At 36.5% G+C, this 72,089-nt stretch overlaps 2 protein-coding genes across 4 annotated transcripts in view; both read right to left on the bottom strand.

Annotated features, from left to right (window-relative positions):
• Positions 1 to 27,697, bottom strand: part of yap1 (Yes1 associated transcriptional regulator) — a 41,116-nt gene extending 13,419 nt beyond the window's left edge. The window contains 4 exon segments of the mRNA XM_051135043.1: positions 1,988 to 2,101; positions 3,774 to 3,892; positions 24,062 to 24,297; positions 27,108 to 27,697. Of these exon segments, the coding sequence (XP_050991000.1) occupies positions 1,988 to 2,101; positions 3,774 to 3,892; positions 24,062 to 24,297; positions 27,108 to 27,308 (670 nt within the window). The 5' untranslated portion in view covers positions 27,309 to 27,697.
• A 13,599-nt stretch (positions 27,698 to 41,296) lies between these two features.
• On the bottom strand, positions 41,297 to 60,816 carry cep126 (centrosomal protein 126). Of its 3 annotated transcripts, none has more exons than XM_051135033.1 (12): positions 60,405 to 60,816; positions 58,602 to 58,721; positions 55,885 to 56,030; positions 55,634 to 55,745; positions 54,237 to 54,426; positions 50,125 to 52,117; positions 47,573 to 47,728; positions 47,141 to 47,262; positions 46,797 to 46,854; positions 42,859 to 43,035; positions 42,613 to 42,677; positions 41,297 to 42,510 (listed from the first exon to the last, which is right to left on the bottom strand). In XM_051135033.1, the coding sequence occupies exons 1-12, from the start codon at positions 60,434 to 60,436 to the stop codon at positions 42,424 to 42,426; spliced, it is 3,258 nt and encodes a 1,085-aa protein (XP_050990990.1). In that variant the 5' UTR covers positions 60,437 to 60,816; the 3' UTR covers positions 41,297 to 42,423. The 3 variants fall into 3 exon arrangements, with proteins under 3 accessions (XP_050990990.1, XP_050990992.1, XP_050990991.1); XM_051135035.1 differs by having other exon boundaries at positions 55,634 to 55,742; XM_051135034.1 differs by lacking the exon at positions 60,405 to 60,816 and adding an exon at positions 60,300 to 60,354.
• Positions 60,817 to 72,089: the final 11,273 nt, after the last annotated feature.

Below are 72,089 nucleotides of genomic sequence, written 5' to 3'. Positions count from 1 at the left end.
CTGTTCATCAACTCGAAAGGAGGCACAAGTTTATCCCGTGGGCTTTCTTCCTTTTTCTCCTATTCCTCCCTTTCTTTTTCTTCTTCCCTTCCCCCTCTCTGGCCCTGCCTCCGCCTGCCCCCTTCCTCTTTCGCTCTCTCTCTCTCTCTCTAACATTGGGTCTCTTTGACTGAAAAGGTCTGGAACAGATTAGCAGCAGAGCTGCAGCATCGAGAGGCCTGGCACCGACTCAAGTCCGTCTAGATGTGCAGCTGAGAACAGTTCTGCCTGCGCTGGGCCTCACGCGGGGTGGGAAGGGGGGTGAGACAGAAAGAGAGAATGGCCAGACTTCAGTTCTCTGTTAAAGGAGCACAATCCTATTCTACTCCCGGCTCGAATTACCTAAGGGTAACTCTAATGGCTAGCGAAGACCCAAACGGGACAACATGTCAGGTTAGAAACATATATAAGTGTTTTTTTGGTTGCAAGGAGGAGCTAACGTTCTTCAAAAGTCGTGTTTTTGAAGTTGGTGGGATAACGTTCATCCAAATGTCTCCTCAGAGGAGCTGAAGGATAAAAACCGCAAACACAAAGGTCGTCATAAAATGCAGACACAAGCAGTTTCATAAAACCGCACGGGAACGCCCAAACATTCTCGACTTGCGGCAAGGAACGAGTTAACCGCGTCTACCCCTCTTGCAGTTCTCCCCCTCACATTACGTCTGTAATTCAGGGGCCCACCAGGCTTGTCCGCTGAACACTTATAAATCTTCAAAGGGCTTCACCCACCAGAGCCGACCCCCCTTTCTTTTTGTCTTTCGCTCTTTCTCTCTCTCCTGACCCAGCCCTTCAGACTGTTTACCACTTTACCCACGGCCACTTGCGTGTTAGGTGTACGAAAACCTGTTTTGTAGTTGAGGATTTGTCAAAAATAGGCAAAACATGCTTGTTCATACATGAAGTAGATAGTGAGATAGTGTCCCTCAGGAAACCTCCTTAGGGATGAAGGGAAAGCACCTCAAGCGTGAGTAACTCAAAGTGACATAAGTAGAAGCCTTCATCTCTTTGTGAGCCGTACGTGCTCATAGAAGGAGATTAAAGAGAGGGACTGAAAGGGGTAGAAAAAGGACAAACGTCTCAGTCTGACAACCTTTCGGTGAACCATTTATCTCGACGGCAAAAAAAAAAAAACAGACGATTAGATTAACGTGACAGTTCCACCGCTTGGATATCGTCTCTGCCGTATGGATTATGGATGCGTATCTGAACAAGGGGTTTAGGGAATGGCATAATCAGATGCAGTTTGAGCTAGTTTGTGTTTGTGTGCGAGTAAAGGGATCACATAGCAGAGTCCTGAGTGTGGAGCAGTTTTGGCTAACCTCAGTATGAGTCACAGGAAGCAGGAATACTCTCTGAATAGTGTGCCACAAAAACACACTCTCACTCACTGTCATATCGCAGAGTAGCCATCTCCACTCGGTTTGTAATCAGCATAATAATATAGCAATAAAAGACCGTTATTTTACCACAGTAGTCCGGTCCTGGGCCTATTATTTTTGTTTTTTTTGCACACAGAAAGTATTCTCGTAGCTTCATAAAACTACAGTTGAACCATTGATGTCACATGGACTATTTTAACGATGTCCCTACTATCTTTCTGGGCCTTGAAAGTGGTAGTTGTGTTGCTGTCTATGCATTGTCAGAAAGCTGTCGGATTTCATCAAAAATATCTTAATTTGGGTTGTGAAGATGAACGAAGGTCTTACGGGTTTGGAACAACATGAGGGTGAGTAATTAATGGCATAATTTTCATTTTTAGGTAAACTATCCCTTTAACTGTTTTTTGTTTTTAATGTTTTCGGTTTGCCGAAATTTCAGTGCATCACTATTTAGGAGGCTTATTTCTTTTATAAAATAGTGGCAGCACTGTCATGCTAAGAATCAAAAGTATGATTTATTATGATGCTATTTTTATTATTATTATGAACTTTTAGGACTTTAAGCTCACCGTAACGCGGGTCAAGTCGTGGGTCCAGCCAAGAGGTGGTTTTGTTCTTGTGATTGATATAGTAGATCTCTCCTTCTGAGGTAATAGCTTGCTCCCAACCATCAGGAAGAGGACCTGAGAGAGAACAGTCAGTGTACAGTAAATTATCCAGCACTAACTGAAATTCTCATTTTGGTAATCTTTGGCCAGAATCAAAGATGTTTTTTCATCCCACATTTTCACAAGGTTGTGAAAGTACTGTTCAGTCCGCATTTTAAACTTACACGACCAGTCAAAAGCTTTTGAACAGTAAGATTTTTTTACGTTTTTGAAAGAAGTCTTCTGCTCACCAAGCCTGCATTTATTTGATTCAAAGTACAGCAAAAACAGTATCATTTCTAAATATTTTTACTATTTAAAAGAACTGTTTTCTATTTGAATATATTTTAAAATGTAATTTATTTCTCTGATTTCAAAGCTGATTTTTTAGCATCATTACTCCAGTCACATGATCCTTCAGAAATCATTCTAATATTCTGATTTGCTGCTCAAAAAACATCTATTATTATTATTATTATTATTATTATTATTATGTTAAAAACAGCTGAGTAGATTTTTTCAGGTTTCTTTGATGAACAGAAAGTTTAGAAGAACAGCATTTAACTGAAATATAAATATGTAACATTATAAATATATTTATTATCACCTTTGATCAATTTAAAGAATCACTGCTAAATAAAAGTATTAATTTCTATAATTTATAAAATCTATAATTATATAAAAAGCTTTTGAATGGTATAGTGTATAATGCTTTTTACAAAAGCTTTTTATTTCAGATAAATGCTGATCTTTGGATTTTTCTATTCATCAAAAAATCCTGTACTCAACTGTTTTAAATATTCATAATAATAGTAATAATAAATGTTTCTTAAACAGCAAAGAAGCATATTAGAATAATTTCTGAAGGATCATGTGACACTGAAGTCTGGAGTAATGATGCTGAAAATTTAGCTTTGATCACAGGAATAAATTACATTTTAAAATATAATCAAACAGAAAGCAGCTATTTTAAATAGTAAAAATGTTTCATAATATTACTGCTTTTGCTGCGTTTTGGATCAAATAAATGCAGGCTTGGTGAGCAGAAGAGACTTTGAAAAACATGAAAAATCTTACTTTTGACGGGTAGTGTTTTTTTTGGTTTGTTTTTTTTTTTTTGTAAATTTTGTAAATTGCAAAGAGGTCTCCACCAATCACAGGATTGTGAAATGGAAAGTGTTTTTTAAGCACTTTTGCTTTGATTGAAATTTTGTAATGTTGTGATTCACCTCGTAGCTGGATTATAACCATTTAACAAGACTTAAAAATTCCTATTGAAAAAAATGAATAGGAAAGGTCCTTCCGGAATCAAGGCCGCTTGAAAAAAAGTGGGCAGAAACTCTTGCACTCTATACTTTCCAGGACCAGACGACTTCACAAAGAATGACATAAAAGTCTGTAGGGAACACCTTAAAACACTGAACGGGACCAGTCTTGTCTGAGTTCCTGTTGAAGCTTTCATAGTCTGGACACCCAGGTCACTATTGTCACTCCAACCAGACACATCTACCGAATCATCAATTGCCATTCACATGCATTCATTTGCATTCGTCTGCCCTGATAAGGTTTTTGCGTTTGCTGAGGTAGAGGCGGGTTTGGGAGGGATGTAAATAAACAGCTGAGACTACTACACCCATAGAATTACCATAAGAATGCTGGGACTGAGAGTGTAGTGTTTAATATGAAATGAGTGTCTGGAGCTGCTGACCTGAGGCAGGGTTCATGATGTTTTGCTGCTGCACAGGCACTGGGCTGGCCGGGGCGGCCTGGTTCATCTGAAGGAGGGCCTTACGTGGATCCTGCCAGGTGGTCGTCTGGTCATTATGACTGTGAAGAGACAATAGGCAGGAAATTTAAAGCAAAATATTGTGGCTGTGACCTAAATCCTAACGAGCTTTATATATACTATACAGTTGAAGTCAAAAGTTTACATACACCTTGCAGAATCTGCAAAATGTTGATTATTTTACCAAAATAAGAGGGATCTTACAAAACACATTATTTTTTTTATTTAGTATTGACCTGAATAAGATATTTCACATAAAAGACGTTTACATATAGAGAAAAGAACAGTTGAATTTATAAAAATGACCCTGTTCAAAAGTTTTCATACACTTGATTCTTAATACTGTGTTTGTCCTGAACAGTTAAACTGCCTGCTGTTTCTTCAGAAAAGTCCTCACAGAGTTTTTCAGCATTTTTGTGTATTTGAACCTTTTCCAACAATGACTGTATGATTTTGAGATCAATCTTTTCACCCTGAGGACAACTGAGGGACTCATTTGCAACTGTTACAGAAGGTTCAAATGCTCACTGATGCGCCAGAAGGAAACACAATGCATTAACAGCCGGGGGTGAAAACTTCTGAACAGAATGAAGATGTGTATTTTTCTTATTTTGCTTAAATATCATATTTTTTTCATTTAGTACTAGCCTTCAGAAGCTACAGAAGATACTTACATGTTCCCCAGAAGACAAAATAAGTTAAATTTATCTTCAAATTCAAAAAGTTTTCACCCCTAGGCTCTTAATGCATGTTTTTCCTTATGAATGCTCAGTTAGTTTTTTGATCTTTTGTAATATTTGAGTCCCTCAGTTGTCCTCAGTGTGAAAAGATGGATCTCAAAATCATACAGTCATTGTTTGAAAGGGTTCAAATACACAAAAATGCTGAAAAACCTTAAGAATCTGTGGGACCTGAAGGATTTTTCACAGTATGAAGAATCAAGCGTATGTAAACTTTTGAACAGGGTCATTTTTTTTAATTCAACTATTATTTTCTCTTGTGGACTATATGTAAACACTGTTTATGTGAAATACTTTCGACTTCAACTGTATATGCATGTATGAATATTACAAGTGATTACATTTGTTTTCATTCTAGGCTGCATAAATCTGATATTTCAACCGTATAAACCAGTGCTGGACATCCCACATTGGTTTATTTGATTTAAACAGAGTGCTCAGATAAAACTCCCAGCATGTGGAACTTTTACAAGATCTTTGTAAACACCTGAACGCAGATCCATTTGGACAGCATCTCAGTCCTTTAATCTGCATAAGCAAAAGCGAGCAGGAACCAAACATCTCCGAAGCCTCCTGCAAGCAAGTGTAAATGATGGCCTGTCCTGTTAGCAATGAAACTCCCATTCATTTCGCTTGGCCTGGCTGCTAAATATAGGCTCTTATGAAAGTCCATTTCATAAACTTTACGATTGCCACCCACTCGTGTGTCAGATCTGCTGATGTATCGCTGCGGAGGAGGGAGCATGGATAACCGTAGGCCGCTGAGTGAACTTCGACCCCGTTTACATGCGATTTGCCTGCGTGCAGTGGACTGAACCGGTGTCATCTGCACATGAAGTCACACATTACTGTGTAAGGTGATGAATAACACGGTTACTGGAAAACGAATCAACAAGTCTAAAAGGAGCGACTGAAGCCAGACTTAGACCCTTCTGTTTATTCAGATCCTAGACAGCAGGGTGGCAGGGAAAGCAGCGCTGCTTGACACACAGTGTTGTTCTCCTTTAGTCCTTTTCACTGCAGTTTATCACTTAAAGGTTAAGCAGTTTACTTGCATTTGAATAACCAAAACAAAGTTAATCCTAAAATATCCACCCCCAAACCAACATTCGTATGTTTTCTAGCGTACTATCACGGCACATTTCATGATCTAATCTCGCAGCTTCCTTAAGATCAAACCTGACAACCGTTCTCCTGCCTAAACACTAGCTGCTAATCTTCACATTTTCTTTTAAACAAATAAAGCTTTCCAAGAAAATGGTTTTGGTGTCCTGAAGGCACAAGCACGCGATTTACGAGCAGTGGGTGGTTCAAAAGTCCTGCGATTGGAGGCGTTGCACGTTCTGTCAGGTCTGCGAAACTACAACTAACTCGGAAATACTGCTGCAAATAAACAATACTGAAAAAAGCAGATTTATGTAACTTAAGGACAAACTAGGCTGTTGTGAAACACTAATAAACACTACTCAGTAGGAACTGCAGCACTCGGTGTACAGGCATTTCCAATGATGGCTTTGTCGGGGCTTGTTGCTCGATTAAGATGTAGAGCTAACACAGGAAAAGGCCCCTCTCTCTCCCGTTCTCTTTCTCTCTCTCTCAGGCAAAGGCCTGTACATTCAGGCAGGGTCAGTCATGGGCCTCCTCCCAGGAGGTTTCTTTCTCTCGCTGCCTGTTCCAACACACTGAAGTGTCAGGCTCTTTAACAATCTGGCGCCAGTTTTACAAAGCTTTCACCTGCTGGACAAAAGCTCAGACCAAGCTACGACCCAAAACCCTAAATGCTATTCACTTGTTCCTCGTTTCCCCCAGCTTTGCTCTCTTTGCCTATTTAAGACAGTTTTTGTTGCTGAAAACGTAAGATTTGCATGCACTGAACTTGGGCATCTTTCTTAACTAGTGATAGACCAATAAATCTGTTTCGAGGTTACTGGCATTGACTGAAATACAACTTTGATTGGATAACTTTGACCCTGGACCACAAAGACAGTCATAAGAGTCAATTTTTCAGAATAAATCAGAATAAATACACTTTCCATTAATGTATGGTTTGTTAACACAGTACAATATTTGGCTGAGATACAACTATTTGAAGGCCTGGAATCTGAGGATCCCCAAAAAAAAAAAAAAAAATAATAATAATAATTCGAAATACTGAGAAAAATCGCCTTTAAAAGGCCTTAGTAATGCATATTACTAATCAAAGTTTTCATATTACTTATTTTTCATATTACTAATCAAGTTTTGATATATTTATGGTAAGACATTTACAAAATATCTTCATGGAACATGATCTTTACTTAATATCCTAATGGCATAAACGAAAAATCGATCATTTGAACCCATACAAATATATTTTTGACTATTGCTACAAATAAACCTGTGCTACTTAAGACTGGTTTTGTGGTCCAGTGTCACAAATAAGTGTCACAGCATCTTGGTGTCAATCTACTAAAAGAAAATTGTCAATTTTACAAAAATGATTATGAAAAATATTCTGTCATTTTCATTAATTCCTTAATTTAAAAATTTATATAAGCCTTCTTGACATAACAGAATTCAATTATGTATAATTAGGGTTGTCAATCAGTACATTAAACTGCTTAATTGTTTTTGTAGTTAACACATTAGTGCCTTAACATTTCTATTGAGGATAACTTCACACATAGGTAATATTTTACTTGTCAACCTCCAGTCTAAGTTTCATTTACAAATACATTTTTTGTCAAACGCTCTAAATGTTTTAGAAATCACACAGAATGCAATTCACTCTACTGTTTATAAGCAGGGTTGCCAGGTTTTCACAACAAAACCCACCCAATTGCTAATCAAAACTAGCCCAAAACTACCCCAATTGCATTTTGAGGGGGGGGTCCCTCGTTAAAACATAAACATATCCCTCGCATTCCAGGGGATAAAATACACTTTTTTTTTTTGTCTGGGTTCTCCTGTTAAATTTATATTTCAGAGGCTAAATGTGAAACGTTATTGGGGTCACTTCAACCCGCGGACATCAAAAACAACCCGCGGTAACAGTGTTAAAGTAGCCCAGTTCTTGGCAACACTGTCCATAAGGTTACGTTTACACGACAACGATGTAGTCAAAAACTGAAAAGTTTTTCCCTTGCGTTTGTAAAAAGATTCACATATACACAACAACATTTTCAAAATGATTCAGGTTTACACATCCGTGAAAACTGCCAAAAATGCTGTATTACGTATGTCAGGCCAGTATTTGGCGTGCTATTTGTTCGCACTTGCCTTTAAAATCAACACGGACTGCGCATGTCTACAAACCTGACACGTACTACACACGCCCATGGCGTCACCATTTTGGATGTTTACATGGAAATGATAACGGTGGCGTTTTTAAAAACACTTTGAAACCCGTTTTCAAAAGTATGTGCTTTCAGTCACCAAAATGCCATTGTCATGTAAACAAACAAGCAAAATGCATAAAAGTTTCCCGTTTTTGGCTGAAAACGTTGAAAAACGCCCATAAGTTTCATTTACAAATACATTTTTTTGTCAGAAGCTTTAATGTTGTAGAAATCACACAGTATTTTTTGAATGTTTACATTTGTTTTTGTTAATGTTAATATTTTTTACTGTTTGAAAGAAAAATCTTATGCTCATTTAATAGAGTAAAACTAGTAATATTGTGAAATATAATTACAAATTAAAATTGTATTTTTTTTTCTATTTTAACATATTTAATAGTGCTGTCAAACGATTAATCGTGTTTAATTGCATCCAAATAAAAGTTTTTGTTTAAATAATATGTGTGTGTACTGTGTATATTAATTATGTATATAAAGATACAAACACATACAGTACGTTTTAAAAATATTTACATGTACTTACATGTATATATTTATATTCATTTCAATTTATATTATATATAAATATATTTAATAAACAACATTTTTCTTAAAAATATATACATGCATGTGTGTGTATTTATATAAACACATTAAATATACACAGTAAACACACATATATTAATGTAAACAAAACTTTTATTTTGGATGCGATTAACCGTTTGACAGTACTTGTTTAATTTTTTTTTTTTCCTGTGGTGGCAAAGCTAATTTTTCAGCAGCTATTACTCCAGTTTTCAGTGTCAGTGTTTCTTCAGAATTTTTCCAAGATTCTTTGATGAACAAAATTCAAAAGAAAAGAATTTATCTGAAATAGAAATCTTTTGCAAAATTACCCATCTTTACTGTCACTTTTGATCAATTTAATGTAGAATTTTCTAAAGTATTCATCAATATATGTGACCCTGGACCACAAAACGTTGTAAGTACCCCAGGTATATTTGTGGCAACAGCCAACAATACACTGAATGGGTCAAAATTATTGATTTTTATGCCAAGAATCATTAGGATATTAAGTAAAGCTCATGTTCCATGAAGACATTTTGTAAATTTCCTACCATAAATATTTCAAAACTTAATTTTGATTAGTAATATGCATTGCTAAGAACTTAATCTGGAAATCTGTAAAGGCGATTTTCTCAATATTTTGATTTTTTTCCACCCTCAGTTTCCTTATATTGAAATAGTTGTATCTCTGGCCAACTATTGTTCTATCCTAACAAACCACACATCAATGGAAAGCTTATTTACTCAGTTTTGTGGTTCAGGGTCACATATTTAAAATATACTAGCATTATATAGACCCTGAACTCTTGACATTGGCATCAGATTAAAAAAACAAAACAAAACAAAACAAAACAAAACAACATGTGTTTTAGCCACTAGTATTGATAGACAGCTGACCACTAGTCTACTGGAAGAGAAACCACAGGACAAAAAAAACTTGGGAGGATGTTTGACCTTGTGAATAAATGAATTCTGCAACTTTGACAGTTTTGTTTGCAGTACAGAATTGGCAAGACCCTTTCCCATCATAAACAGCCCTGTGACCATTTTTTCCTGCCGTCACTTTCTCTTTGCCACCAATTAGTCACTATTCGGCCATCACTGCCTTATGAGAGAGGGGAGGGAGGGAGCAAGAATAACAAAAAGAGGAGAGAGAGAAAGAGAGACTGACTCAGCACTTCACCACCCCCTCTTCTCTAAGCTCCCTCTTGTTTATGCTTTACTGATCAAAGGATCTGCCAAAAACTGCCCCTCTCCCACCCACCTACCAGTAAGCCACCCTACCCCCCAACCCACACACACACACACACACACACACACACACACACATACAGGAAAACAGCCCAGGCCGTAGCAGACGAGGAACAGGGGGCCTCTTCAGGAGGGTCACGGGGGAGGGCCGAATGACCGTCAAACAAAAAGAAAAGGCCACAGAGGAGGAAAAGAAGGAGGAAAAAACGAGCGCGGAAGCAATCCCTCAGAACTCCATTGGCTGAGTGGATCGCTGTGGTCCTGTTACACTTTATGTCACCCCGATCCTCCCCCTCCTATTGCTGCTGGAAACTATGACAGAGACACGGGGGGAGCGAGGGAGGGAGAGGCGGTGTGTGAGTTAATTTTAATTGGAGCACAGGATGTCGAATATGAAGATCTCCTCTTGGGTTTCGGCGAGGGCAGACGCAGGCGCACTCACACAGGTGGGCTTTATTAGCCCCAGCGCTCTGCCCACACGCTGCCTTTTCCATGCAAAACACTGACGCTTATGTTTAATTCAGTGTCACAGTGATCCAGAACGAAAACTATTGACCGTAACAAACACAAACGACAGCTTACTTACAACGTGCTGTTTTCTGGCAGTGGTTCGAAGGCAAAAATCTGCAAACAAACTCCAGACGCACTGAATTCAAACTAAAAGACTTGCTTTGTTCCAAAATCTATTGAGGCGACTTACTGCCTACATAGGCAGCATCACAGAACCTCATAAATAATGATTTGGATCTACATAACAAGCACTCTTGCTGGATGAAAGTTCTGATGCTTTTAAATGGTAGTGTAATTAAAACACAGATACAGAATGAAATCACTTAAAATGGCCAATCCTCTCACCTCATTTTTTCACTGACCTCGTCTCAATGCATTATGGGACTGCCGTCTTTGTGACGAATCTCTTAGAAGGCAGTATAATTATGTTGCTCACCTTCTGGAACTGATTTTCTGTCTGTGATGCTGTTGTCTCTACAGGCAGCTCACTAGCTTTTGGAACAGAGCAAATGTGTTTTTGTAGTCAGAAGCACACAATCCAGTCTGGGTCAGAGCCCTAGCATTGCGTCATTCTTGAGCGTCTGCTCATGCAATGTTCTTTCTGCATTTCTAGCACACACGAACACTTCACAAATGAGGCAGACTGGCTTTCCTTTACTCAGCGGGAAAGTACCGGGAAAATGGGAGGACAGTCAAAAAGCAGCCAAGAGTAACAATAATGGTAAAACCCATATGAATATAATACTTTGCCCATCATTTATTCATGATGCCAACCTCCATTTGATAAACTAAAGTGTTAGAGAAGTGTCAGAATTAGAGCTGGGCTTTGACACCCAAATTCACAAATTGATTCAATTCTGATTCACAAGCTTGTGATTCATTTGTTTTCCGATTGTATATTGATTATTTTGGATATATTACTTGTATATAAATTGGTTAGAATTTGGCATGTGTACAAATCAACTGATTTGTATACAAATGCTTAAATTACACTCATTGAAGTTCTTATAATAATTTTAAGAAGTCACAATTACATTATGATATTTCTACTTCAATTCATTTTTTTGAAAATAAACATTTAAATGGTGGCTGTCATAAATGACAGATTTATTCAAACATTGACAAAGAGTAAAAAAATATAATGAATGTGTTACATGGTGCATATATTTAGCAAAATGCTACTCTCTAGAAGTTTTTCTAGCTGACTAGGAGTTTATGGTCACCGAATATGTTTTTTCTGAGTTAAATGTGACATTACGTGAAACTGTTTGAAACAAGTTATTATACTGACGTCTTTCTGCGGTTGAAACACCAATTGAATAATTAAATTAGACAAGATATGGATTTCAGATATTTATTCATGTTTATTCATATGTGTGTCAATCCACGTTAAACAGCGGGAAAACTGTATTAATTGTTTGAATATTGTAACAAAATGGACAGAATTTGAAATCTAAGACTTTGTTTTATATCAAAAGTAAAAAAGCACAAAGCTTATTACGATTTATTAGATTGGAGGCATGCTACAATGACAATTTGTTACTGAAAACAGGCTAAACTAATTGATTTTTTGGATTTAAGAATCAATATTTCGTAAAAATGAGAAATGATCAAAATCGGGAAATCAATATTTTTTACCTAGCCCTAGTCATAATAATATAAAGGTGTGCCAATACTTTTAACTCAACTTTACCTAGCTAAAAAATTGTGTAGAAACCAGTTTTGGGGGTAACGCATCGTAAGTAACATGAGTTACGTAATCAGATTACTTTTTTTCCAAGTAACTAGTACAGTAACGCATTACTTTTGAATTTCTAGTGAGTTACTTTTTCTAATAAGTAACGCCAGTTACATTTTTTCCCCATTGATTGCTTAACAAGTCTCCAGATTTAAAAAGTAACGTAAAGATAACGCAACACATTACTTTCCATAAAAAGTAACATAATTAGTTAATTTATTAGGGAGTAACGCAAAATTGTAATGCATTACCTTTAAAAGTAACTTTCCCCAACACTGGTAGAAACACTTTTTACTCAGAAATCGCAAAGAAATTACATTTCTTGTAAAACGTACTCCAATATACATTTTTTAATATATATGTTGCAGTAATAAGTGACCAGTTAAGATCACTCATCAGTACAGTTTAAAGAGGCTGACAGCACATTCACACCAAACTAACACCTATGGCAACGGTATCCCACACTCCCACCGGAAAACCATCATCGCTGCTCAGGGCCATTACAGATCGCTGGGGGCCACCAGCTGAGTGGTGTTATTGAAGATTATGGGGCCAGAGATTGGGACAAAAGCATAGACAGGATAGACGTCCGCTCAAGAGACCCCCACAAACACCCTCCAGAGCTTCAAACATCATCAGCCAGACGACTGCAACCTTCTTTCTGGAGCACTACTTCCATCCCAGACTAAGCACTGAAAAGACAGACTGGGAGAATGACAAACAGACAAAGAAAGGTCTACAACCCTGGTAGCAGGCTTTTGCTTTATAGCCAACAGACAGGGAGAGTGGAGGTGGGGATTCTGGCACTCAAATCACATTGAGCCATGACCACACAGGAATCACTCCATGACACTAAAGGAGACAGTGCTCTATAGAAGCTCACTTCCTGATTTCCTCTCCAGCTGTTATCACTGCTCATGAAACCAGAGAGCGCTCGAGGAGGAGGTGGTGGTGGTGGTAGGTGGAGAGGGGAGGTTAGCGAGCTCACGGCACTGGGCCTAGAGACCCACCCAAGCGCTCGACATGATTGATGGGCCAATTATCAGAGCCCTGTTTATTGTGCTGCAGTTATTTATAACACAGCAGAGCTTGAGGTGCAGCGATGAATGCTTCTCACAGTTGCACTCAACTTTGCCAGCACTGCATGTTTTCCACTTTGCCTGAGAAATAACAAATATTTGACCTCAAAATATGGAGCATATACTGGATGAGCTGTATTCAAAACAGCAAAAAGCGCCAAAACAGCATTCCCAATTCTCCGTCTGTATCCAAAATTAGCATTATACTTACTTTCACCTGAGAATTTAGTGATGAAGGCCATAAAGCTCCATAAAGCTCCATAAACAGCATCTGTTTACCATTGAACTTCTAAAAACATTCTTCTATCGTAGATGCATTGTATGATTTCTGAGAGGGGTAAGTTTAGGTGCGGGACTGAGGTGGTCCTTTGTAAGAATTTGTATGAATTTGCCACCTTAAATATGAAAAATAATAATGTGAAAAATAATAATAAAATATGTACGTTTTTTTTTTTTTAACAAATCGTAAATCAAATTTGAACAAGTGAGGTCATACGAATTTGCTATCTCATAAGAAACGTTTTTTTTTTGATTGTTTTGTTTTACAAATTGTAAACTGAACTTGTATGAAGGAGGTCATACAAATTTGTACGAATTTCCCACCTCATAAAACACATAAGATTTTTTTACAAATCATAAATCGAATATGTACGAGTGAAGTCGCATGAATCTGTAAAAATTGCGCCACCTCGTAAAATATGCACCTTTTTTTTGTTTTTTTGTCGGGTTGTCAATCAGTATTTGTTCTGAGAGAGGGGTCGATACAAAATAAAATTATTATTATTTATTACTTATATAATCATCTGTTGGTAATACATATTACAATATAATACATATCTAAAAACTATTTTTTACGTGATGGCTAATTCGTATGAATTCGTACAACCTCACACATAAAATACGTATGATTTTTAACAAATCGTACAAATTTGGGGTAAGTTTAGGTGCAGGATTGAGGTGGTCCTTTGTAAGAATTTGTATGAATTTTCCACTTCGTAAAATATGTAAGTTCTTTTTTTACAAATTGTAAACCGAATTTGTACGAGTGAGATCATATGAATTTGTACAAATTAGCCACCTCTTAAAAAATATGTACGAATTGCCGTAAAATCGACCGTCAATGAATATTTGCTTTTTTAAGAGTAGGATCGATACAAAATAAAAATGATAATTTAGTACTGTTGGTGATACATAATACAATATAATACATATATGGGAAATATTTTACAAGGTGGCTAATTCGTATATGAATTCATACAACCTCACTCGTACAATTTTGTACGATTTCTGTGAGAGGTAAGTTTATATAGTATAGCTCACTCATACAAAATCGTACAATTTGTTAAAAATCATACGTATTTTATGACATTTTTAACATTGATAATAGCAAGAAATGCATGTTAGAAAACTTTTCTGAAGAATCATTAATGGACTTCTGTCAGTACAGAATCATCACAGGAGTAAATTACATTTTATAATATCATAAAATAGAAAACACTTACTTTAAATTGTGATAATATTTCACAATATTACTGTTTTTGCAGAATTTAAGAATAAATCTTATTGAGCCCAAACTTTCAAACACTAGTACATCTGTGCATTACTAGTAAACACTGTTAAAATAATGACTTCTAGAACTGCGTACACAAGGACTCAGTATATTAGCTTAGCATAACACACTGCGTCTAATGAGGCCAAAGAGAAGCAGCCATTATGAATGACTGAATGCTGCTAGTCAGGACAGAAAGAGGACATCAGACCTCAGTCAGCTCTCCATTTCTTCCTCACGGCCGAGCGAGCGAGCGTGCATCAGGACGGGCGGATGAGTGACTGAGCTTCAGTCAGCAGGACATCATCAGGAGAGATTATTGAGCGACCTGCTGACCTCTGGCCGGATTTAAGTTCCTCTTTGAAGGAGGGCTCATATCACATGGGCCAGCGGACAAAGCAGCAAGTTAACAGAGTCAGAGAGAGAGGTACTAGAACCTTGGGTAAAGGTTATGAAGTTCTCAGAAGTGATTTTTCACATTCAAGGTGGCCCTTCATATACCATTAAACAACTGCTAATGAGAAACCAAGAACCAAAACAGCATAAAGCTGAATGTGACACATTCAACACACTTGCTGAGCTATTTAGTAAATGTAAAGAGGGTTTTGAAAGAGACGCTGGTCCTGAATACATAGGCAGGGGTTCTTCTTGAGGCAGTTTGTTCCGCAGTGACAGTAGGAGCATTGATGTCTGGGGCAAAGGTGTTACATCAGGACTGGGTAAACATGGTCTGGCTAACTCTGCTTTCTATATGTACACACACACACACACACACACACACACACACACACACACAGAGATGACACTTCAACAGGAAAGGGGCTTGTTTGTGTGTGGTCAATAAAGCCCAAGCTTGACAAACACACATTTGCTCAGAGTAAATGCTTCACACTAGATGAGCTGAGAAATGAATCCACCCTGACCTGGGAAACTAAACATTACAAAAACGAGGCCACTGTAATCTAACAAATGACTTGAACCAGGAAATGGGTTTAAATGGGTCTGCAGATCACGTCGTAAAGTACAACGAGTTCTCAAGTCAATTTAGGCTCATCCTGTGAGGAATGTATAACCAAAATACTATATATTACACAAACAATTATATTATGTAACAGTAATCACTGCTACAATAATAATACACCCTACTATCAAAAGGCTGTTTTGAAAAAATACTTTACATCAAAGTTACTAAAACTACATATTAAGCAGTCCTGTCCACTGACATCTTCTGTTTTATTAATGGTTTGATAAAATCTCTACCAATTCACACATTTTAACCATTACACACTATTCACAAGCATTACATCGCCCAACTCTAGAAGAAAGTCCTATAAAACGCCTTGATCATGCATGAAACAAGAGTATGATTGTGACCTGGTTTTGTGGGGAGGACAGCCTCTCCCTGTGATGCTGATCACATTTGCAACAGCAAACTTTCACTCCCTTCACCCGTCCTCCACACAAATGTGCTACAAATGGAGCTGGGAAGAGAGGCCTGACCCAGATGGCTAAACCGTTAGCCATCAAAGAGACGGCCAAAAGCAGTACACAACACGCCTGCTCCAAACTCACACATACGAGGGTGCAATTCAACACAGCGTGATTCACACCGAGCCTCCCGATGAACGTATTTAAACACAGACAGGAGTGGCGGGAGATGAAGCTAAAAATCACATTAACAAAACTCCTCACAATCCTGCCATGTCTAGATTTTGCCCGTAAAACCTAGATTAACCGTTTCGGATGTGAATTTAGCCTACGTCTCCTTTCAGAAAGGGGGGAAAAGGCAGAAAAGCAAATATTTTCCCAACTGGTCAGAGAAAAATGGCGTTTTAGTGTGTGAGGAAAATCCGAATGAAAACAGGCCACCCCAGAAGACTGCAGCACTCAATAACAAAGACTGTCTAAGCTGGCAGTGTGTGTCTGGACATGTAACGCTTCCAGGAGCAGCACCATTGCACTACAATACTGCTATGGCTAAAACAAAAGCCTGCATGCGTGTCGCTTGCTCCTAATACACTCAGTCTCCTCAGAGGGAAAAAAAAAAACAAAAAACAAAAAAAAAAAAAAAAAAAAAAAAACAAAAAAACAAAACACTTTCCTGTTTGGAGCACCAATATTAAACCGGTGCTATTAAAATGTGGTATGCCTACTCTCATGAACACACGATGAAGACCGTCACGGAAGTTGTTGTTTTTGTTTTCTTTGCGCACAAAAATATTCTCGTAGCTTTATAAAATTAAGGCTGAACCACTGATGTCACATGTACTATTTTTAATGATATCCTTGCAACCTTTCTGGGCCTTGAACGTGTCAGTTGCGTTGCCGTCTATGCAGGGTCAGAAAGCTCTCGGATTTCATCAAAAATATCTTAATTTGTTTTCAGAAGATGAACGAAGTTCTTACGGGTTTGAAATGACATGAGGGTGAGTAATTAATAACAGAAATATCATTTTTGGGTGAATTATCCCTTTAAATTTTGTTTAGATTTTATATAGAACCTTATGGACACAAACCAAAGACAAACCAATGTTTTTAATTTATTCATAACATAATAATAAAAGACTTGATCACAAGTAATCACAAAACAGTAAAACTAACATTTAAAAAAAACTGTCCTTTTGTTTCCCCTGGATCAACAATATTAAATCAGTGCTATTAAAATATTAAACAGCCAAAAATGACCAGTTTTCCTTTAATAAATCAATGAGTGTTAACACTGTTTACAACAATGTGAAACCTGTTCAAATGCTCACTGATGCTTCAGAAGGAAACACAATGCATAAGGAGCTGAGAGGTGAAAACTTTTGAATTGAAAGATCAGGGTAAATTTGACTTATTTTGTCTTTTGGGTAACATACAAGTATCTTCTGTAGCTTCTAAAGGGCAGTACTAAATGAAAAAAAAAAAATGATATTCAGGCAAAATAAGAAAAATATACACATTTCCATTCTCCGTCAAAGGTTTTCACCCCCTGACTCTTAATGCATCATGTTTCTTTCTAAAGCATCAGTGAGTGTTTGAGCCTTCTGTAATAGTTGCATATAAGTCCCTCAGTTGTCCTCAGTGTGAAAAGATGGATCTCAAAATCATACAGTCATTTTTGAAAAGGGTTCAAATACACAAAAATGCTGAAAAACCAAAGAATTTGTGGGACCTGAAGTATTTTTGTGAAGAACAGCAGGCAGTTTAACTGTTCAGGACAAACAAGGGACTCATGAACAACTATCACAAAAAAAAAAAAAACAAAACAAAAAAAAACAGCTGTGGATCATTCAGGTAACAACACATTAAGAATCAAGCGTATATAAACTTTTGAACAGGTAATTTTTATAAATTCAACTATTCAATTATTATTTTGTCTTGTGGATTACATGTAAGCATATTTTATGTAAAATATCTTATTTAGGTCAGTACTAAATAAAAAAACAAAACATAAAAATGAATAACATGCATTTTGTATGATCCCTCTTATTTTGGTAAAATAATTAACACTTTGCACATTCTGCAAGGTGTATGTAAACACCATCATGCATCTCTAACTCAATTCAAACCACGAGTAATGAAAGAGTCCTGATGATATACATTCAAGGGAAGCCCTGCTATCAAGTGTCCTTGTGTTTTTTGAGTTCGTCCAATCACGCTCACCTCAGAAAATCCCATGGTGGGAGCAGACAGCAGTAAGGAAACAAGGGGGCCATTTTTAGTTTACAGACCTTGAGGCCACACCGATCTAGTGGTAGAGTAAGTTGCCAAAAAAACAGTGCTCATTAAATCACTTAACACCACGCTTTTACCATCACCACCTGGTCCCCTCACACTCTTACGACGGGTCACGTCCTTTAACTCCGTACTCAAATGGTAGATTCTTGAAAAAAATCTTTCAAACTTACCTTATCAGGCATGTTCAGCTACATGTCTAAATGCATGTATGCGCAACTAAGTTTTGCCTTCAGGAGAAACTCTGAGACACACCTTTGTATAGTAATTAAAAGCAGCATGTTTTAAAGCGGGTGGAGGGGTAACGGTGGTTCCCATCACAGGGTCTAATCCCTGTGATAGTTGGGGTCCACATCCCTGAGGGCCCTTCTCAGCTAGGGCTAAATCCCCCCACCGAGTCCTGGCTTTAATAAGACAACGGAAACACTGATTAGCCCCTCTATTTGGCCACATTCTCCAAATTAGAATCCTTCATTAGTTTATGACCCTGGTCTCAGTGTTAGTGCCCTGTGAACTTAACCCCCCCTCCTCTTGAGGTCCCAAAAAACAGGCAGGCGAGAACTAAACAAGATGACCCTCAACCGCCCTGAGCCCCCCTTTCCCTCGGTCCGTGTCTATTATAAATCAAAGCTCACAGTAAACTGTTGGAGAAAAGGGAAAGAGAGGAGAGGTCAACACATCATGTTGACCTTTCCCACTTCTGTCTTCCACAGGGTTAATAATGAAAGCAGGAAGACAACGGAGAAAATGGGATGGAGACTTAGGATGTAAAAAAAGACGAGGCTACAACTTGTTTTAACCTCCAGTAATTCTAGATTCAATCTACGCACTCAATGTGCAATGAGAGTTTTTATGTTTTATAGCCTACTTATATTGTTCATTGCTGTCCCGTTAAAGGATTGTTGTGGAGCAAAGGGAACTAAACTACTAGGGCTGGGTAAAAAATCTAAATTTGTAGCTTTTAATCAATTCTTAAATCACAAGAATAAATTAAAAAACTTGTTTTCAGTTGATAAATTGTCTTCCATCTAACAAATCGTAATAAGCTTTGTACTTTGTTATTTTTGATATCAAACAAAGGCTCAGATTTCATATTCTATCCATTTTATTACAGTATCCAAACAATAAATGCCATTTTGGTGCTGTTTAATGTGGAGTGACAGAACGCTGTAGCGTTCAAAGATAGCGGCAATACCAGTTTCAGCATGAAAAAAAACATACATAAACATCCGAAGCCATGTTAAAAGAAAGATTACAACTTAACGAAATCTGTAATCACCCAATCAGTGTTCGCAAAAAGACATTAACATAACAGCTTGTACACCCAGTTATCTGTTTTATTCCCATCTCACCAATGTAATTTTGACCCAACTTAGTCGCATGCAATTTATTTTCCAGAAAATGCGGTATCACTGTTTTGGATTCTCAGGAAGATCCACAACTAGCATCTGGAAGCGCTGCAGAACTACTTCCCTATAATCCTGGGCTTTTGAGGCGGCACTGAAACCGTCTTCAAATGACTGGGTGTTGCAGGTTGATTACGACTTCTGATAGCTTTGTGTTTCCTGTCATTTTCTTCCCGCTATCAAAGTGTCACGGGACACCGCTGAGGCTTGAGCAAAGGCTGAACTAAATATAGGACTAAAAGGTTACAGTGTAACCATTCACGGCTAAAATCTAACTAGTTTTAATGCAATAGATCTTTTACTGTGAGTCTTGTTTGTTTGTCTATATCTGACCAGGTCACATGAGTGTCACTGGATAAATAAAGCAACCCGCTCATGCTCTCGCTCTCTTTTCACTTTATCTCTACCGAGCGGATTCACAAACTGCCCTTTCATTCATGCCGAAACGGAAACCAGGCTGCTTGTCAGACTTCCCTTAGCTGTGTGACTCACATGTGGCCAAACGCGGGATACCTCACACACCGCCATCTGCTTATCTGCAAGCGAAATGAATGGTAACAGATACGCTCTCTAATGAAATTTCTGGCCTTAGGAGAAGACTTGTGTGAGGGTTGTGTACATGCAGAACAGTAGTGGTCACCTGAAAGTAATGTGAGCTTGTTACAGTTTCAAACAAGTTGGCTCACAGCCCTCTCACCACCCCTCATCTGAAGAGGGCCTGATTATAAATAGAAGTGTGTTTGTTTTCCAGGACAAGCTTCCTGAAGCCTAAAGTGTTTCTAGATTCAAACTACACATTTAATGTGCAACAGAAGTTGCAAAGAATCACAATTATTCAACATTTTATGCATCTGGTAAATGAATCTGTATGTCCCAACCTGAAAAAAAATGGCTACAGTCAACTGTTTAATTACCAACATTCTTCAAAAATATACAGTTGAGGTCAAAAGTTCAAAAGGCAAAATGTTAATTATTTTACCAAAATGCATGTTATTGTTTATTTAGTACTGACCTGAATAATATATTTCACATAAAAGATGTTTGCATATAGTCCACAAGAAAAAAAAATATAATAGTTGACCCCGTTAAAAAAGTGTACATCCCCTTGAATCTTAATACCGTGTTCTTTCCTGAATGATCCACGGCTGTTTTTTTGTTTAGTGATAGTTGTTCATGAGTCTCTTGTTTGTCCTGAATAGTCAGAAAAGGAAAAACTGTGCATTAAAAGCCAGGGGGTGAAAACTTTTGAAACGAATGGAGATATGTACATTTTTCTTATTTTTTTGCCTAAATATCATATTTTTTCATTTAGTACTGCCCTTCAGAGGCTACAGAAGATAGTTACATGTCTCCCAGAAGACAAAATAAGTTAAATTTACCCTGATCTTCAAAAGTTTTCACCCCCCCGGCTCTTAATGCATGTTTTTTCCTTCTGGAGCATCAGTGAGCGTTTGAACCTTCTGTAATAGTTGCATATGAGTCCCTCAGTTGTCCTCAGTGTGAAAAGATGGATCTCAAAATTATACAGTCATTGCTTCAAATACACAAAAATGCTAGAAAGACCAAAGAATTTGTGGGACCTAAAGGTTTTTTCTGAAGAACAGCAGGCAGTTTAACTGTTCAGGACAAAAAAGGGACTCCTGAATAACTATCACTAAACAAAAAAACAGCTGTTGATCATTCACATAAGAAGAGGACGGGTCATTTTTTATAAATTCAGCTATTATTTTCTCTTGTGGACTATATGTAAACATCTTTTATGTGAAATATCTTATTCAGGTCAGTACCAAATAAACAATAACATGCATTTTGTATGATCCCTCTTATTTTGGTAAAATAATTAACATTTTGCAGATTTTGCTGAAAGGGGGGTGTAAACCTTTGACCTCAACTGTATTCTTCTGAGTTCAACATGTTTGGAACAACTAGAGGGTGAGTAAACAATGACAGAATTTTCATTTTTGGATGAACTTTCCCTTTAATCTATACCAGACCAGAATAACAATAGATATCAAGCTGTCAACTTTGACAATGTAACAAGGAACCACAAAACTCAACTAGTTGGTCTAAAAAGAAGCACTGTATAATTATAATGCTTTAAGATTCATCTGACCTAAATCAAACTTATTCTTAAGAGTTTGAATAAGATGTTCAAAGGAATGGAACAAAATTACACATCTTAAGTTGGACTATTTTTAACTTGACAAGCTGTCTCGGAAACAATGCTCATAATGCTTGAATCCAAATCTTGAGAGTTTACATAAGATGTACAAACCAAAGAAACCCAATGCCCCCTGCGAGACGCATTTTAAGTCAGGCTATTTTAAACTTGACACACTGGCTTAGAAACAATACTCATAACACTCAAAAATATGTTTTAGATTCACCAGCCCTCATTCAGGAACATTCTTAGGAGTTTACATAAGATGCAATAGAGCAAAACACATGGGTCTTGAGACATGTTATAAATTGGACTATTTTTAACTTGACACACTGTCTTAGAAAAAACAGACGAGATGCTAAAAGACATCTGACTCTTCTTTCAGCTCCTTGAATTTGATAGGGATTGACAGTGATATGCTCACTAGAAAAATGAGGAATTGTTGACAACCATGTCAGCTTCCTGTGGGAAAGTTATCTACAAACAAAGCAATAAGACATTGAATAAAATGAGCCTGCCTTTCTCTAAAACCCCAAACAAAGAGAAGGTAAAAAAGAGGGGGTTGTACAGACAAGAGCAGACATTTATTTGTGACCATGGACCACAAAACCAGTCAGTTTTTTTAAATTGAGATTTATACATTATTTGAAAAAAGATGGAATCTGAGGGTGCAAAAAAAAATCAAAACATTGAGCCTTTAAAGTTGTCCAAATGAAGTTTTTAGCAATGCATATTACTAATCAAAAATTAAGTTCTGATATATTAACGGTAGGAAATTTACTAAATATCTTCATGGAACATGATCTTTACTTAATATCCTTATGATTCTTGGCATAAAAGAAAAATTGGTAATTTTGACCCATACAGTGTATTGTTGGTCATTGCTACAAATATACCTGTGCTACTTATGACTGGTTTTGTGGTCCAGGTTCACATTTGTGAATTTCACCAATGACAGGATGAAGATCAAACGTTGCCCACACACAGACCACTCAAAAAGGTAGCAGGAAATACGTCTTCATTTTTTAAGGAGAACGAGAACTACCAGACTGAATTCAGAGCCGAGTCTTAAGGATTAAGCGTCCTCATTGCTGGATGCATTAGCAGTTGCGACATTTCCAAAACATTAGCCTTGGTCTTGTGAGCTGTCTACACGAATGGCGTTTTCCCCTTCCTGTCCCTCAACCCCCTTTTGCACAATTTCTGGAGATCTAGTCCAAATGAAGCAGATGTTCTCCAGATGTTCCTCTTCTAAACATCTGGTTTTAAAAGCTCTCCGTTTTATCAAAGTAAATTGGAGACTAATCATGTTTGTCTAGAAGCGATTGGTTGGAGGGTCACAGTTCCAGACATCCCAGAAACGCTGTATTTGGTCCTAATATAGCAACTATCAAATAAATAACGACAACTTGAATAGGACTTATCAAAAAGACACAATGTACTCCTTAAATCTGCCCTTTTAACTTCTCTGGACAGGCTTCTGCGGCCAGGCAGATGAGTTTACCAGGCCGGCCCGTCCTCCACTCGTTCTACGCTGCTACACTGGGCCTTTGTTCCCCTCTGAAACCCAATACGCAGAAGCACTAAGTACCCACACACACACGGAGAGAGAAGGAAACCTTGGCACACAGGCTAACACACTAGAAAAGACTAGGATATATAAACCAGCTGGAAAAAAAAAAGTCCTTTTTGGGAGTTTTGATTAAAAATGAGCTTTCATCTGCACATTTTAAATAAAAAACTAACTCATTTTCCTAATGTAACTAACAGCTTGCGAGTCTGACATCACACGCCACCGTTTTAGGTCCAAAAGCTCTATTAGATCCCAAAAGAAGTAACAAATGGTGCAAAGAGTGTCTTGTAACACTGCTGGAAGAATCATGATTCTATGATTTTATGAACAGCTAAAACATCCAGGATGGCACAAGCTAGAAGACTGTAGTGTACAATGTGAGAACCTAAAAATCTTAAATGTGTGATAAATGGCTGTTGAAATAGTATTCTCAACTGGCACAGAGTGGCAAGTCTCCCGTCTTTAAAAAGACGTGGAGCACTGCAAACTTGACCCCAATCTGAAGGTCAACAAAGCCTTATCATTTAAAAAGACATAAAATAGCACCAAACCATGTTGACATACACGTCATATCAAGCATGACAACGTTAACAACTCACTTTAGGAAGTATCTCTGGCCTGAAGGGGTCTTGGCCATCTCCCAGCCTGGGGGCAGCGGCACATCGTCAGGTATTTCGTAAGAAGACTGGCGGAGGTGCTGAGGTTGGGGGTTTGCTGGACCCATGCTGCTCAGTGTGCCAGGAGAAACTGCACCCAGCTGCAGGGAGGCGGGTGAGGAGTGTGCCCTGACGTGCTGGGGCGTGAGGGTACCAGCAGTACCTGCATCCGTGCTGGCCTGTACAGGGATAGAGGATTATCTCAGCATAAAGAAGACATTTAGATTAGGATTAGATTTAAAGCAAAAAGGCTACAAGCCATAAGTCTCTTATATAGCAAAGAGACTTACGTCTAAACCTTCATAACTCGTGAAGTCACATTTATATACACAAAGAACATGTGCACACACACGTACATATATATACAGCAATGATTCTCAACGTATGTAACTCAAAGATGCCCCATTGTGAAGGTTTTACACTACCAGTCAAAAGTTTTTCAACAGTAAGTTTATTTATTTTTTAAAGAAGTCTCTTCTGCTCACCGAGCCTGCATTTATTTGATCCAACATACAGCAAAAGCAGTAATATTGTGAAATATTTGTACTGTTTAAAATAACTGCTTTCTATTTGAATATATTTTAAAATGTAATTTATTCCTGTGATCAAAGCTAAATTTTCAGCATCATTACTCCAGTCTTCAGTGTCACATGATCCTTCAGAAATCATTCTAATATGCAGATTTGCTGTTCAAGAAACATTTATTATTATTAATATGTAAAACAGTAAAGTACATTTTCAGGATTCTTTGATGAATAGAATTTTTGGACCTCAAAGATCAACATTTGAAAGAAAGAAATTATAGAAATTAATACTTTTATTTAGCAAGGATGCTTTAAATAAATCAAAAGTGACGTTTAAGAAATGTATACTGTTACAAAAGGTTTCTTTTTCAGATAAATGCTGATAAAACCTGAAAAAAATTATACTTGGCTGTTTTCAACATAATAATAATGCTTTTTGAGGGCAAATCAGAATATTAAAATGATTTCAAAAGTATCATGTGACTGGAGTAATGATGCTAAAAATTCAGCTTTGAAATCACAGGAATAAAATACATTTTAAAATATATAATCAAATAGAAAACAGTTATTTTAAATAGTACAGATATTTCAAAATTGTACTGTTTTGGCAGAAGATACTTCTTTTAAAAAGAAAATCGTATACTAAATTTTTTCTTTAACCTGAAAAGTTTTCCTCTTGTACTTCTGCTGAAATGATAATAGAAACTAGGATTACAATGCAAGAATAATGCTTATTAATTAATTAATGTAATTATTAAAGCAATGATTCTTATCCTTTTGTTTTCTTTCCTTTCATATGCAACAAATCTGTTTTCTTGATGCCGTAAGTCCTCCACATGTAATATTTGTTACCGTAAACAATTCTTTGTAACCTTAATTACTCGTTCATAACTTTTTAAAAATCAGTTTTGTTTGCTGCAGCGATGTTTTTATCCAGAGTAAGAAACATTTTAATGGTTAAGCAACTTAAATAAAATGTTTCCAAATAATTGTAAACTATGTGAACTTTGGAGGGTTAATGAAGTATGGGAAATGAGTCATTTCTTTTCCAGTCAATAAAGGGAAAGTCAAAGTGCATACGAACTAGGATAATAACAACAACGTATTTCCAACATGAATTAAAAAAAAAAAAAAAAAAAAAAAAAAAACAAGCATGGAAAAGTAAAACACAACTGATTAAATTTACACAAGGGCACTGTTGTCCTGTTGAATCACAGCTGAGTGTTGTTTTCATTCGTTTTATCAGCTCCTTTTACAATAACAAAACTTAAGAAACGGATGTGGCCTACGCTGCAGACTTAAGGAGGAGCTAAGAAGGAAACAGGCTGTCCTGGGGCAGCTTGCAGGAGAACTCAACATGTGCGCATGCGCAAGATGTGATTCCAAAACTGAGAAAACTCGATTACTTTTGTTGATAACTTTTTCCTGTTTTTTAATTAAGCTTTATCTTAAGCTGGAACAAGTGCTGGAAGCTAAAGACTATAAACCGCGTATGGTTTATAAACTAAACTCTTATAAACGGACCCTTTATATCACCATTTTTATAAGTCCAAGTGCACGTTTAATCGAAAAATCAAGCATTAAAAGTAAAGGAACAAAACACTGAAACACTCGTAGTGTTTTCTTTCTGCTGTTTAGAATCACAACTAGCGTTCTGCGAAGCGCAATAGAATCACTCTTTTGAATCGGTTCTTTTTAAATGAACTGTATAAACGGGTTTGCAAATAGTTTGAATCGTTTCGCGATTCAGAATCACTACGATAGATTCAGTTCAAGAGTGAGCTTTCTCCGTAAAACAGTAACAGAATGTTTAATATAACAGCACAAAAAAGCTGGATAAAGTGTAATGTTTACCTATCATCAACTGAAATTAAACCTGGAAATCTTGTGAGAGCTAGTGAATGACTTTGTACTGTCCGTCAAGACATCTGAACTCACCAAGTATCAAAATCCAAAGTACCATGTATTATCATCACTGTACCACGGTACAGCCACAGTGGTACCCTTCTTTCAACTTTAACTAGTGCTAGGGCTGAATAAGAGAGTCACAACAGTTTTCTTTTGTATTAGAGCAAACTTTTAGTTACTTTTTCTGTGGAAGAGTTGTCTTAAGACTACTAAGGCATTGTGACTTTTGTGTTATGACTATTCTATTTATTTTTTATTTTAATTTAGATTTGTTATAAATCAAGACTGAGATGTAATTACTGTTTTTACTTTAAACTTGCTGTCGTATGAGGACATACGTCCGCTTGTGCACTTATTTATTTATTTATTGTATTTTCCCCCTAATGCATTTCTTTGTTCGTGCAAAAACACAAAACTACACTTGCTAGTGTTACGACACACTAAACGCCCCATTAAAGTCGCGTAAAGCTGTGCAGTGGCCCCGCGCTCCAGTTGCAGTGTCAGACGCAGGAAAAGTTTGTGGAAATAGTTTGTGGTTTCAGAGGGGGTGGTCTTACTTGTCTGGAGTGGGACTTTGGCTCTGGTGGCTTGAAGAATGAGTCTGGCAGCTTTCTCAACCTCATCGGCACGGAAGGGGGGATGATGGCGTTTTTCGGGTTCATCACAGCGTTAAAAAGAGCCTCCAGATCGGTCTCGGAGTCTCCCCGAACATGGACGATCTGATGGCCGGCAGGAGGGTTGTGCTGGCTCGGATCCATGACTCCAGATAAAACGTAGATCTTCTTTCTATCCGAGTGAAATGCTGGGAACAGGAAAGTTGACTGCAACCATAAAATGCCGAAAAAGTAAATCCAAACAGCTCAAAGCTGTTTTCTGCGCGTCCGCTTTATTAGTTATCCAAGCCTTGGGAAAAAAGTAGGCAGCGCTGTTTTTCTGCTTCCCGAGAACACCCCAATAAATGTGGGAACGCGCATATCTACTAAACTTTTTCGTTTAAACTTCTAAAGTATGTGAACTCTTTAAATGCGCTGTCCGTGAGACTTTCCCAAAAGTTTACGGCTCCTCTAACGCAGACATTGGTAATGACTGTACTGCGCATTGAAAATCACAGCCCTCTCACTAACCTAACTAACTTTTTTTTTTTTCTTCTCTCAACTTCTGAAAGTTTGGGCAGGACATCAAACTTTATGAGTCATGTGACCGCTGACTCAGAGGGGCGGGGCTTCAGCAGGAGCCTTTAAAGCTACAAGATTTTCTTCTGTGCGGGGGGCCCGTGTATTCAGTCCATAAATATTTATATTTCAGGCATTAGTGTTTTAGGAATGATTAATAAAGTGTTTACATATCCATTATTGTCTTATAAATCTATCATTTATTTCAAGCAAATAAATTTGCATGCATGTTTTCATATTTACTTTTAATCTACTCTACCAGTCGAAAGTTTTTGAACCGTAAGATTTTTAATGTTTTTTTTTTTTTTTTTTTTTTTAAAGAAGTCCAAGCCTGCATTTATTTCAATGTTCAATTTTGAAATATTTTTACTATTTAAAATTACAGTTTTCTATTTGAATATATGCAATTTAAAATTTATTCCTATAATCAAAGCCAAATTTTCAGCATCATTACTCCAGTCTTAAGTGTCACATGATCCTTCAGAAATCATTCTAATATGCTGATTTGCTGTTCAAGAAACATTTATTATTTTTATTATCAATATTTAAAACAGTTAAGGACATTTTTTTAAGGATTATTTGATAAATAGAATGATCCAAAGATCAGCATTTATCTGAAATAAAAAGCTTTTGTAACATTATACAATATACCATTCAAAAAGTCAGTATATTTTTTTAGAAATTACAGACATTAAAGAAATTATAAAAATTAGCTTGTATTAGCTATGTTACAAATGATTTCTATTTCAGATAAACGCTGTTTTTCTGAACATTCTATTCATCAAAGAAACTTGAAAAAAGCAGAAAATCAGAATATTAAAATGATTTCTAAAGTATCATGTGACTGGAGTAATGATGCTAAAAATTCAGCTTTAAAATCACAGGAATAAATTACATTTTAGAATATAATAGAATAGAAAACAGTTATTTTAAATAGTTAAAAAAAATGCTGTACTTTAAATCAAATAAATTCAAGCTTGGTGATCAGAAGAGACTTCTTAAAAAAACATTTTTGACTGGAAGTGTGTTTACTTTTGAATCTCATCAAAAATGTTTATGATAATAATACAATCATCATGACACTGCATTTTCTTTTGTAACAAAGTGATCGTTCAAGGCTGATCTGTGCGTTTTTAGAGGGTGTCACAATTTTTCATTCATATTTAAGTTGTACCACGAAGTGTCACTCACCACGGAATAAATCTCATTATACAAAAATACACCAGTGAAGTTCAAGCACTCGCTTCTTTATGAATAAAGAAATAAATTGTCTTTCATTATGTAGAAAGCTGCAGAAAAGTAGTTCCATGCAGTTCCCATAATTGTTATGTAAATGAGCCTTCCCAGGCCATTGAGAAATCATTTTGTCAAGACTGAGCCCAGCTCTTTTCCCATACATTTAACATTGAGTGACTGATTATGAACCCCTTTTAATCCCATGCGGGAACTGTAAGAGCATGATGAATGGATTAAAAAAGTTACTTTGTACTTTTCCCTTTTAACCAGCCAACCAATATCCAGCCCTATAACACGAACTGTCTCTGCAAGCCATATATAATTAACCACATTATGTGTGTGGTTTTTGTCAATGCCTTGTCATTTAGATTCTGCTCTGAATTATCTCCATATTAAACTCTAGTCATCGCAAAATGAATGCAGGGGAGACCAACGAGTTGTTAGTTTTAACACAATCATTTGTGAATGGTGTGAAATCATTACTTGACCATCAACCTCCTAATGTGTCCTTTGAAGATGCCATATTGAAAGAGAAATGAGAGTGATGTTGGTAGTGCTTCAGCTTTGTTTGGTAGCAGTCAGATATTAAAGTAGATCAATTTTACCACAGTATTTGAAGGTTTGCAACAGTACTATAACTTGGCATGAGACTCCAAATAAGTTGCTGTCTATTTATGCTCAGTGAAAATATGTTACTGCCTAAATTTGATTGTCCTGTTTGTGTGTGAGAGAGATCATTAAAGAGTGGTAAATATCCTGAAATGATTGAGGGAGTATTTGAGGTTTGTTCTGAGGGGCTACCCTGCCCAACCCTGGGGGAGACCACCCACCTAGCTGTCCTGAGGGTAACTCCATCATTTAGTCAACATGTCCCAACATCTTTGAGCCTGTGACAATTATCTTGGAGCCTGTGACAAGTGTTGACATCAGTATTACACGAGAAACGGAAGTGTTATTGAACAAAGTTGTTAGTCAGTGGTTTAGGATTATAAAAGTGTAGGCTCAAGCCTACATAAAAAATATTGACAATACAACTGTTTTTGCTCATTTTCGTCTCATCTTTTTGATCATCTGTCACAAATGGTGTAATTCCCTAAGTTTTATTTTTTAAGATGAGACAACGTATTTGTTTTGTTAATAACAATGTAGATGGCAGTGGGAATGCTTCCATAATCGTCATCTTAATGGAAACGGGAGCCTTTGTGCGCCCTCTGTAGGTTAGATGATCTAATCATTAGACATTAGGTTGTCATTTTTTATCATCTTAATTAATTCAGGTTATCCAAGATTTAAATTAATATGTTTAATCAGAACAGATTTGGAGAAATTCATCGTTAAATCACTTGCTCACCAACTCTGTGTATGGGTGCTGTCAGAATGACAGTCCAAACATCTGATAAAAACATCATAATAATCCACAAGTAATCCAAACGATTCCAGTTTATCAGTTAATGTTTTATTTAAATGAAAAGCTGCATGTTTGTAAGAAACAAATCCATCAATAAGGAATTTTAAATCATGTAATCCATTTCTCTGGCCAAAATGTCAGTTAATATTTCATATTAATGCTTTCGCCAGTAAAAAAGTCCAGTCCCTGTTGTCCTCTCACATCAACATTCACCCACATCTTTGTTTAGAACTGTTTTAGACTGTTTTTGCTTGTGAACTGTGTTTGATCTGGGCATATTTCTCTCCTGATTCAGATAAGACGACTTTTTATTGTTTATTTGTAATAAGCAGCTTTTCACTTCACAAGACATTAATTGATGGACTGGAGTCATGTGTGGATTACTTGTTGATTACTGAGATGTTTTTATCAGCTGTTTAGACTTTCATTCTGATGGCACCCATTCACTGCAGAGGACCAATTGGAGACCAATTGATGGAACGCTAAATTTCTCCAAATCTGTTCCAGCACTCATCTGCATAGACCATGCATCAGTGGAAAGCTTATTTATGTAGCTTTCAGATGATTTATAAATCTCAATTTCAAAAAATTGATCCTATTGACTGGTTTTGTCATCCAGGGTCACATTTTATTTCAGTAAAAAGATGCATTTTAACTTGCCAGTTGATAATCCACAATTACACTTCTTCAAGTAAGAAGTCCATCTCCTGTTGTCCTAGACTGTTTTTGCTTACATACATATTGTTTGATCTGGGCATATTTCTCTCCTGATTCGGATAAGATGACTTTTTATTGTTTATTTGTAATAACCAAGACATTAATTGATGGACTGGAGTCATGTGCGGATTACTGGATTATTGTGATGTTTTTATCAGCTGTTTAGACTTTCATTCTGACGGCACCCATTCACTGCAGAGGATCAACTGGAGAGCAATTGATGGAATGCTAAATTTCTCCATATCTGTTCCAGCAGTCAACTACATCTCAGTTGGTATGTTTTCAGTAATGTTTTCAGCACATTTTCATTTTTGAGGCAAACTGTTTCTTTAAATGTGAACCTGGATCACAAAACCAGTCTTAAGTAGCACGAGTATTTGTAGCAATAGCCAAAAATATATTATATTTCGTTCCCTGAAGATACTTTGTAAATTTTGTACCGTAAATATATCAAAACCTAATTTTTGATTGGTAATATGCATTGCTAAGAACTTCATTTGTACAACTTTAGGCGATTTTCTCACTTTTTTTTTTTTTGCACCCTCAGATTCAAGATTTTCAAATACTTGTATCTTCTCAACCAAATATTGTCCTATCCTAACAAACCATACATCACTGGAAAGCTTCTTTATCTAGCTTTCAGATGATTTATAAATCTCAATTTCAAAAAACTGATCCTAATGACTGGTTTTGTGGTCCAGGGTCACATTTTATTAAAATAAAAAGCTGCATTTTAACCATCTCTCTGGTCAAAATGCCAGTTGACAATCCATAATTACACTTCTTCAAGTAAGAAGTCTGTCTCCTGTTGTCCTAGACTGTTTTTGCTTATAAATGGTGTTTGATCTGTGCATATTTCTCTCCTGATTCAGAAAAAGAAGACTTTTTAATACAAACATGCTCTTTTTAGCTTCACAAGACATTAAATGATGGACTGAAGTCATGTGTGAATTACTTGTGGATTATTGTGATGTTTTATCAGACTCTCATTCTGACGGCACCCATTCGCTACAGAGGATCCATTGGTGAGCAAGTGATGTAATGCTAAATTTCTCCAAATCTGTTATGATGAAGAAACAAGCTCATCTACATCTCAGCTGGCCTGAGGGTGAGTTTTTTTTCAGCAAATTGTCATTTTTGGGCAAGCTGTTCCTTTAAACGATCACTGAAAATATTCAATAATCTTGCATTTATTACACACCATATTATATTTGAATGTGTTCATTTGTAACTTGAACTTTTTACAAATCTTTTAAAAGCTGACTAGACTACATCGTTGCGACATAACTCTTTCATGAGCTACACTGCTCATACTATTTTTTTTTCTAATGGTTGAGTTGTGTACATTTGTATGGTTTGCCATTCATCTGCATGGCTAGAACTGCAGTTATCTCATAATCTCCAGCCTACTGTGTCTGTGATGTTTTAATTGCAATGTTTTGTTGCATAACATGAACATCTGTCAAGAGCTGACTGACTGCTGACTGATACTATTATAACGAAGACAAGGAAATTGCCATGCCCTTTCTTTTGTATGTATTCACCTCATACAAATGCAAAAGAAATACTGATTTCAGAATGATAATGAAGCTCAAATACAGATAAGCAGCACCTCTCGATTACACTTCGGGACATAGACTGTAATGTTTGCTCCATAAACCAAGTATCAACTCAAAGTTGATTATGTCTTAAGTCATTTTAGGATTTTTAGTAATGAACCACACCCGAGGTAAAAATTGTTTTGTTTTTAGTTTACTCATCTGTAGTAGTCTCTTTTTGTAATGTATTTAATGATCCATTATTCATTTTATATATATAAAAAAGCCATGACGTTAGTGAAAAAGAGAACAACACATATGCAAGATCATGAAATAATTTCACACAAACAGCAAGTTTCATATGAGCGGGAACTTTTTTTGTATATATAAAGTGGAAACGTAAACATAAAATCCGTCAACAAAGGAAACCCTCCCCCGTCAGGTGGAAGGAGAAATTTAGGTGAGAAACTGCCCTTTAGACAGTACAGTACAGACACACAATGAGTCGAAAACCTGTTCAGCAAGTGTGTTCTTGCAATACATTTCAATTTGTCACATTTCAAAGAGGGAAGGCAATCTCTGCTAAATTCTTCAAAGGTGCAGGGACCTCCTCCACCCGCTGCAACAAGCCAAGGCAAGCTGACCGGAGAAGAGACTGCACCCTTCCCTGAAAGACCTGACAGAATGAACGCCGGAGAATCTTAAACCACACAGAGCATGAAGTTATAAGGGTGTTTTCTTTCTCTTTTGCATGAGCGGTTAAGTAAGCATTGGTATCCCGTAAGCCTGCTTTCCAAGTTAATAACTGAATTAGAAAATTGGCAGTGATTTGCGCAACACATCAACCGAAGTTCCGTCGAAGAAAACCGAAAGCTGGGGTTCCACCAGAAAGTCACGTTTGTTACTCAACAATCAAGAATGCTCAAGTAAAAGTGTTTTTTGTTTGTTTTCTAAATGATGAAGGCACACATAAACATAAAGCGGCTTGCAAACATTTTCTGAAGCACAAGTTTTAAAAATAATTATTAAAGGATTAGTTCACTTCCAGAACAGAAATTTCCAGATAATGTACTCACCCCCTTGTCATCCAAGATGTTCATGTCTTTCTTTCTTTAGTCGTAAAGGAATGATGTTTTTTGAGGAAAACATTTTAAGATTTCTCTCAATGTAATGGACTTCTATGGTGCGCCCAAATTTAAACATCCAAAATGTAGTTTAAATGCAGCTTAAAAGGGTTCTAAACGACCCCTAAACGAGCCGAGGAATAAGGGTCTTATAGTGAAACAACCGGTTAAAAAAAAAATTGCAATTCAAATACATTTGAACTTCAAACGCTGGTCTTGTCTAGCTCTGTGTGAACTGTTTTTTCTCAGACAGGGTACATCTAAAAACTCCCAACTTCAAAATCGTCCTACATCCCTGTTTTACCTTCTTTTTTTGTAAAGGATGTTTGATTTTCTTTGCATGTTCACTTTGTAAACACTGGGTCGGTACTTCTGTAACAATGTAGGATGATTTTGAAGTTGGAGGAGAAAATGAGATGGGATTTTTAGACGTACCTTAACTGTTATGATGGAAAAAACACACAGACCTATAGACAAGACAAGCGTTTAAGGATAAAAAGTATATAAATTGTAATTGTAAAAAAAAACTAAATGATCGCTTTACTAGATAAGACCCTTCTTCCTTGATTGGGATGGTTCAGAGCTCTTTGAAACTGCATTTAATCTGCATTTTGGAAGTTTAAATTTGGGGGCACCATAAAAGTCCATTACATGGAGAGACATCTTGAAATGTTTTCCTGAAAAAAAAAACTATTTACAACTGAAAAAAGAAATCATGAACATCTTGGATGACAAGTGGGTGTCACACCCCTGGACTGTTTAGTTGGTTTCTCCTGTCAATTCCCCCTACAGCTTTGTGTGTTTTGGTATTTCCCTTATTGTCTGCACCTGTGGTTGTAATCAGTCTGTGTATATATAGCGTGTGTTTTCCCCTCTTGCCTTGTCGGACGTTAATGTTACTACCCTGTGTTCCTGTGTCTCCTGTGTTCCCTGTTGGATTTATTAAATACCTTTCGTTTATTTACGTCGTTGTTCGTGTGCTTCGTCTAAGCGTGACAGAACGTCGGACCGATACAGTTTTTTTTTTGCGTTTTCCTCCCCGTTTTGTTTGTCGTGTTTTTTCAGTCTTTTTGTTTCCGTCGTGTTTTCACCAGTTACTATGAAACTCGCTTCCATCAACGTTTCCCCAAGGAGGGGAGATGCCATTCTGGGAGGGAAAACCATCTTTATCTTCCAGGATGGCCGGGATCTTGAGGACTACGTGGAGGAGTTTATTAGCATTTGCCATCTTGCTAGCTGCGATGACGTCTGCCTTATGGAGGGATTTTGGTGTGGACTGGATGATGACCTCCGCTTCGTCATGCCCAAAGGTAAACCATGCTGGACCCTAACGCAATATATTAACATCTTATTGAGTACTTGGGGTTCAGAACTCTGTCTGGACGAAGCGGAGGAAGATTACGACCCCATCCAGCCACACCTCGCAGACGTCTCGCAGCACGACCCGGAACCCAGCCTATCACCACCCCGACACGCGGAGCACGAGCCCGAGCCCACCGCAGACGGACCCCGCGCTACCAGCGCGACCCAAGAGCCATCGCCCATCGGAGCGACAGAGCGAGCGATCGCCACGGAGCTGGAGGAATTTGCGTCTGACCAGGTGCGAGAGCTGGCCACAGAGCCTGCGACGGTGGACGTTCCTGATGGGCGTGAGGGTGCTGAGGAAAGCACCGCCCACTGCACCACCGCTGAGGGTGAGCAACGCCTGGATCTGGGACTAAATTTTCTGGAACTAAATTTGAATAATTTCTCTGAAGATGTATATGAAGATATGCCCATTCTCCTTCCACCATCTAAATTACCTGACTGCCTGGATTTCCCACCCACCCTCCCTCTGTCTATTGTTTCTGCTGCCTCTGTCCCACCACCGCTGTCTCCTGGCAGCCCGTCTGCTCACCCTCAGCCCACCATCTGTGCGGGGGGTTCGCCGCAGGTCTGCCAGTCTCCATCAGTGTCATGGCTGGAGGATCCCTCATCTTCGCCTCCAGCCTCTGAGTCCTGGACTCCACCTCGGCCCTCCGACCCTGCGGCTCCACCCCGTCTCTCAGCTCCCTCGTCTCCACCGTCGCCCGTCGGTCCATCAGCTCCACCGGGCTCCATCGTCCCTCCGGCTCCACCCTGGTCAGTCGTCGCCCCACCTTCACCTCTGGACTCCACTCCTCCGGCTGCGCCTCGTCGCTCCGTCCCTCCGGCTCTGTGGACCTCCTCCCTCCCGCGGGCACAGCCTCGGTCCTCTGTTGCTCCGGCTCCGCCGCGGACCTCCGGATCTCCGCCTCCGCCTCGGTCGCCAGAGCCTTGGGCTCCGCCTGGGCCCTCCGGATCCTCGGTGTCGCCCAGGATCATCGGCTCTCCGTCTCCGCCTCGGGCTCTACCACCACCTGCTCCGCCTCCGTCGGTCGGCCCCATGGTGTCGTCAGCCCTTCCTCCACCATGGCTCCTCCCTCCATCGGCTCCACCATGGGGTTCCATCATGGCTGCGGTCTGGGTCTCACCTGGCTCCTCCTGCTCCAGCCCTCTCCTGTCTCCTCCTTGGCTCCTCCCTCCATCATCACCTCCTTGGACTATTCCGTCACCACCCTGGACTCCATCTATTGCCCTCCTCCCGGGAGTCCGTCCTCCGCCGAAGCCCCCTCCTAGGACTGTACATTTTGTTTTCCTGTTTGTCGGCGCGAGGACGCGCCTTCCGGGAGGGGGAGGTAATGTCACACCCCTGGACTGTTTAGTTGGTTTCTCCTGTCAATTCCCCCTACAGCTTTGTGTGTTTTGGTATTTCCCTTATTGTCTGCACCTGTGGTTGTAATCAGTCTGTGTGTATATATAGCGTGTGTTTTCCCCTCTTGCCTTGTCGGACGTTGATGTTACTACCCTGTGTTCCTGTGTCTCCTGTGTTCCCTGTTGGATTTATTAAATACCTTTCGTTTATTTACGTCGTTGTTTGTGTGCTTCGTCTGAGCGTGACAGTGGGTGAGTACATTATCTATAATTTTTTGTTCTGGAAGTGAAATAATCCTTTAAAAGAGAACTCCACTTTCAGAACAATAATTTACAAATAATTTACTCATCCAAGATGTTCATGTCTTTCTGTCTTCAGTTGTAAAGAAAATATGGTTTTTGAGGACATTTCAGGATTTTTCTTCATATAATGGACTTCAATTGTGCCCCTGATTTTGAACTTCCAAAATGCAGTTTAAATGCAGCTTCAAGGGACTCTAAACAATCCCAGCCGAGGAAGAAGGGTCTTATCTAGCGAAACGACCTGTTATTTTTTTCAAAAAATAAACATTTGTATACTTAAGCACAAAAGCTCATGTAGCACAGGCTCTGGGATGCGCGCTCTTGAATGATTCGTTCATTTTGAGCGAATCTTTAATGTGACTCAGGAAGAAAGAGTCGTCTCGGGGAGTGATTCGTTCAGTCTCGCATGCGCAAAATCCAGTAGGTTCTGTACTGGAATTAGTTCACCTGTTTCGAGTCTTCGGGTTTTTCAAGTCATTCATTCATCTTATGGGGTTGTCACGTGATGAACGAATGACTCAAACCCGAAAACTTGTCAGATAAGTGGTAAGGTGAGCTAATCATAGACTAAAGACCCAGGTAAACAATTAATTAATGTTTTCTGTTTCTTATAGCATTATAGTTTTGTCTTCTTTGTAGTGTGATCAACGTTTGTGTAAGCAGTAGATGTGTTAGGGAAGTAACACATAACATTTTAATTATATTTTGCTTAAAAAAAGGAGACTCAAAGGTCTGAGTCGGTAAAATGATCTGAACTTCCCATCACTACTACGAATAACGTCTAAGTTCATCGTCTGTGTACTCCAGCTCAAAAATGTAGAGAATGGTGAAAAACTCCATCTTATTTTCTCCTACAACTTCAGAATCATCCGACATCATTGTAGCTTTTTGTTTGTAAACAGCGTTTGACTTACGTGCACTTAAGTTAGTCTTTTTTGCGTTCGCTTTGTAAACACTGGGTCTACACAACCTTTCGACGTGATTCAGTAGTACGTAGTGTCGTGAACGCACATCTCAGAGCCTGTGCTACACAAGCTTTTGTACTTAAAAAGTATGCAAAGTTTTATTTTTCAAAAAAAAAAATGGCTGATCGTTTCGCTAGATAAGACCCTTCTTCCTCGGCTGGGATCGTTTAGAGCCTTTTGAAGCTGCATTTAAACTACGTTTTGGAAGTTCAAAATCGGGGGCACAATTGAAGTCCATTGTATGAAGAAAAATCCTGAAATGACCTCAAAAACCATAATTTCTTTACGACTGAAGACAGAAAGACATGAACATCTTGGATGACAAGGGGGTGAGTAAATTATTTGTAAATTGTTGTTCTGGAAGTGGACTTCTTTAAGTTGATGCTGATATTGCGCTCCAGGTTGCCAGGTTTTCACAACAAAACCCGCCGAATTGTTACTCAGAACATGCCATGCGTTTCGAGGAGGGTCCACCATTAAAAATATGCATTTTTGTTGGATCTCCAGTGGCGAAATTTGCATTCCAGGGGTTAAATATCACATTATTTGGTTAACAGTGTTAAAGTAGCCCAATTCTGCGGTAAAACGGCAGACTTGGCAACACTACTCCAGGCATCCCGAATTCGATTTCCGACTCGAGGACTTTCCTAAGCCCGTCCCCCCTCCGTCTCTTTCAGTAGCCTACCTGTTGTTTGTAACGGGAGGCCCGGACCCTGCTAACCACCATAGCAGCGACCTGCAGCATACGTCAGTACTGAATGTAAGATGTGAAAAGCTAAGATTCCCCATAACTTTATCTGATCACATTTTTATTTTAAATTTCAGATGTGCTTTCACAGACGTTTTTGTGTAATGTTTTTTTCCCGTGCTGCCTTTCAGGGCAGTTTTGTACAGAACATTTCATTGTTTACTCCTGTACCTGATCACCTTTGTATTTTCATCAGTGATCATCATTCATTATTTGAGGGCCAACCGTTTTAACGTTTCTTTGGGTGGCTCCATGAAGCTTCCACTTCCTGAAGCTGCACAAACACTAATACATTGTTTTGTAATATTTTCCAATGAAGTCACCTTTGTTTCTATAGTACTTTATACAATACTGATTGTCTCCAAGCAGCTTCACAGTAATAAACAGGAAATTAATAGAAGTCAGTGATGCAAACTTAAACAAATATAAAACAAATTCTGCTAGCAGCTCTAACAAGTTTTGATGTTCTAAAATTCATCAAATTTTAAACAAAGATGATTATGCAATAAAGCAGCTCTATAGAAGACAGTAGTGTCAGCATTCAGTTCAAGTTTTGTTTTCACCCAATAGTTTTAGTGTTGTAAAATCAGTATTACTGAATAAGTGAAAAAAGGTATTTTAAAGGGATAGTTCACCCAAAAATGAAAATTTTGTCATTAATTACTCATTCCAAACCTGTATAACCTTTGTTCATATTTGGAACACAAATTAAGATATTTCTGATGAAATCCGAGAGCTTTCTGACCCTGCAAAGGCAACGCAACTACCACGTTCAAAGACCAGATAAATAGTAAGAACATCATTAAAACAGTCCATGTGACATCAGTAGTTCAACCTTAATTTTATGAAGCTATGATAATTCTTTCTGTGCGCAAAGGAAACAAAAATAAATACAATTTTTCTTCTGTGTCAGTCTTTGCCACACATTCATGTGAGTATCACGAAAGTTATGAAGTCATTAGTTTTCTTTAAATTTGTTTTTATGATTTATAATTAAAAGTTTCAAACTGTGTGGTTTGTAATTTAGTAAAATTTGTTTTTATGTTTCATTTAAACACTGTAGTGGTCATTCAAAATCTTGGTGTCAGTAAGGTTTTTATTTAGGAAAGAAATTAATCTTACTAAATAATTTTAACAAGCATGCACATATGATCAAAAGTGACAGTAAAGACATTTAAAATTTGTCACAAAAGATTTTTTGAATTCAAATAATGCTGTCCTTTTGCACAGAATACTAAGAAAAATGCATCATGGTTACCACAAAAAAAAAAAAAAAAAAAAAAAAAAAAAAAAAATGAAGCAGAGCAAATATATTTAACATTATCAACATATTAGACTGATTTTTGAATGATCATGTGACACTGAAGACTGGAGTACACTGTATAAAATAAAAAACACAATTTGTTGAGTCAGCTTAAAATAATTTGTTACCCTGCTGCCTTAAAACTTTAAGTTCAGTTAACTAAAATAAGTTTAGTCAACTTGAAATGTTAAGTTGCTAAACTTAACAGATGGGTAAGTAACCCAGCTGCCTTAAAATTTTAAGTTGATTCAACTCAAATATCTAAGTTGTCACTTAGTACAATTTAACATTTCAAGTTGAATAAACTTTTATTGAGTTGACTGAATTTAAAATTTTAAGGCAGCCAGGTTACAAATTATTTTAAGTTGACTCAACAAATTGTTTTTTTTTTTACAGTGTAATGACTGCGGAAAATTCAGCTTTACCATCCCAGGATTAAATAAAAATGAGAAATTATAAAAACAGAAAGAAAGAAAAAAGAAGTAAAAAAAACAAAAAGATTTTTAAGAATAGAGAGAACAAAAAATAGAAAAGAGTTACTTGAAATTGTAATAATATTTCACAATATTACTGCTTTTACTGTACTTTTGATCAGTTTTACTGAGCATAGGAGACTTCTTACAAATGCATAAAAAATGTTCTAAATGAAGGTATTAAAACAAAGAAACATTGCAGATTCTGTGATATAAATCAAAAAAAGAAAGCATATTAAACAAAGCATGTTTCTACAAAAGGTGCGGATGTCACTGGAAGTATGACATTAATTATGTAATTGTTATTACATTATTATTATTATTATCAATTATGTAATTATGTACCAAATACATTTACATTTTTTTTTTTCCTTTTTTATTTTCACTCAAATTGTCATGCTGATAATATAATTTAATAATATAATCGGTACTGGAAATGTAGCCTTCCTTTATGTAGCAATTGATTGCGCAGAATAGTAAGAATGACAGCTTTGTACAGAGGGGTTACATGACGTGATGACAGTTATAGGGTGGTAATGGCACAAGGGCATCAGAAGTTTGACTTCGTTATCCTGCAAAGCCTGTGTGGTGAGTCTCTAATGCACCGAAGTAATTAATAGTCACTCAAACGTCACTGTCACACACCTAGATAAGCTTTCCCATGCATGTATACACTGATTACACACACACAAACACAAAACATCACTCACACAGGTCATAGACACACACGTACAAACGTAAAATACACACCCAGAAAAACCTGTCACGATTATGCCACACATACAATGTAAATCTGTATCCATTTTATGCTTAACCGACATTCAACTGAGGTCAAGTTACACAAAAAGCCCTTAATCCTGTCTTGCCACTATAAGAAAACAAAGCAAAACAACATATATGTTTTTTAAATTAATTTATTTTTCTCCAGAAGTCAAGATTATTTAGAATAAAAATATGAATATGTATACATTAATAATGTACAATTCTTATGAAAATATTTGTAGAATCTTAAGGTAAAAAATAAATATTAACTAATTAGAAGGCAAACAACACATGAACATTAAATACATTTTCTTTTAATTTTATTTATAGTGCTAACAAACGATTAATAGCAATTAATCGCAATTAATTGTGATTAATTGCATCCAAAATAAGATTTTGTTTACATAATATATGTGTGTGTACACAGATATATTACGTGAACAAAAACTTTTATTTTGAATGCGATTAATCGCGAAGACTATTTTTTTTTTACACAGACATTAAATATTGTGTATTGCCAGAATAATTTCACACACACACTACACCTTATAAAAAAATAGTTCACTCAAAATTTTTATTTACTCACCCTCAGGCCATTGAAGGTATAGATGAGTTTTTTCATCGGGACAGATTTGGAGAACTTTAGCATTATATCAGTTGCTCATCACTAAGTGTGAATGGGTGCCGTCAGAATGAGAGTCCAAACAGCCAATCAGTTATCATCTTGTGAAGTGAAAAGCTGCCTGTTTGTAAGACACAAATCTATAATTAAGGCTTCTGAACTTTTTTGAACTATCCATAATAATTCATAATCTATAATAATACTTCCTTCAGTAAAAATGGCTATCCCTGTTGTTCTCTTGCAATTAAAATCTTTCATATTTGTTTTATTTGTAACTGTTTTTGTTTATAAAAACTGCTTGATCTGTGCATATTTCTCTCCTGATTCATAAGAGACAACTTTTTCACTGGAGGAAAGTTTATGGATGAAGGACACATTTGATGTTAAAATGTCTAAATGATGGATTTGCTTTTTGCAAACACACAAGTTTTCACTTCACAAGATGTTAACTGATGGTCTAGAGTCGTGTGGGTTACTTGTGATGTTTTTATCTCATTCTGACGGCACCCATTCACTGCAAAAGATCCTCTGGTGAGCAAGTAACGCTAAATTTCTCCAAATCTGTTCTGATGGAGAAACAAACTCATCTACATCATGGCCTGGGGGTGAGTACATTTCGCCAAATGTTTATTTTTGGGTGAGCTATTCCTTTCAAAAACAATTAAATACTCTCAATACCACTCAGATAAAGTATTTGAGTATGTCTCGGCATATAATCATAAGGTCTGAAGGTTTGCAGTGCAAAGTGAGAGAAGGTGCTTGAGGGAGTGGTGGATCATGGGAGGTGTAGTCAGTAACGCTGTTGAGTTCTGGTGTGATTATCAGCCGAGGCTCCTCGCCTACGCACGGTGACACCTACAGTCTCACCAGTCTGGTTCTTCAAGGATGAGACGACAGAAAGAGGGGACAAGAGCTGTGAGCAGGTCACGTTAGTTCAGTGAAACACATCGTTTCATCTGATTATATGGGCGATACTCACAAATGCAGGAGCCAAAGCAAAGATGCCCTTCACTGCTGGGTTGCCACCAGCTGTATCTTGCACATCTGTTAAATCAAGTGGAAGTGATCAGGAACACAGATGGTGATATTTTGAAAACATTAAAACAAGAAAACGCACACACAGGGCCAAATTAAAAAGTACTGCCCTAGCCTCACATCTGTGATGAACATGTCAGTTTGTGTCAGACTGTGGATTACATGTACTTGATTTTAAAACGAAACTGACATTGCAGGCGTTGATTGAGTCTCTCGAGTGACTGCAGGATCTTCTGCTCCTCTAGTGACAGAGCGCTGACACTGAGGGACTGTATTCTCTGGCTCAGTGGACCAATCGGACCGTAGCAGAACTTATGGGTCTGAGCACAGTCTGCTACTTCATGAGCACTGTCTGACACCTCTGGGCCTGTAACAAGGAAAAAAAAAACAATGTTAAAGGAAAAGTTCACTTCCAGAACAAAAATTTCTAGATGATGTACTCACCCCCTTGTCATCCAAGATGTTCATGTCTTTCTTTCTTCAGTCGTAAAGAAATTACATTTTTTGAGGAAAACATTTCAGGAATTTTCTCCATATAGCGGACTTCAATGGTGCCCATGAGTTTGAACTTCCAAAATGCAGTTTAAATACAGATTCAAAGTGCTCTAAATGATCCAGCTGAGGAAGAAGTGTCTTATCTAGCGAAACGATCAATCATTTTCTAAAAAAAAAAATTATAATTTATATACCTTTTAACCTCAAACGCTCATCTTGTCTAGCTCTGCATGAACTCTGTGTATTCTGGTTCAAGGCAGTTAGGGTATGTTGAAAAACTCCCATCTCATTTCCTTCTTCAACTTCAAAATCGTCCTAAATTGCTGTTTTACCTTTTTTTGTAAAGGGCGTTTGATCTTTTTGCATGTTTACCTTGTAAACACTGGGTTGGTACTTTTGCAGCAATGTGGGACGATTCTGAAGTTGGAGGAGAAAATGAGATGGGAATTTTTCTGACCTACCCTAACTGTCGTGAACCGGAATACACAGAGTTCATGCAGAGCTAGAAAAGACAAGCATTTGAGGTTAAAAAGTATATAATTTGACAATTTTTTTTTAGAAAATAACTGATTTTTCCAGATAAGACCCTTCTTCCTAGGCTGGGATCGTATGGAGCACTTTGAAGCTGCATTTAAACTAGAGGTCGACTGATGTATCGATTTTGCCGATTAATCGACACCGATAGTTGATCGGCGGAACTATAGCTATCGGCAAAAATCCATGCCGATAGTTTTTTCCGGGTTGGGTCCATTGCTGGAGTGGCTGAGAAGATTGTCTTTATACAGCAAAGTCCCTATAGTCTTTGTTATACAGCATGAGAGCGGCCTTTAGTGGTGGAAATCACTGACAGCACGTGCCGTTTGTTTAGACACGTGACACTGCGCGCTGCACAGAGCGGGACACTTCAAAGGCAGATTTAAAACATCGACAACAAAACGGTGTGTACAGTATACTGTAGTGCATGTTTTCATGTTATTACTAAGCGATGAATTTATTGACTAGATGCTGCATTAGTGGAGAAAGGACAGCATATACTTTTGCCCATTTGGTGATCAAATAAAGTCTTGTGGACCGCCACTTGAATTGAACGCGACACGTCCAGTGTGTGTGAGAGAGCTGTGAGTTCTTCTAGATGCGGCGCTGCACTTTTGCCCATTGTGTAACTAACATATTTTTATATTTTGATTAGATAACCACAAATGTTTCAGAATAGAAGCAGTTAAATTGTGAAAGTACACAATATCCATTTGTATGCAATTTCAATACTGTGGACTTTGTGTAGATATTTAAAGATGGCCATCTTTAGCTTGATTGTTGATGTAATGGTAACACTTTACAATATGAGTCCATTAGTAACATTAAGATTGATAAAAGCTGTAGAATAGAAATATTGTTCCTTGTTAGAGCGTGTTAATTTCAGCATTTACTGATATATTTAAAAAAATTTTGTTGCTTTTGTTAACATTAATGAACAATGAACTGTAATGATCAATATACAGTATATTTAATATTAATATTTGTATTCATTTACAAAGTATGGTTTAGTAGGCTACTTTTTTTTAAATAGTAGAGCACTATTTATTTTCATTTCAGTATCCATTTTAAAAACTATCGGTCGATTAATCGGTATCGGCCAGTGTGGTTCAACCTAGTTATTGGTATTGGTAAAATCCAGTATCGGTTGACCACTAATTTAAACTGCCTTTTGAAAGTTCAAACTCACGGGCATCGTGAGTCCACTTTATGGAGAGAAAATCCTGTAATGTTTTCCTCAAAAAAAAAAAGAAAGAAAGAAAGACATGAACATCTTGGATGACAAGGGGGTGAGTAAATTATCTGTAAATTTTTGTTCTGGAAGTATACTTCTCTTTTAAAGGGATAGTTCACCCAAAACTGAAAATTCTCTCATTAATTACAGGAAAGATCTTCATTCAACTTTGGAACACAAATAAGACATTTTTGATCAAATCTGAGCGCTTTCTGACCCTGCAAAGACAGCAAAGGAACTGAAATGTTCCCAGACCCAGAAATGTAGTAAGGACATCATTAAAATAGTCAGAGTGACATCAGTACATCAACTGTAATTTTACTAAGCGACGAGAAGACTTTTGTGTGAAAGAGAGATAAAAAAAAAAAAGACTTTATTCAACAATTCTTTGCATGTGTCGTGGTGCTCTCGATAATGGCGGCAACTGGTGTCGCAGTCATGCAGAGGAGAAGAATTGTTAAATAAAGTTATTTTAGTTTGTGTTCTGAAGATGAACGAAGATCTTACAGGTTTGGAATGACATGAGGGTGAGTAATTAATGACAGAATTTTTGGGTGAACTATGCCTTTAATGCTTAAAGTCACAACTTATGAGTGTTAAACAATTACAATAAAAAAAATTACAATTTAAATTATTTCACAATATAGTTTTTTTTACAGTATTATTGAAGAAACTTCTTTCAAAAACACAAAAAAAATCTTACTGACTGTAGTGTAATGGTAGTGTAAATTTGATCAAAAATTAGCAAAAAAATGGAAAATGGAAAAATCAAAGATTTCCCTCATGTTTCAGGAGCTGCCAAACACACAAACTAAATTAAATAAAACAACAATAAAATAGCAATAAATAAAATAACATCATGAAAATATCTTCAAATTCCTTGTGCAATGCAAAACAGAATTAAAATGCAAAACAGAATTAAATGCAAAACAGAATTAAATTTACAGCAATATTCAAGGGATAGTTCACCCAAAAATGAAAATAACCTCATGTTTTACTCTCATGCCATCCTAGGTGTATATGACTTTGTTCTTTCAGACAAATACAATCCTAGTTATATTCAAAAAAATCCTGGCTCTTCCAAGCTTTATAATGGCAGTGAATGGCTGTTAAGATTTGACTCCACACAGCTCTGGGGGGTTCATAAAGGCCTTCTGAAGCGAATCGATGCATTTGTGTAATAAAAATATCCATATTTAAAACTTTACAAACCGCAATCTCCGGTTTCGGCTAACTGTCATATGTGTGTTCATGAGAGATGACTTTATTGGACTTCTACTGGACTATTGAATCTCAACAGCCATTCACTGTCATTATAAAGCATGTAAGAGCCAGGATATTTTGTATATAACTCTGATTGTATTTGTCTAAAAGAAGAAAGTCATGTACACCTAGGATGGCTTAAGGGTGAGTAAATCATGGAGTAATTTCCATTTTTTGGTGAACCTTTCATTGAATCTGAAGCTCTGCCTGTGAATTATATTGTGCAAGTCATACAGACTAATTTTATGATATTTTGGCTATTTTTGGAGTCTGACAGCTGTTGTGACTATGAACTGTAATTGCATGGCTGTATAACAATTTCTCAAAAATGTCTTCTGTATCCCATAGAAAAAAGAAAGAAAGAAAGAAATAATAGCATTAGGGACTGAAATGAAGGTAAGTTAATAAAGACAATATTTTAATTTTGTTTAAGGATTTTTTTTTAAAACATGCTGCACCTAACATGATCAATGTATGTTTGTACATAATATAAACAGATTTACATGTTAAAAATGTTTGCTCTTGCCCAGATGAAAATCTGTAGAGGTGGCCTACTTATCTACATAATAGGACACTGGATATTGATTTACTTGATAAATTACCTTCACTGTCAGCTGCATGACCATTTTTATTTGGATGTTGAGGTTTTGGCACAGTGACCTGTTAAACCAGAAGTGAACAGTTGATGAACACGATCCAAAAGTGTTAAAAAGCCAACAGGAACATAGTTGATATGAACAAAACGGTTTACAAGTATATTGTCAACATTACATTTATCCTTTAAACTATACACCAGATAAGTGTTTAGCAAAGTCAAATGCGCTGCTTCATTTAAATTAATTTTTTTCTTATTTATTTCTATTTTTATTATTAAAATGATATAAATATCCTTCTCAATTGAAAGACACCTACTGAAAATGTCTCTTTTTTACTTTTGCATGTTTACCTGATAAGGAAAACTAGGCTTTCTTTGTGTTGTTCCTGCAGTTGGGTTTCTGCTGTTTTCCACTGAAACTCTGTTCTTCACCATATTGCTCTCCATAGACTGTCTTCTCATTGGACTTTTCACTGATTTACAGAAGAAACTCAGAATAAAAAGCAAATTCATATCTTCTGTGATTAGTAAACTACTTGACCTCAAAAGTAATTGACCTAATTAGCACTAAATCTCTAAAAAATAATGTCCGGATGTATGGACTTACATATAAGCTCTGTGGCTTTAAAGTCTAAACAACTCTAGTGAAACGGTTGACATGTCTTTATTCATGTTTTATTACTCGCATTGTGCTATCAAAGGTAAATGTTCTGGCTTTTGGTAACTGAGGAGATAAATGGATAACGAAGGCCTGTTTGACATAATTAATTATATCAAACTTACCATTAGAGGAAGACAAGAAAAAGCCACCCATTTTTTCAGCTCCTTTGACACCACTGATCAGACTATCACCATTGATAGTGACATGGGACAGGCTGGCACAGACTTGAGGCGAAGAAGACAACGGGCCATTGTGAGCTAGAAAACTTTGAGGGTCACCTAAGACAATTCGGAGAGAAAAGACAAAAGAAGACGTCAGACAGTTTAATTAAAAGGTCTCAATGCATGGAAGTCAGTTCTCCTGTTCTTAAGGTCTCTGTCCTCCAAATGCAGAGGTTTCCTGATGCTATAAAAAATAATTGACCCCTGAGGAGCAACAGTCCATCATTAAATGGATCCATTTCAACAGAGTAGTAATCCCAAGTGGTGCGGTGCTGTGCAGAGGGCCAAAGAAAACAGACTCTATTGATCCAACACTAAAAAAAAAATCCTTTTCCAAAGACTCTAGAAAAATATCCCCCAAGAATCTCAAACAAAGCTGCTGAACTTGCCGACACACAAAGGGAGCTCAGTTCTTTCAATCGACTCTCATTTGACTATATGACAAGGTGCAGTGAAAGTTCATGGGAAGCTGATGATTCCATGACTGTTGGTTTTGTAATATGTGGCCGGAATGTTTCTTGTCAGCTGAAAGACAGCTACTGAAAATGTTACGTTTTCCACAGCAGGTTAACAATCATTCCCAACATTTGAAAGTCGTAAAGCAGAATGGAAAAATACAGAAACAGGGAAGTAATAAACTTCTGTAACTAGTATAAATATAAGCTGTAACTTGTTACAAGCATGGTGCAACAAGTAATTTATCAGTACACAATGTAAGAGAAAATGCTGTGCCATGTGACACAACACTTGTATGCCAACTAAAGCCTCTACACTCGCACTTTATTTTAAGGTCCAATTCTTGTATTAACAAACCATTAACTATGACTTTTGCCTCAATAAACTCCTTACTGCTCATTAAAGTAGTTGTTTAGGTATTGTAGGTTTAGGTATTGGATAGGATTAGGGATGTAAAATGTGATCATGCAGAATATGTGCTTTATAAATACTAATAAACAGCCAATATGTTAATAATAGGCATGCTAATAAGCAACTAGTTAATAGTGAGAATTGGTCCCTGTACTAAAGTGTTGCCACATGATCAACACAAAACGTTTGTATACAATCTATCTATGCATACTTAATATTTCATACATTATACAACAAAAACAGTTGAATTTTTTTACATTTTCATACATTTTTCAGGAAATTATCATTGCAATGCACTCAAAGCTACTAGTCAATAGTGAGAATTGGTCCTTAAAATAAAGCGTTACCAAAATGATTAAATACTGCAATGTATATTTGTATTTTTGACATAGGCAGCCTGCTCGAATTTTACAATTTTAACCATTTTCCAATTTCTAATATATATATATATATATATATATATATATATATATGGATTTATTTAGTGTAATGACTGTGAAAATTGTTTTATTTTAATGGGTTTTTTTTTTGTCTACCACAAAGTTCCCTATAAAAAATGTATTCAGTAATTGTAAATGCAATCCAAAACAAATTTTTGAACAATAAATTATCATAAAAGCCTGACATTATGGTTTTATTATAATTTATTGATCACAAAAACAACATACACTTCAAGTCAATAGCTTTTGAACAGTAAGATTTTTTGTTTTAAAGAGGTATTTTCTGCTCACCAAGCCTGCATTTTTTTTATCCAAAGTACAGCAAAAACAGTAACATTTGAAATATGTTTACTATTTAAAATAACTGTTTTCTATTTAAATACATTTTAAAATTATATTCTGGTGATCAAATCTAAACTTTCAGCATCATTACTCCAATCTTCAGTGTCACATGATCATTTAGAAATCATTCTAATATGCTGATTTGCTGTTCAAGAAACATTTATTATTATTATTATTATTATCATCAGTATTTAAAACAGTTAAAAGCTTTGAGTCAGTATATTTTTTGGGGGGGAAAGAAATTATAGAAATTAATACTTTTATTTAGCAAGGATGCTTTTAATTGATCAAAAATGATGATAAAGACATTTATAATGTCACAAAATTATCTATTTTTGATAAATGCTGTTTGTCTAAACTTTGTATTCATCAAAGAAACCTGAAAAAAAAAATCTACTCTGTTTCTACGCTGTTTTCAACATAATAATAAATGCTTTTTAAGCAGCAAATTTAGAATATTAGAATGATTTCTGAAGGATCATGTGACTGGAGTAATGATGCTAAAAATTCAGCTTTGAAATTACAGGAATAAATTACATTTTAAAATATATTCAAATAGAAAACAGTTATTTTAAATAGTAAAAATATTTAAAAATGTTACTGTTTTTGCTGTACTTTGGATTGAATAAATGCAGGCTTAATGAGCAGAAAAAACATTAAAAATCTTACTGTTCAAACTTTTGACTGGTAGTGTATGCACCCTCCGAATATTTAATGTGTTAGGCTTTACAGGGCTAATATGTAATGGAATTTTAAAATCACAATGTGTTAGGTCAGAAATACTGAGTTTGTGATTTTCTTTACCGTCTTTGCTGGCGAGAGCATTTCGTACTCCATGCCAAAGCAGTGTAATCTCCTCATCTGTTGGAGTCCGGTCCAAACACATCCCGTTCTCTCCACACCTGCGCCTGGCATTGTCTGCAAGGGCATCTGGAGGGGAGAGGGAACAGATGCCTGCCTCATGGGTGTAGGTACAGTAGGGTGGCACTGGAGCACAGATAGCATCTGTTCTGAGGGCAGGCCGATGAACTATTGTCTGGCTATCTGGAGTGTCTTTGTAAAGGCCCAGATCCTGCAAATCTGGTCTGCTCTGTACACCATCGTCATTGCAGGATGTCTTTGAGATGTACACAGGACACTCAGCTAAATTGCACTCCACAGCTTCAGGTTTTGGAGGGGGTCGAGGCACCAAAATCTTCCCCTGGGTCTTGGCCACATGTTGCGCTTCCCTGGCAGATTGCGGTCTGATGATAGTGCCCTTCCTGGCCCGGGAGGTAACGGGACACGAGGTGACTCTAGCTGAGCGTGCTCTCCGGGGAGCCCGTGGGCCTCCGACGCAGGGGGCTCTTCTTTGAGATGTAGGCTCCTGTGTGCGGCTTTCTTGGGGCCCTACATCTGCCCAGGCCTGTCTAGTGGATTGGGGCCCGGCGGGGACAGCAGAGGTCTTACTGGAGATGTTCTTTGATACCCCTGTGAGTAAATTCACATGGTCCGAGTGATCTGCTGGGAAGTGTTTATGGGTTTGTTGAGGCAGGTTAGAATTCCTGCCGGGGTCTCTAAATGCTCGGTCCACCCCCTCAACTCCATCAACCTCATCAAACCAGCGTAGTTTCTTCTTAACGGTCCTATTCTGCTCTGGCTCATTGAGTTTCACCCTGGCCAGCTCTATGCTGTCCCGGATTAATATGGCCACTTCCTTTGTGAAAAGCAAATGGCCAGGAGTGTAAGTGAATTTGACATTTCCTGATTTGGATTTTAAATGGTTTTTAAGAATCCCTTTCAGAAATCTGACATTGTTGTTAGGTGCAGAATGGGTCATGGGGTCTGCAGATGTTCTGGTTGGTTCCTCCAAGCATTTAGAAGAGTTCAGCATACCAGCTTTTGCCAATTTGGTGACATCCGTTTCATTTTTAGGATCTGAAGGATCTATGCTTATACTGTCCTCCATGCTCAGCGGTTTGGATTCTATCTTGAGCCCTGTGGCAACATATACATCTGGTTTGCATTTATGTGACTGGGAAGAACTCAGTTCTGTTGGTTGTATGTTTGAGGAACTCCGATATGTTATGCTGAGATGAGCAGAGGAGCTTGAAAAGGCTTCGAATGAACTGTGTTTGCATCTGCTGGCCTGTGTTTCTGATAAATGTTTAGCATATTTCTCCTCCAGGGTTCTTGTCTGCTGCTTGGATTCTGATTTGAAGTCTTTAGTCAGACTTGAGAATTCCAGGGGTGTGGTATCTGGCACGGCTTGTGTTTTGCAGTGGGCAACCACAGATCCTTTGTCTTTCAAAATGTTCCCTTGAGCGTTCCTGTCATTATCATGAGTCATATGTTCTGAATTAGCCGCTAAGTCCTGCTGAGTCAACTCTTTTTGGCAACTGTGATTAGACTGGGTGTTGAAGGTCTGCAATTGGTTTTTTGAGTTATCAAATCTTTCTTGCGTGCAATTCCGGAGACTCCTGTTTTGCTCTGTTGACTCATGATCCTTTGGTGAGGATGAGTTAAGACTGAGTTTGCTTTCCTGATTTAAGAACTCCTCCAGGAAACTCTTTGCTACGGAAGAGGATGGGTGAGACGGTAAACATGGGTTGTTTGACTGTCTGAATGGTCCAGGAGGACTTTTGGTGTCTTGGAGCTTAGGGGAATCCACAGGGAGGTAGAAAGACTGGGTACAGGTGGTGCTCTGGTGGGAGCAACAAACCGGTGTAGTGTCATGGGTCTTCTGAGTGTCTCCGTTCTCTAAACTGTCCAGACTAGACAGACTCTCTGTCTCGCTATGTGGGGTATCAAGATACTCCTAAAAATCAATATATATAAAAAAACACATTAGAGCACTTATGCATGGATACTGGCAGACTGGCTGCTTTTTGGAGATCATGTTGCATGCATGCTGCAGAGGGATGGAAAATAAAACATAGGAAGTTAATCTTTAACTGTAAGGGAAATAAAGTCAGTTTCTGCTCAACTTTTTACAATGAATAGAAGGACAGATTATATATTATATACATATATACAGCTGAGGTCAAAAGTTTACATACACCTTGAAGAATCTGCAAAATGTTAATTATTTTACCAAAATAAGAGGGATCAAACAAAATGCATGTTATTTTTTATTTATTACTGACCTGAATAAGACATTTCACATAAAAATACATTTACATATAGCCCACAAGAGAAAACAGTAGTTGAATTTATAGAAATGACCCTGTTCAAAAGTTTACACACACTTGATTCTTAATACTGTGCTGTTATCTGAGTGATCCACAGTTGTGATTTTTTTTGTTTCGTGCTAGTTGTTCATGAGTCCCTTGTTTGTCCTAAAAAGTTAAACTGCCTGCTGTTCTTTAGAAAGATCCTTTCAGGTCCCACAAATTCTTTGGGTTTTCAGCATTTTTGTGTTTTTGAACCCTTTCCCAAAAATGACTATGATTTTGAGATCCATCTTTTCACACTCATATGCAACTATTACAGTAGGTTCAACCACTCACTGATGCTTCAGAAAGAAACACAATGCATTAAGGGGTGAAAACCTTTTGAATTTGAAGATCAGGTTCTTCTGGGAAACATTTATGTATGTTCTGTAGTTTCTGAAGGGCGGTACCAAATAAAAAAATATGATAAGAAATGATAAGAAAAATGTACACATCTTCATTCTCTTCAAAAGTCCCCCCCCCCGCCTCTTAATGCATTGTTTTTCCTTCTGGAGCATCAGTGAATGTTTGAACCTTCTGTAATAGCTGCATATGAGTCCCTCACTTGTCCTCAGTGTGAAAAGATGGATCTTAAAATCATACAGTCAATATTGGAAAGGGTTCAAATACACGAAAATGCTGAAAAACTAAAGAATTTGTGGGACCTGAAAGATTTTCTGAAGAACAGTGGCCAGTTTAACTTTTCAGGACAAACAAGGGACTCATGAACAACTATCACAAAAAAAAAAAAAAACAGCAGGTAACAACGCAGTATTAAGAATGAAGCGTATGTAAACTTTCGATATTATTTTCTCATGTGGACTATATGTAAATGTCTTTTATGTGAAATATTTTGTTCAGGTCAGTACTAAATAATAAATAACATGCACCTTTTGTATGATCGCTCTTATTTTGGTAAAATAATTAATATTTTGCAGATTCTGCAAGGTGTATGTAAACTTTTAACCTCAACTGTATATAATAGCATATTAAATTTCCAGTAGGAAAACCAAAGACATTCCTATGAAGGGCATTTCATAAGTCTGACTACATTTGTGCACTGAATGGAACACTTTTCTAAGAATACCTAAGCCTAAAACCTATCTTATAAATAGGGTAATTACCTTCTGTGTCCTGCTCTGTTTGCAGTTCACTGTATTAAATTATGTGTTGGCTACAAGCCAGTGCAGGTAACATTCCAGCTGGTGTGTGTAAGAGGACATAACTAAGTGTGCAAGAGTGAAAGAATGTTTGTTTGAGGTATAGAGATAGGGGTATGTGTATCTGTGGTTGTAATATACGTTTGTGTGATTAAAGCTTCAGGATGAGCTCATCTCTTTAAAACACCTCTGTTTGTTCAGAAGATGCTGCGGCATGTCATGGCAGGAGGAGCCCTGGGCTAAAATTACAGTTTCGTGCTGTTTCCCCAATAGCTGGAATTGGATCTTAAAACCTTCACACACTCCTTAAGCAAATTTGCCAACAGGCCTTTCAACACACACAATCACAGCCCTAGTGAATCACTGTGAACTATCACTTGTACAAGGAAGTTGATTGCAATTACAATCTTGTAACTGTAAACAAACAAAAGCCTCTGCTCGGAATTAAATAAACTTCCAGATGATGGACTTAACTCATCAGTAACAAATTATTAAAAGTTATTTAAATGAATATTATCAGGTATGCTTTAATTATACATATAAGTTTATGAGTATATATATTAACCTGTAGATCAGCCTGCTCTTTTTCTTTCAGAACTGTCTGGGTCTCCTGTTGCTCACTGAGGAAGTGCAGCTGGTTGTTCTTGAAGTTACTCAGGCTTTTCTCCTGCAGGAGTTCAGCATAGGCCTCTGCTGCAGACAAGGCACGTAGGTGACGGGCGCCCCCTGAAGGCTTTGGGGAAGGAGTGCAGCTCCTAAAATAAACAGATGATTCAATGCAGCCACAGGAATGATTAATATACATTCATATAACACCTTTTATACACGAAGTGCAGCCCAAAATGTGTGCAATGCTAAGAAAAATTACAACAAGCATCAAGATATATAGCCATAATTAATGTAACATACATTAAAGATGAACATCATTTTAAAGATGAAAATTATTACAACGAAAGATTAAATTAAAATATGTAATAAAAGAAAAACAACGCATGGAATGCTTTGAAATGTCATTGCTAATTAAAATCTAAAAAAGAGAAGTTTTTAGTTTTCTATTAAAATTATTATTACTCAATATCTAAAACTGTATACTCCATTAATTTTTATTATTATTTTATTATTATTCAAAATTATTCAAATATAAGATGAATTATTATAAAACTAATTATTATCACAAATTATCACAAAACAAAACACTGTGTGTGTATATATATATATATATATACACACACTGCTGTTTAAAAGTTTAGGATCAGTAAGATTTTTAATGTTTTTTAAAGAAGTCTTTTCTGTGCTTATTTGATTAAAAATACAGAAAAAACTGTGAAATATTGGGAAGTATTTTTTCAGATTAAAATAGTGGTTTTCTATTATAATATACTTTAAAATAGAATTTATTCTTGTGATGCAAAGTTTAATTTTCAGCATCATTACCCTAGTCTTCAGTGTCAAATGATCCTTCATAAATCATTCTAATATGCTGATTTATTAAAAATGTTAGAAACAGTTGCGCTACTTTTTTTTGTGGAAGCTATGATAATTTGTTCTGGATTTTTTGATGAATAAAACATTAAAAAGCACAGGATTTATTAAAAATAGAAATCTTTTGTAACAATATACACTATCGTTCAAAGTTTGGGGTCAGTAAATTCTTTTTTTCTTTATTTATTTGAAATAAATTAATACTTTTATTCAACAAGGATGTGTTAAATTGATAAACAGTAATAGTAAAGGCTTATATTGTTTGAAAAGATTTCTATTTTAAATAAATGCTGTTCTTTTTAACTTTTTAAAAAAAATCACAGGTTTAAAAAAAAAAAGTATGCTGCTCGAACGTTTTCAACATTGATAATAAATATATTAGAATGATAAATAGATGTTCATTAAATTAGATGATCATTAATTAAAGTTGTAATAAAAAGTTATGTATCTTCAACCAAATATTGCCATGTAATGTTGTACCTGCTAATGGTGGAACCACTGGCCAAAAATGAAGATTGTTGAGTATATAAGTGCGGAATGCCCTGAATATGATGAAGTGCCTCATCAAGGTTGGGTGTTTTCTTAAAGGCTGCTGAAGGACACAAATAACTTTTTTTAAATAGAGGATGAGATGTTTACATCACATACTGACCTAATAATAACCACTAACAGACAGTTCAAGAGATAAAGATAGCATAATCACATGGATTAGACTGTTTCGTTAAACTTACCTGGTCTTTTTCTCTGGGAAGGAGGGAGATGAGCTCTTTGGAAGTTCTCTGTAGCATCCTGGACCCTCTGATGACGCTGCTGTAGAATATTCTCCCTCAGTCTCTGTTCTTGAACATCCCACTGTTTCCTTCTCTCTTCTAAAGCCCTAGAGAGACAGTATGAAAATGTATGTTTTTGTGACCTTTGGCAGTTAGACAATGTTTTGCACACACTGTGTCCTCTTGGCGATATAATTAATTATTTTTAACACGGATGAATGAGAACTTTGGCAACTGTGTGGAGCATATCAAATACACCACTTGGCTTAAAATGGAAATGAGACTTTAATCTAATTTGCAATATCAGCTCATTGCGCAAGCTGCCGTTATCTCAGACGTTTACTTTCCAGGGTCAACAGAAACCTGAGTCTTCTGTAACAGATGCATTTCAGCTAAATTAATTTGTTAATGGCACAGAAACTAGTGCATGCCTATGCTGCAGGCCCACTGAGCCCTCAGTCAGAATTACAAATACATTCATGTAGAATCATTTACCATAGTAGAGCAACATGAACTAACCTTTCCTTGTCATAAAAATATTTTGTTTAATAAAATAATAAACATTTATTTAAAAAATAACATTTTAAGAAACATATTAACCTGGAAACACATTGTAGAATTTATAATAAATAAGAAATACTACCTAATAAGGTTTCTACTACTACTAGCTTTTTTCTTTATTACATTACCAGTCAAAAGTTTTTGAACAATAAGATTTTCAATGGTTTTAAAAAAGTCTCTTCTGCTCACCAAGCCTGCATGTATTTGTTTCAAAATACAGCAAAAACAGTAAAACTTTTAAATATTTTTACTATTTAAAATAACTGTTTTCTATTTGAATATATTTTAAAATGTAATTTATTCCTGTGATTTCAAAGCTGAATTTTTAGCATCATTACTCCAGTCACATGATCCGTTGGAAATCATTCTAATATTTTCATTTGCTGCTCAACAACATTTATTATTATTAATATGTTGAAAACAGCTAAGAAGATTTTTTTCAGGTTGCTTTGAGGAATAGAATGTTTAGAAGAACAGCATTTATCTGAAAATCTTTTGTAACATTATAAATGTCTTTATCATCACTTTTGAACAATTTAAAGCATCTTTGCTGAATAAAATTATTAATTTCTATAATTTCTTTACCAAAACATTTATACTGACTCCAAGCTTTTGGGTATAGTGTAAAATGTTAGAAAAGTTTTTTATTTCAGATAAATGCTGATCTTTGGATCTTTCTATTCATCAAAGAATCCTGAAAAAAATTACTCGGCTGTTTTAAATAATAATAATAATAATAATAATAATAATAATAATAATAATAATAATAATAAATGTTTCTTGAACAGAAAATCTACTTATAAGAATGATTTCTGAAGGATCATGTGACACTGAAGACTAGAGTAATGACGCTGAAAATGTAGCTTTGATCACAAGAATAAATTACATTTTAAAACATATTTAAATAGTAAAATGTTTCCAAATTTTACTGTTTTTGCTGTACTTCGGATCAAATAAATGCAGGCTTGGTGAGCAGAAGAGACTTCTTTAAAAAAAAAATTAAAATTTAAAAACTTTTGACTGGTAGTGTATGATATTTTTAATTTTAAAATATTTAAATGTGCTTTAATACATAAATGCATGAATTTCATTTTTATTTATTTTTGAATAAAGACAAAAATGAGTGTCCCGTCATTAAAATTCTGTAATATACTCGATATGTTTCAGCAATTATTTAATCACCACAAAAATAGCTCCGGATCTGTGCCCCAGCCTTCTCTGAACTCAGTGGGAGACGCGCTCATCTTCCTCAGCATCTCTGCTTTCTATAAAGTAATGTTCCTTTGCTCTTGCTGATTAGAGCTTCTATTTCAAGCTGGTAAATCCTGGCTGACAAATAACGGATTGTATAACAGTATCTGTACCCTGTACGGTAGCTTCACTTTCAATGTGCCCAGGTCAAAAACCCAGACTGAGTCATTAACAGCATGGAGACAGTTCTTAGTATATCTGACACTCACTGTCAACACTAAATTCAGCAGCTGTGCACAGTGTCTGATCTCTGGGACACTCACCCGGCAGTCTTTTAGCGTACTTGCCTCCTTGGTGAATACGCTGACGCTATTTCTTTCTTGTTATTGCCACCTCATCTAATAACAAGTCCCCAGAGACTGAAAGGCTAGAGCTGTGTAGTTTAATATCCCGGCTGGAATGTATTAAATGTTTTAGGAAATAAATGTTGACATACTTGTAAATGTATAATTTAGACGAACAGCAAAGAACAAAGTTTTTTTTTTTATAAACAATAAATTATCTATTCAATTATCTATTCATAAAAGAAAAAAGGGTCTATTGTTGACTTAATGTTAGACTCACAGATTCAAAAGAAGGAATACATTTAAGGAATAAATTATAGTTTAAAATATATAAACAGTTGTTTTAAATAGTACAAATGTTTCAAAACTGTACTGTTTTTGCTGTACTTTGGATCAAATAAATGCAGGCTTGGTGAGCAGAAGAAACTTCTGCTCTTTTGACTTGTAGTGTACAACATCTAAATACTTGTCTTTCATACAAATAAATGCTTTTTTAATCTAAAATCTGGATGCTAATACTCACTCAAGTATAATCACTACACAGTAATGAAATAAAGTCTGATTTATTTTTGACACACTTACTTTCGTCTGCGGTTTGTTTCCAAGAAAAGCTTGCGAGCCCGAGTTCGGCAGTACCTCTGTTCTTGTACCAACGCTTCTCTTTCATCTTCATTCTGTTCGTGTACACCTGATCTAATGTTCCTAATGTGATACAACGTCAAGGAAGGTATTGTTATTATAGAATAAAACATTATCTTATGACATACACAGCACAAAGATACTTAAAAAAACATATAAGTAATATCTAAACAAAGATGATATCATTTAATGTAGAACATATGTATAAATATGTATATACAGTTGTGGCCAATAATTAAGTTTTTTAAAGAAGTCTCTTATGCTGAACAAGGCTGCATTATTTTATCAAAAATACAGTAAAAACAGTCATATTGTGAGATACTATTACAATATAAAATAACTGTTTGCTATTGAATACATTTTAAAATGTTATTTATTTCTGTGATGGCAAAGCTGAATTTTCAGCAGCCATTATTTTACAGTCACATAATCTTTAGGAAATCAATCTAAACTGCTGACTTGGTGCTCAAAATCAGTTTTATTAATGTTAAAACTGTTTTTGCTGCTTAATATATATATATATATGTATATATATATATATATATATATTTATTTTATTTTATTTTTTGAAAACTGGGATATTCTAGTTAAACATTTTGGGTTAAGTATGACATTTTTTTAAAAAAGAAAAAAATATATACTTTTATTTAGCAAGGATGCATTAAAACAACCAAAAGTCAGAGTAAAAACAATTATTAAAAAATCTATTTCAAATAAATGGTGTTCAATTGGTGTCTCTATTTATTGAAGAATTTTGAAAGAAAAAAAGATCATGTTTCCACACAAATATATTAAGCAGCAAAAAAATGTTTTATATAATATACAGTACAAGTCAAAAGTTTTCAACAGTCAGATTTTTAATATTTTTAAAGAAGTCTCTTCTGCTCACCAAGCCTGATCCAAAAGTACATCAAAAACAGTACAATTTCTAAGCTTTTTAATTTTTTTTATGTAACAAAAGCTTTTTATTTTAGATAAATGCTGATCTTCGGATCTTTCTATTCACCAAAGAATGAAAAAAAAAATACTCAACTGTTTTAAATATTGATAATAATATAATAATAATAAATGTTTCTTGAACAGCAAATTGACATATTAGAATAATTTCTGAAGGATCATGCGACACTGAAGACTGGAGTAACGATGCTGAAAATGTAGCTTTGATCACAGGAATAAATTACATTTTTAAATCTATTCAAATAGAAAACAGATAATTTAAATAGTAAAAATATTTCAAAATGTTACTGTTTCGTTGTACTTCAAATAAACACAATCAAATCCACATAGTAAAAATATTTCACAATATTACGGCTTTTGCTGTATTTTGAATTAAATATGCAGGCTTGGTGCACAGAAAAGAATTCTTTGAATAGTATTAGAAATCTTACTGTTCAAAAACTTTTGACTAGTAGTGTAAGGTAACAATAAGATATTATAGATAATAATGATAACCATTATTCTTAATAACTGAACTTCAAATCATTAGAAAGATTGCTGCTAATAACTGCCATCACTGGAACAAATTACATTTTAGAATACATTCAAATATACTTCTTTAAACTGTAATAATGTTTCATTATGTTTTATCCTACTTGGTCATTCGTTAGCCGAGGTCCATTATGCAAGAATAACAAATAAAACCTGTTATGTTGTTCTGAAGTACAGTAGCTCATACGCTGCTAGTAAAACTATGAGAACAACCTCCACATAAACAGACGCTGGTAATTCAGGCAAGGAAAAGGATACGAGTAGTAAAGCGTGTCCTCCAGGACTGGCATCCCGAATATCAGGATGACAAGCTGATGACAGGTCGCTACACTCCACACTTCTCATCCGAACAAGAAAAGCTGCATCTTATTGATGTTGAAACGGCCGCGCAATAACATAGCTGGCAAGACCAGAATTTATCTGCTCAAGTGAAATATTGGTGCTCTGAAAAATGAGAGCAAAATGAAGCCCGGCCAGCCAGCGCGACAGCTAAATACAGACGCACGGCGCAGAACACTTGCTACTTATGACTTTATAACTTCCGGTAGCTTGACACGAAATTAATCTAGACCAAAACAGAGTGAATGCTATCTTGATATTGTTTTAAATTAAACCAATTAAAGATAAGCCTTTATCGTTCTTCTCTACAGCTGAAACAGTTACGCCATGTCGGTAACCATCGACGCGCTTCCTTGACAACAGACACAAACTCGCGGTGGGGGCGTGGTCACGTCTATCAGAAGCGTTTGACGTTCGTCAATCTCAAAGACGTACTACACTTCCGCCATCTGCTGGAAAAGTACCCGACAAGTTTTTCCACATTTGTTGCATACAAAGACAAGTCCTAATCATTTTCTCGAAACAGCTCTTTTGAACTTTCAATTTCAAAGAACTGGTTAAGTAATGTAGTTATTTGCGTCTTAACGCAATTACGTAAGTGAGGTCCTTGATATTCTTGCCCAGAGCCGTTGAGAAACAAAACAGATAAACATGTATGTTTAGTCCTAGTTCAGTCTTTTTTTTCCATTCAGCTAATAAAAACATATTTTAGAACCTAAGTAGCATAAACTGAATTAACACAATGCTAATTCATATAGCCTGCCACTTGGCTGAAATGTTTGTCATATGTTTTAAATGTTACATTTTGCTAGTAAAATCGTTATACAGTCAAATCACTTACTTTTTCCAATCCATTAGTCAGATCTACCTCAGTTTATTCCAAATGCTCATGACACTTAAGTCACGGTTTGGCCATTTTACCCAGATATGCAGCTATATTGGAGATACTCAGATGTAAACAACAGCATTGATTGCACGGTAAATGTAGCTACTACTGAATACGTTGTTCTGCTAATTTTTAAAAAAAATGTGTGAAAGCTGCTAAATCATATGGAGAAGGACTTCGTGAGCAGGTAAGGGCACAATATTTTGACAAACTAAAGTTAATAGGTAGTAAAGATACATATGAGCAGTATTAATTAAAATATTAGCCTAATATTTTACCTACCTGACTGGAAATGATAAGAACAAACATGAAAGTTGTCAAGATTATTGTCCTGGAAATCCTGGTTCAGTTTGGCCAACCACAAATGCCTATTGTTCCTGTTGTACAGTTTTTTGCACTCTTCTTCTTGATTTGTTCTAACTTTTGGCAGTCTATATTACTCAAAATGTTTTTTCTGGTCCGACTGATTAGTACAGCCCAAAACAGACATTAACGGACAAAATCATCTAAATATGCGAGTTTCGTTGGGTTTTAGTGTCATTGTTTATGTTTAGTGCTGCCAATATGTCCAATTGATGATGTGTCGTGAAAACATGCCATAATGCTAACATTCAAATAGCCTGCCAGATGGCTGTAATGTTTTTTACATGTTTTAATATAACATTGTGCTAGTAAAATTCTTCACAATCAAATCATAAATTTCCAGTATGTTGTATTTGTAATGTTTTGGCTTCATTAGTCAGATCTACCTCAATTTATTCCAAATGCTCATAACGAATCCCACATGTTCAAAAGAGTCAGTGAGTCAGTCAGTTGTTGACTAGAGAACCGCTCGGACTGATTCAATTTGATTCGTGAACAAGTGAACAGGTTCAACTGATTCACTGAAAAGATCCTGTTCAAAAGAATGATTTGTTCACTAATGCGAAGTCACTAGTTCCAGTGCTCTTGCTTAGATACTCTTTCTGTAAAGTCAGTTCAAACTCGTTTTTCTTTATTTGAAGATTTTCACACATTAACTGCTTTAAGTCACTTAAGTGAAGTTGTGAATCGTGGGTCCTCCCAGAATTGATCCTGTCTGTCACAGCCTCTGCAGTGTGTGAATTGAAGCGAAACTGCTGGGTTAGAGATGTTAGGCTGTGAATGTAAGTAGCTGACAAGCCGTGTCGACCCATTCAGGTATGGTTCTTCCAGCATGACACAGCCTTTTTTGAACCAGATCGCTTGCTGTCCAGGATCTGTACACTACTGCCCACCTGTGAGTGACCCTTGTAACTCTTGAGATGCATCAGTATGCTGGAGAATCCTACTGTTGAGCTATCCACACGTGCCAAAACATAGCAGTGAATCCCCCCCAAAAAAAGGAGAGAGATAGAAGGAACAGTGAGTGAGTGAAAAGGCAAACTTCCTACATGCAATTTCACAGCAATGCATTTAAAAAAAAAAGTTAATAATAAAAATAATAATAATAATTTATTGAGTTTTCACGATGTGTCATTAATCGGCCATATTGGCGGCACTAAACGCAAACAGTACCACACAACTGAACGAAACTGCTAAAAATGGATAATTATTGTCATATTTTGGGCTGTACTAATTGAGTGTGTGCGACGAACAACCGTATAAGTCCAAAAAAACAAAAAATGAGATAACCATGTGACATTAATTGTATGTGTGAACTTTGTATACAGAAACAGTTTGGGGATATTTTCGCGCGACCAAGAGTCCGCATTTTAAACGTTAAAATAGCCTCACGCGGAAAAACCGTTTATGTCCACAAAGAAGAATGGAGATGCCGCTTGCTGTCATGTCCGCTTCGGACATTAAAAGGCAAAACCTCGGCAAAATGGAAGGACAGAGTAAGGAAGGCTTTGAGGGATGCTGTAAAACCATATTTGACTCCAAGAGGAGAACAAAAACCAGGGAAAAATCCACCGAAAGATGTGAGTGGAAGAACCGTATATGTGATGTGATCTCTCTCTCTCTCTTTGAACGCGCCGAGGAGCGCTAAACACCGCATAAACAATTAACCTATCAAAATAAACCACATACCATATATAATAAAGCTGTATTCATTCATATTTCCCGCCAGTCCTGTGTAAAGTACGGCAAGCACAGTTTATTTGTTTATATATTTATTTATATCGTGAGATGGCGGAGCGCGAGAACAGTTTGAAGTAGTATATACACAGGTGCGCTGCGCCTGCATTTCTAAATAAACGACAAGGTGCACTATTGGAGCTATCTAAGAAGTGATCAAAGTTCAGAGAATATGCCCATCATGATAAACAACAGAAAACTGTCCTCTTTATTTATTTATTTATTTATATATTGTTTTTTGTTAATAATTCATTGTTATTGCCTGTACTGTAAGAATGTCTATGTATTATACATTGTTCATACTGTATTTTCTGTTTTTAAATAATAATAATAATAATAATAATAATAATAAACTTGAAAGAAATGCTTAATATTAACATGAAGTTTCTGTTACTGTATTAAAACTAAGATAAAGGAATCAGATCTTTATTGGTTTAAAGTGATATGATGAACTGGAGTTATACTGTTATTCCGCACTAACTGGACATATACCGTTCTTCCACATTTCAGAAATATAAATCACAATAACTTTTGATTTTTAATACTGACACTGAAAAATGTTATCTCCTTAGAATTGAGAAGCTTTTGTTGTCTATTTTCAAGTAAAATAAAAATATATAATATAATGTTCACAATCCAAATGAAAAAAATCTTATTACTCAAAATTTGAAAATATGGACTTGTATGGTTCTTCGTCTCAAGGCCTCAATTGGTCAGACCAGGAAAAACATTTGGAGTACTAAAGACTGCCAAAAGTTATAATAATTCAAGGAGAAGAGTGCAAAAAAACAAAACGCACTGAACCAGGATTTCCAGGGCAAGAATTTTGACAACATTTGTGTTTGTTCTTATCATTACCGGTCAGGTAGGTGAAATATTATGCTAATATCTTAATTAATACTGTTCGTATGTATATTTACCACTGTATTAAATTTAGTTTGTCAAAAATTTTAAGTCCTTCCTTCCAAAATAAGTCCTTCTCTATAGGATTTAGCAGCTTCCACATTTTTTCCATGGTTTAAACAGCATAAATTAGCAGAACAACCTATTCAGTAGTGCATTAACCATACAATCCATGCTGTTGTTTACATCTGAGTATTTCCAATATGGCCTGTGCGATATTAGCGTAATATATTTTACCTACCAGCATGGGTAACTGACCAAACCATGACCAAGTGCAAACCCTCTATAAGTGAGAGAATTTATTTAAATGTAAAAATTGTAATTAAGTAATTTTATATTACATTTAAATAAGTACACATTTAAAATACAAAAGTAATAAATATAAAAATATATGACCAGGAACACAAAACCAGTCATAAGGGTCAATTTTTAATTTTTTTTTTCTGAAATAAGCTTTGGTTTGTTAGGATAGGACAATATTTGGCCGAGATATAACTATTTGAAAATCTGGAATCTGGTGTAAAAAAAATCAAAATACTGAGAAAATCGCCTTTAAAGTCGTCCAAATAAAGTTCTTAGCAATGCATATTAATAATCAAAAATTAAGTATTGATATTTTTACGGTAGAAAATTTACAAAATATCTTTACTTAATATCCTAATGATTTTTGGCATAAAAGAAAAATTAACAATTTTGACCCATACAATGTATTTTTGCTACAAATATACCCGTGCTACTCAAGAATGGTTTTGTGGTCCAGGGTCACATATAGATATGCATAAATTATGTAGAATTATATTAGGTATTTTTAAAGGAAAATACAGTCTGTACATATGGTAATTATTCTGTTTGTTAAATTGTCCTATGTACTGTTTGATTAATAAACAGAAACAGAAATATATAATCAGCTAAACTCTTGAATTTTCTTAAATTGAACTTCTACACTCATTTAGTATATTAGTTTTGTAAATGACTTTTCTACTCTAATAAATTATTAGTTTGGACTCCTAAATTACTCATTTCAGTTTTATTTAAACATTAAATTTTTTTACTGCTCATGTATCTATTATTCATTCATTCATTCAAACTGGATTTTCCTTATATACAGTTCACACTACGAAAGTGCTCAGAATCAGGCTTTACAATACTGTATGGATTGTTTTATATGGTTAAAATCAATCATCCGATTATGACATTATCTACATTAAAAGCCTATGGATTAGTTTTGATTTTAACACTGCAAAGAGCGAAACTAAAGTTCCCTGGTAATATTTGACCTTACACGAGCAATCTTTTATCAGCCATATTGGCTTATTGCCACAGTTAAGCTGGTGTTTACAAGGGATCTGAAATGACTTACACTGGCTCCCAGGTTCTTGTTGCTTCTATTTCCCTCTTGAACCCCCGTTTGTACTAAGCAAATAATAAACCCAGGCTAAGCATGTGGAGGACAAATGTAATCCAGATCTCTGTAATCCAGTTACTGTGAGACATCCTCTCTGATCCGGATTTACAGTCACAATGAAACACTGAGGGTGTGAAATGTATGCTGCCACAGAAGTGCTCTTCTACACCGCATAGGGATTAAAGCTGTTTATACAATCCTGATATTAACACACATTAACACATTACAAAACTGGCAAAACCCCATGAGATACTGGTCCTTTTTCATTTTACGAGACCAAGGTTTAATCGGAAAAACAGTAGTGGGTGTTACGTCTCTACAGGCACAGTAGATCGTTTCCTCCAGCAGGAGACGTTAATGCACCATTAATGGCTTTTAACTCATTGCTACTCTTTCGTTTCAGCTCTAGAGGGCGCTGTTGTCCCTTTTTTGGTTCCAAAACGTGGGTGGGTAAATGTGTGTGTATGTGTGGGAAAGAAAATCTGTCTGGAGAGATGGGGGTCAGATAAATTTTGCTAGTACAATTGTGTCGAACTGTCATCTGAGGAGGAAAGTGCTTCAATAGCGCAGAGAGTCTGACAGTGAAAGCCAGCTTTCCTCCCTTTTATTGTGGCCCTCAGGGTAACATGAGTGATCATTTCTCCCAGACTGGCGGCTGACGTGTCACAAAAAGTGTCTCACAAACTGCATCGCCTGGGATTGATTGGCCCTCTCTTTGTTCAGTAAAACACGAGGTAACCGGATTTCGATTGGACTGTGTTTATCCTTTCTTATAAAGGATGAATTTGTCCCCATGTTTTGAGAAGGAATAATCAGGAAGTAAATAGTGGAGACGACTGGGGCTAGCTGTAACACTTCTACCTTTATTTTTGAACGCCGGTTTCTATACAGACACATACCTTGAAGTCCTGGCTACAAAAGAAGCTACTAAGCATTTCTACCTTTGTTGTCTAGAAAACAAATAAATAAATAGTAACAGCTGAGCACATTTTGATTTTTCTGACATAACATGCCCCCAATAGTCAGCCATATTAGACTAAGGGTGTGTTCATACTTGTCATGTTTTGTTCGACAGCTCTGTTAGTGTGACTCATTTGAATTAGGTTGTATTCACAACTGTCTTGTTCGGTTTGATTGAATTGAACTCAAGTTCGTTTCCCACTTAGTGCGGATCTTTTGGGCAGGTGTGAATACAGCAGTCGCAGGGTGTGGGCCAAACAACCATACCAAGAACCAGCTGAGTTCCAAACGAACTCTGGTACAGGTCAATGGATGAACCAATTAACAGATAACCTTAGCACACATGTGGTTTTGTTTACAGTTTTTGGTTCACTTGGAAATAGGGCTAAACGTGAACCACACCAAACAAACAAAATCAACACTGTATTTGGTCTCGACCAAAGCAAGTGAACTAGTGGACTTTCCTAGTGTGAATACACTCTAAGTGTGAACGCCGCCATCCGAACCCTGGTGCGCACCAAACATTGGACTGAGCCCACTAAAAAGATGAGTCTCAGTCCGCTTCCAAACAAACTCTGGTGCGGTTCGAATAAAATATGAACTTAACACAGACCAAATACTTCTAAACTAACTAAAACAGGACAAGATGACAAGATGCAACGCATCAATACGTCATTCAACCCAGCCAATCAGGTTGTGAACGTATCACTAAGCTTTTAGGTTTAGTTTCTTAGGTGCACTGTCAAAACGCCAGTGTGAACGCTAAGTGGACCAGGACCAAATGTATCATTTTCCTTTTTGGTCCAGACCAAATGAACCAAACGAACTGGACTACAAGAGTGTGATTGCTCCATTAGTGTGGTTCATTTAAATAAGTGTGAATTCTGCCATCAGAACCCTGGTGCACACCAAACAAATGGACCAAGACCGCTAAAAAGATGGGTCTCGGTCCGCTTCCAAACAAACTCTGGTGCGGTTCAAATGAAATATGAATGCAACATGGGCCAAATGCTTTTAAATGAACTAAAACCATGATATAATGAGAAGATGACACTATAAGGTGACACTATACAACATGATTTCATGAAGGGAACAAGCAGTGTATCCAAAACGTGGAGCAACGAGGAGGTAAAGTGGAGCAATGAGGTGGTGAAAATGAAATCATATGTACATGCAACAATGAGCGCGCTTAGTCCAGCAAATGACATTAGGTGTAGATTCTATTTAAAGCTGCTCTGAGCAGACCAAACGGTGAATGGGTACATTGATGTCATACACTGATCGGTCTGTGCAATGGCGCTTAAAGTCGACCACAACTTTTGTTTGGGGTGTTCAGTGACATGTTCAGTACATCATTCAACCTGACCAATGCCAGTGTGAACACTAAATGGACCAGGACTAAATGTATCATTTTCCTTTTTGGTCTGGATCAAATGAACCAAACAAACAAGTGTAAACACATCTTAAGTTGTCACGATGGAACCTGCTTTTAAGCAGCCTGTTATAGACTGTTCAAAAATAATGAAACGGCATATATAAAATATAAAATCAAAAGCAGATTGATTTCAGATTTTGTCTCCCCAGTATGGTTATTGAACAAAATAGACACACAAGTACTTTGTGCAGCACAAAATGTAAAGTAGTAACCCATTTAGAGAATAGTTTGCCTAAAAATAAAACTTCTGTGATCATTTTCTTCACCCTCATGTCGTGCTATACCTGTGTGTGACCTTCTTTCTACTGGGGAACACACACACATACATACACAAGATATTTTGAAGAACTATTTTGTCCACATAATGAAAATCAATGGAGTCTGAAACAACAATATGGATTTTTAACAAAATATTTTTTTGTGTGTGTTTCACAGAAGGAAGAAATGCATTTAGGTCAGTGTTGTGCGGTGGCATTTTGAAATGTGAAATGTGAAGTTTTTTTTTTTAATAAATCAAATATATATATGCATGTCCCAGTCACATTTTCTTGGTAAAATAAACATTACTTACACTATCAGAAAAAGAAAAAAACATCAATTTTATATTTTTACATTAATAATGTAATCTATATTCTATTTATTAATGCCAAGTATGAATCTAATCAAATTAGTGTTTTTAAGCATTTCACATTTATTCATAATAACTCAAGGCAGTAACAATTTCAACAATATATTTTATTTGTGAAATTATGTTCAGCTATTCTTTTTAATAGTTAACTTTTAACTATTTTTGAATTTTTTGGATCATCAGTCATCAAATCTCAGTAAATATTAGTCGCACACAGTGATTTACTTAAAATTTCATCAAGCTGATTACTCACTAAAACTCCCAAAGATCATGTTTTCATGCCGTTTTAAGTTTTGTTTTGATGTAACAAAGTGGTTATGTCTAAGTGTGTGAGTTGTTTATTTACTTTTTAAAATTAGCTTCCTATTAATGCCACTATATTGTTCATTCAGACTGATTTGTACAAACATCTGAACATAAACAGTCATATAACTCACCACATGCTTTAGGGCAGGGGTTCTCAACTCTGGCCCGCGAGATCCATTGTCCTGCAGAGTTTAGCTCCAACCTTGATCAAACTCACCTGCCTATAACTTTCTAGTGATCCTAAAGCCCCTAAAGATGAACTTGTTCAGGAGTGTTTGATTAGGGTTGAACTTTGCAGGAAAATGGATCTCAAGGGACAGAGCTGAGAACAGTTTCTTTAGGGGGTCTGTTAAAACTCAATGGGCTCAGGAGAGGCGAGAGAGACACGACTCCTGCACTAACTTTACCTGCTGGTGTCTCTGCTGGATGATGTTTGAGTGATTTATACACTTTTAAATGTTATATTTTGTAATGTTGGCTTTGTTTTATTTTTGTACTACACATTTTTTCTCATCCAATATTTTGAGACACTGCCTCCCTTGCCTCCTCAGAGGAAACGCCCCGATGTAGATTCTGAATGAACATTTCCTGTTATAGTTTTGTTATTTAAAGTCTAATCAAAGTCTAATCTGATTGCGGGTTCTTAAAGATAATACCATTACAAAACCTCATCTTTTAATTAGCCAATTACAGAAATGCTTAAGGTGAATAACTGCATGGTTGGTACACATTGTTTCGCTGCTGAAAGCAGAGTTGCCTTCTGGGCTTCAGCATATGATAATTTGATGAGGTGAAATAATGAGTCTCCTAGTGAAGTTTCCCTCGATGATATTGGTCAAAGCTTCAAAACTTCACATTGCCGTGAGGAAAACTTTCTGCATTTTGTACAGAGAGTAATAGTCTTATCTTTGAAAGCTTTCATTTATTAGCATTACAAAGTCACCAACCGAAGAAGCCTAGAGAGGCAGAATAATTACTGCACAACCTGAAGGCCACATATACCTGCCTACTTGCCACTGCTTCGCAGACTGTAGTTTATTTTGTGAATCTGAGGTATGTGGTAAATGCACAAGCGCTCTGAATCACATACCGTTTTTTTTTTAAGTTTTAGCAGAGTCACTTTTTTTACAGGCAAGGTAAAACGTACTATTGATTGTATCATTCTTTTATGACACTGAGTATGGGCTGATTCACTCCGCCCAGGCAAAAAACAACAGGGTTAACCCCAACAAAACCCCACAACGATTGGAATTTGTTGGTATCAGTGTAGCTTTATGTTGTTAAAAGTGTGATTTAGAGCCAGTATCACCTACCTACCTGAAAGTTTTAGCTACAAGAAAAGCTATTGAACATTTCTACCTTTATTGCACAGGAAGAAAAGCTACCTGATCTCCTGAAGAGAATGTACCTGTGGGAACTTTTTCGCAAGATGCAAAACACATACCAGTAAGACTTATGGGGTATGAATTTCATGAAAACTCATGATGAAACTCATGATGAAAGAGCTAAAAGATGAAAGATGAAAGATCGGCTAGGTTTAGGTGTAGTGCAGATTGTATGTAATTTTAAAACGTTTTATTATTATTATAGTTATTGCGCCACTCAATGGACATTTTAAATCAGAACTTGTCAAGTCAAGTTCATCTGTTCTGGGGAAGAAAAACCGAACACTCTTTAAGCGCCACTCGGTGGACATTTCACATCAAATATGTCACGAAACGTACATGGCGCTACGTATTTCGCATCTTGCGAAAAAAGTTCCCACAGGTATGTTTTTGTCATGAGATCAGGTTGAAGAAAATATCTCAGATAGCATACGTACGTTTGCAAGAGTCTGTTAAAGATCTCTTGATCTGGAAAGCATCAGCTGTGTACAAACGTCTGCAAGATGTCAGTTTTACATACATTCTAAATCATAAACATCTTAAAGACATCTTATAGACGTTTATTTAACACCTGATAGGAAACGTCCAATAGATGTATTGCAGATGAGCAAACTATGTAAAAAAATGTCTTGCAGATGTAAATGCAGACGTCAGATAGATGTCTCCAAGATGTATGTGTGCTATTAGGGATACAGGTGGACACAAATTGAGCTTTTGTGACAACATGCCCCAATAGTTGTCACAGTGGAACCTTTTCAGGAAAATTTCTCCCCAGTTTGTCTCCCCAATGTGCTTATTGAACAAAACAGGCTCACAAAGTGTGAGAACTGAAATTATATTTCACACAGTAGCATTGATCAAAATGTAGCGCTCTTTCGCTATTATAATTTTCGTCCTCTTCTGTTCTGGTTTGAAAAACACTTTAGTAATATAAATGACAAATGCTGCTTCTCTGTTTCTCTTAAACGTTCAATTTTAGTCAATCAGTCAGTCGGGCGTCTTTGTCTGCTGGATGTTGATCTCCCCTGTGCCAACCGAGTGTTTCACAATATGCCACAACAGACTCTTCATTTCATGCTCGTGTCCTTCAAACAGCTCCTGCTCTCAGCCTATTATCGCCATAATCATTTCTGTGGCCAAATACAGTAAACTCTGCAAAAAACCTCTCAGGTGTGCTAATGCATCGTCTGGCTGTATTGTGCGTTTTGCAACCTTATGCCATTATTGTTGTTTGTTGTGTCTCCAGCTGATTATGTCAGTGTTTTCTTTATTTTATGTAACATGTTAAAGGTAAAAAGTGTTCTGTCAGTCCACAAAAAAATTGGACCAGCAGATTTGTTTGTTAATAATATATAAGAATATATAGATATAACATTCATACCTTGATAACTCCTGCTGTGTAGCTGATGATACAGCAGTGATCATTCTGTGCAACGATGCTGGAAAATAGACAAAAGCAATAGCCTTGTACAATCTGTGTCTTTTCCAGATCACCAGTTCAGTTGTCGAAAACCTTCCCCTGTCTGTTGTAAGGTTCTTCAGAACACTGATATGAGGTTTACTGCAGATTTTTTAAAAAGCTCCATCCTTGTACGA

Source organism: Labeo rohita, chromosome 18, assembly GCF_022985175.1.
Source record: "Labeo rohita strain BAU-BD-2019 chromosome 18, IGBB_LRoh.1.0, whole genome shotgun sequence".
NCBI classification, from domain to species: Eukaryota; Metazoa; Chordata; class Actinopteri; order Cypriniformes; family Cyprinidae; genus Labeo; species Labeo rohita.
Note: the sequence above shows the minus strand (reverse complement) of the source record. Positions and strands in the feature narration are given on the sequence as shown.

What these genes read in the sequence shown, in the direction of transcription:
- cep126 (XM_051135033.1), bottom strand. Translation starts at nt 60,436, where the DNA reads ATGCCAGTCCTGGAGGACACGCTTTACTACTC. An exon ending in TCATGCAGCTGACAGTGAAG is followed by an intron (nt 43,036 to 46,796) that starts GTAATTTATCAA and finishes TCCTTGTTACAG; the next exon opens with GCCCAGAGGTGTCAGACAGT. An exon ending in ACTCAATCAACGCCTGCAAT is followed by an intron (nt 42,678 to 42,858) that starts GTCAGTTTCGTT and finishes TTGATTTAACAG; the next exon opens with ATGTGCAAGATACAGCTGGT.